General features: G+C 38.0%; 2 protein-coding genes and 4 pseudogenes across 2 annotated transcripts; 3 read left to right on the top strand and 3 right to left on the bottom strand.

Moving 5' to 3' along the window:
• The first annotated feature begins 5,341 nt into the window (after positions 1-5,341).
• On the top strand, positions 5,342-11,403 carry LOC129048865 (putative tripartite motif-containing protein 64B). Its single transcript, XM_054525494.1, has 6 exons — positions 5,342-6,104; positions 6,543-6,638; positions 7,414-7,644; positions 8,253-8,275; positions 9,715-9,812; positions 10,910-11,403. The coding sequence occupies exons 1-6, from the start codon at positions 5,694-5,696 to the stop codon at positions 11,401-11,403; spliced, it is 1,353 nt and encodes a 450-aa protein (XP_054381469.1). The 5' UTR covers positions 5,342-5,693.
• An 18,093-nt stretch (positions 11,404-29,496) lies between these two features.
• Positions 29,497-35,646, top strand: LOC100446350 (tripartite motif-containing protein 49D-like; annotated as a pseudogene).
• Positions 35,647-39,742: 4,096 nt separating this feature from the next.
• LOC100437044 (tripartite motif-containing protein 51-like) lies at positions 39,743-45,938 on the top strand (annotated as a pseudogene).
• A 7,436-nt stretch (positions 45,939-53,374) lies between these two features.
• Positions 53,375-55,107, bottom strand: LOC129048864 (ankyrin repeat domain-containing protein 33B-like; annotated as a pseudogene).
• A 308-nt stretch (positions 55,108-55,415) lies between these two features.
• LOC129048863 (ankyrin repeat domain-containing protein 33B-like) lies at positions 55,416-59,204 on the bottom strand (annotated as a pseudogene).
• Positions 59,205-60,973: 1,769 nt separating this feature from the next.
• Positions 60,974-66,379, bottom strand: LOC100455776 (tripartite motif-containing protein 64). Its single transcript, XM_002833635.4, has 6 exons — positions 65,972-66,379; positions 65,338-65,433; positions 64,409-64,639; positions 63,620-63,642; positions 62,566-62,663; positions 60,974-61,467 (listed from the first exon to the last, which is right to left on the bottom strand). The coding sequence occupies exons 1-6, from the start codon at positions 66,377-66,379 to the stop codon at positions 60,974-60,976; spliced, it is 1,350 nt and encodes a 449-aa protein (XP_002833681.2).
• Between the last annotated feature and the right edge of the window lie 5,710 nt (positions 66,380-72,089).

Genomic DNA, 72,089 nt, shown 5'->3' with positions numbered 1-72,089 from the left:
ATACAATTAAATAGAGCCAATCAAAAGGACTAGGTTTTGCCTTTGAAACTGCAGAAACCTAATCTTCCATTAAGGGTGTATCCATGCATAGTTTGAATTTTTTAAAAAATGAATAAATAAAAGGAATGTAGTGAAGTGTTTTAAGAAAAGTTTCTAACTTTGGAAATTCTACACAATGTACATGTAACAAAGTTCAGTCTTTGACATTATTAAAAAAAATAAAAACCCTCAGCGTTGGCCATTAGGATGCCAAGACATATCCAGCAAATGCTCAATTATAAAGCATCTAGCCTGGCTGACTTTGAAAACTTTTCTTCTAAAATTGTCTTCCTGGGGCCTTTAATACTTGACTCTAATTTATAGTTCTAGAAACTATTGAGTTTAGAGAAAGTAAATTCCAATCTACCCTTTTTTAAAACACCTAAGTAGGCTTAGGACTTTCTTCCTAAAATGTATGAACATTATTGTTCAAGCCTGTCATCGCAGCACATTGAGAGGTGAACACAGGAAAGGAGTTTGAGGAAAGCCTAGGCAACATTGCGAAAACTCGTCTCTCTAAAAAAATAAAAATTAGCGGAGCATGGTGGCATGAACCTGTAGTCCCTGGTACTGGGGAAGCTGAGGTGGGAAGATTGCTATAGCCAGGGGGGTTGACACTGCAGCTAGACAGGATCCAGCGACTGCACTCCAGTCTGGGTGACAAAGCCAGACCCTGTCTCAAAAAAAAAAAGAATAAAAAATATCTCACTAATATTTGTAATGTTTATTAGGTTGAAAACATTTTGGATATATTGGGTTATAATGTTTTATTAAAATTAATTTCAATTGTTTCTAATTGTTTTAAATATCATTCAAAAAATGCATTCCCTCCCCTCTCCTTTATAGTTTCCCTGAAAATACATGCACTAAAGAAAAACAATGAAGAAAGTATGTTTAATTAAATAATATTCAAAATACAAAACAAAAAAACTTTTGAAACGTATTTAAGACAATGCTTACAAAACAATGTATATCATTAAATGCATCTGTTATTAACAAAGAAAGGTCTGTTGCAAACAGCCAGAAAATTACAGCAAATTCCCATTAAAAAACTAAAAAAAAATTAGAGAAATTGCAGAAAATTGATTAAAAAGCATGCAAAAGATAAATCAACAAATTCAAAAGTAGGCTCTTTAAATAGATAAATTAAATTAATAAATTCCCAATGAGATTCATTTAAACAATGGAGGGGGGGAGTTCAAATCAAGAATAAACAGGCAAACTCATAGGTCATCCAGATATCAATAAGCCAGTATGAATATTTTAGGAACAATTTATACCTATACATTCGACAATTTTGATGACATGAGAAAATTTCTTGAAAACACAGCTGACTAAAACAGATGGAAGAGAACGTAGAAAAATGAAAGATATGATTTGGATTCTTAAAATTCCCTGTATTATTTAAAAAACAAAACTCACAAAGAAAACTCCAGTGATCTCTTTCAGCGAAATTTTCAAGGCATTTTAGAAAGAAATAACACACTTTTAGACAAATTCTTCTAGAGAACAGAGAAAAAGCAACACTTTCTGACTTATAACTTTGTTTTTCTCTCATTTTTTTCTTTCCTTTATTTAGACAAGTTCTCCCTCTGTCACTCAGGCCAAAGTGCAGTGCATGATCATAGCTCATTGCAGCCTCCAACACCTAGGCTCAAGTGATCCTCCTGCCTGGTCCTCCTGATTAGCTGGAACTACATGTGCTTGCTTCCAGGCCTGGGTAAAAACATTTTTTTTTTAGAGACAGGTGTCACCCTATGTTGCCTGGGGAAACCTGGAATTCCTAGAGTCAAGTGACCCTTTTGCCCAGCTGTCCAACTAGCTGGAATTACAGACAGGAGTCACCAAACTCTATTCAAAATTAGTTTTCTGTGTGTACTTTGTTAAAGATAATTATACACATAATTATTGTTTAAATAATTATTTATGACATTGCATCATATTTTAATATAAATATACATGCTGTACATCTTCTACATGTCCATACGTATATACTTATGTAAAGTATCTAATTTAAAATTATTCACCATGGCATAAAATCAAAAAAGTACATTTTATTTGTGCATAAATTCACCATTGAAAATGGTCATAAAATAGGGAAGACAACAAAAAAATTAGACAAGTAAATTCACCAACTGTTGTATATAAAGTCATAGTATTTAAAACACAACTAAGTGCCTAGGTGCACTTTTTTACGAGAGCTCCATAGATGGGTTAGTTATTTCATTTAATATTTTAGAGGTGTACGTATTCAGATAAATAATGACTGGAGACTTATTTAGCAATGATATATTCTAAAACTAGACTGACACTTCACTGGCTTCCCATGATTTCTAGATAACAAACTCGTCTTTTCCATGTTCTGAAGCCTGTACCTGCCTCTGCAGCCTCATCTCCCATCAGACCACTCTCATTCTTGTCACTCTAGCTCCAATGGCCTGGAGCTCAACTGTACCAGGCTTCCTCCATCCAGGAAGCATTTGCATCTGCTGCTGTCACTGCAAAGAAAGTTTCTCTCTATCTCTCTTTGCCAAGTTAATGTATTCCTATTCCTCAAATCTCAGTGCTTTCATATCTTCATAAAAGCCTTGTGTAAGCTTGCATTCAGCACCTCCCTCCTACTACAGACCCTCAAAACATGTACTGCTCATTTATTGAGCTTATAGTTCTAATTGTATATTTACTTGTGTGATTCTTTAATTATGATACATCTCATTCACTAGTCTGGATGTTCTAGCAGGACTGAAATTGTCTATTATAGTTTAATATAATTTATTTCTAATACCTAGTTCATTGTCATTAGTATATGCTTGTTGAAGAATAAATAAAACATCTTTAATGGAAATATAGATGATACATTTCAGTTTAAAATAATAAAGCAATTGTTTTTAATTGTGAGAGCAATTGTTTGTGAAATAAAACATTACTTAATGAAATAATTGTTTCAGTTTTAATGTCTGTGAACAACCTATGTCAGGTTAAGATTCTTGCATCTCACTCCAAAATCCTCTACCTTCTGTTGGGCTATAATCCCGTAGGCATGATTGTCTGTACTTTATAAATCCGATCTCCCCATGTTACACCCTTCCCCAATGTTACACCCTTCTGGATAACCTAATCTTCCCATTCCACTTCTTTCTCCAGACAGTAGCCAATCCCAGGAAGTGGGAGTGTTCTTAGGTGAGTCTAATCACTTAAAAAGCAGAGTTGTCCAGGTAAGACTTCTCCAGAGAAGTCAGACTGAATTGTCTGGAGGCTGGGCTTTGGTGAGCTCAGTGTTGCTGCTGACCTGGATATCCATGAATCTTCTAGACTTGAGACAATACATCGCAGATTCTGGTGTGTATGACATTTGTGGTGAAGCCCTTCATGCTTAATTTTTCTTATACAAATACTTTAAACTCACTGGCCGGGACATTTACATCTTGTCTAAGCAAACGAGTAGCTTACCCAGTTATTTGAAATAATATCATTGTTTAAAATATCTGTAATTAGAGCATGTATAATATATTGGTTTGTGTTATATCAAGTTTTTTGACTGGGTTTTTTTTTTTTTTCTTTGAGATAGGGTCTCACTCTATCACCTAGGCTGGACTGAAGTGGCACTATCATGGCTCACTGCACCCTGGACCTCCTGGGCTCAAGCAATCCTGCCGCCACAGTCTCCTGAGTAGCTGAGACTACAAGCATGTGCCATCACGCCAGCATTATTTTTAAAAGAATTTTTAGTAGAGATGAGATATCAATAAGATACGCAGGCTGGTCTAGAACTGCAGACCCGAATCCATCCTCATACCTTGGCCTCTTCAATGCCAGGATTAGAGGCACGCAGCACTATGCCTAGCCCCCATTTTGTATTATATTACCTTATGCATTATTTGGCATGTCATGTCTTAGCAGCTATAATTCCACTGTATTTGTGTAATTATGGAATCCAAAAAGAGCTTACAATTTTCAATATGTTACATATACGGAATAGTCTTTTTCCATTTCAATTTTATTTTGTAAATTGGCATATGTTAATTGTCTGTTCAGATCATTTGCCCATTTTTTAATTGGGTTGTTTGCGGTTTTTTTTTTCTTCTTTTTAATTTGCTATTGAGTTATTTGACTTCCTTGTATATTCAGGGTATCAATCTCCTGTCCAGTGAATAGTTGGTAAATATTTTTTCTCATTCTGTCAGTTGTCTTTTCACTCCATTGATTGTTTCCTTTGCTGTGCAGAAGATTTGCAGTTTAATATAATTCCAGTTGTTGATTTTTGCTTTGGTGGACTAGGCTTTTGTGATTTTATTCATACAATTTTTTCTCAGATTAATGTCCTGGAGCATTTCTCCTATGTTTTCTTCTAGTAGATTTGTTCTTTCAGGTTTTACATGAAAGTTTTCAATCTATTTTGAGTTGATTTTGGCATAGGGTGAGAGGTGAGGGTATAATTTTATTCCCTGCATGTAAATATCCAGTTTGCCAGCAGTGTTGATTGAAAAGACTGTCCTTTCCCCAGTAAATACTGTTGCTACCTTTGTCAAAATTCAGTTGGCTGTAGAGAAGTGTAACAGTTTCTGGGTTCTCTGATCTGTTACGCTGGTTTATTTGTCTATTTTTACACCAGTACCATGCTGCTTTGCTTACTATAGCTTTGTAGTATACTACATGTCATCAGCGTAAGTGTTAAATGTGTAGGATTAATTGGAAAACCCTTGTTGTAAAGGTCATGTTTGTAGTCCTTTTCAAATCTTCAATGAGCAGACTGGATTTGAAAAGTGTTCAAATAGATCCCATCAACTGGTAAAGACTCCCAGGAAGTAGGGACTTTGATCGCTGTGGAGAAACACAGGGAATAAAGATAAATTGGTGGTCATGCTTCCATTAATTACATCTCTGGATTCTTTAAAGAAAAAAATTGAGTGTTTACTTTCTTTTTTGGTTTAAGTAAAAATTGATTAATTGTTGCTGAGTACTTTCATAGCTTGCATAGTCACCATTTCAAAATATGAAGATACTCTGATGGTCTGAAATCATTCTGAGCAAAAACATTGTCTTGAATAAGAAATAACAATTTTTCATTGTATTTATGTAAAGGTTGAATTTTGGGATTAACATTAGAAGCATAAGTTCAGCTGTTTATAGTTACAGGAGTTAAGTGTTGAAGCCCATAATGATTAAACTAAACACACTTAGATTAAACTTAACCAATTTTTAATTGTCTTTAGAAAAGTACATCTGTTACTTGGGTGCCAGAGAGTGAGACTAAGTATCCCTGTGTAAGTTCCACTCAAGGGGTCATGGAGGAAAAGAAAGAGAGAGAGAGAGATGGGTTTGTATGGGTTTCTGGAACAATCAGCTAATAGAAGTAACTGGGAAGTTATCCTAATTGTTCCCTTCTACCCCAATATTCAGCTTGCCCAAATAACTTATAATTGAGAACATTGCTTGTTTTAAACTAAAATGATGCTTGTCTCATTTTTCCACTTGTGTTATAGTATAAACCCATCTTGCCTATATTTACCACATCTAGGTCTGTACTGGGCTTAAGTTAACAGGTAGATTGAACAGAGCTGAAGCAGACAAGAACTAGCCACAGGCCCTTCCCCCTCCATGTGGTCAAAAATAATTTTCTCTCTTAAATTTTTCTGTTTTAAATTTCCAGAAACATGGATTCAGACACACTGCAAACCTTCCAGAGGGAACTCTGTTGCTTTATCTGCAGGAACTACTTAATGGACCCTGTCACCATTGACTGTGGGCATAGCTTTTGCAGGCCCTGCCTTTGTCTACTCTGGGAGGAAGGCCAAGCTCCAACGGGCTGTCCTGTGTGTGGGAAAATCCCCCAGAAGACTGACTTCAACACCAATATTGTTCTCAAGAAGTTGGCTTCTCTTGCAAGGCAGCACAGACCTCACAACATCAACAGCTCAGAGAAGCAGATCTGTGTGCTACATGAAGAGGAAAAGGGGCTCTTCTGTGAGGCAGAGGAGAGACTCCTCTGTGGGCCCTGCTCTGAGTCACCAGAGCATGAGGCTTATGGCCACAGACCAATAGGATGGGCTGCTGAGGAGTGCAGGGTAAGTGACACCTCCAATGCAACTGGGAATCCACATGATCCTAAATGAGAGAGAAAATGAGAGCTTATGATAATAAAGGTGGAGAGAATGGAGATGGTGAGGTTCTGAATTTTCGATATAAATCTCTAGATATAAATGTGTTCTGGGAACATGGTTTGCTTTTGCTGCAAGCTTGACTTCTCCAGAGCCAGGATATATGAAATCCAATTTCTTAAAAAATTGATTAGCTGTTGGGTCTCCTCAAACTGTCTACTATATGTTTCTGTTACCTCTGATATTCCACATATTAGAATCAAATTAGGTTAACTTGTAAAAACTCTGACCACTTCAGGGGAACTCAAATTTACCCTTCTCTCAACAACAGGCTTTTCTCATAAAAAGGGAATAACATATCCAGTAACGTCTTATCTGCTACTAAAGGTCATGTCTATTTTGCAGGAGAAACTTCTAAAGAAAATGGATCCTTTATGGAGGAGCACTCAAGAAATGCAAAACAATCTAAATCAGGAAATTAGCAAAATCCATTCATTAACGGTAGGGATAAAAAGGTTTTATGTTTTTAATGTAGATTGGCACAATGCTAGCTTAGACTTCTTAGCCGAATTCTGCTTATCAGTTAAAAAATAGCAGTGTCCTCTTCCCAGAAAAAAACAAAAGAGTGGTTTCAAATGATATATCAGCAATTATCATTATACAGGCCAACAGGAGCTGGTGCAAAAAATACTAGTATGTACATGTATATGAAATAAACAGGGCATGATAATTATTCCTGATGTAACCTTGAGGGTTTTGATAAAACTTCCAAGGCACTGAGAATAGGATAGCATTGAGTTGTTTAAATCATTGTATTCACATCGAGTAGTTTAAAGTTTTGCTGTGAAGGTGAGGAGAGAAATAGAGAAATTAGTGGAGGAAAAAAAAACCTGAAGTAATTTCTTTAAAAACTCGGTGGTAGAGTGTATACTGAAATATTTAAAAATGTTTAGAAGAATCAGGCAAAGGAACAAAATAAAATTAAGAAGAACCAGGTAAAAAAGACAGTAATTAATGAAGTAAGAATCCTGTAGAAGCAACACAGGCAGGGATCTTGAGTCCTTTTGAGGTACTGATTTATACAGAAAGGGAGACTAGGAGGAACATGAAGAAAGGATGGGTAGAGAAGACTAGCAAATCTTCAAGAACCTTTTCAAGTATGAGACACAGAGCTTATGAGTTTACTGCTTGCATATCCTAGGAGAATAACAGTGAAGTGTTAAGTGTTTTGCTGAGAGTGAGGAGATGCAATTCTTTTAACTGAGTATCTCTGCAGGACTATGTGGCCCTCAGGAAAGGGATGATCAGATATCAATATCAGAAGTTGCGCCAATTTCTCCTGGAGGAGGAGCAGCGCCATCTGGAGACAATGGACAGAGAAGCAGAAGAGATTGTTCGACAACTCCAAGACAGTGAAGTAAGAATAACCCAACATATAAAAAAGACGAAAGACATGTACAGAGAGCTGTGGGAGATGTGCCACATGCCTGATGTGAAGCTGCTCCAGGTGAGGAGAGAGGGTCCATCATCCAGAGTCAGGAAGACTTTGTTGGGTAATGATGCCAGGACATTCATATGCTACCTGCAAATGTAACTACTCTTAGATAAGTGACACATGCTCCTTGGCTCTGTCATTGCGTTTGTCCAGTGACTTGCTTTTGCATATTCTGGTAATCTTTGGGAGATTTTTGCCATTTTGGTAGATCACATAGGACGAAATCCTCTTCAGTATAATCAGGAGTACTAGCCACAAATAAATGTTATCCAAAATCAACCAAATGCTAGGCCAGGAGAATATTAGCTTTGTTAATAAAACTCAATTTAGGTTCCCTAGTACATGCTCACTTCTTGGGATTAAGCCTGGGAGATGGGTGACAGTGAGAACTGGATAGCCGCGTACATCACTCCACAGTCTTATTCTCAGTCCCTTGATTCCTAATGCCCACTGAGGAAGACCACCATGGTTCAGTTGAGGTTGTGTTATTAACACAGCCTTGGATGGTTCCTTAGAGGTGTATCAATAAACCTACCTGGTTAACCCAGAAAAACAACAAAGAATACTAGGGAAAGTAGGACAGAATTCTCATGATTAAGTACTTGTGTTTTTCTTTGCAGGACTTGGAAAACATACTGGAACGGTGAGTTACACTAATGAACTTTGATTGCTGAGAAAGTCATTCCCTTACTGATAAAGTCAATGTACCCTTGAAAGTCAATGTACCATTGAAAAAGGTGGGGATTAGGTTCACTAACCACCTTCATGCAATTCCACATACTTGAAAACCCAAGTATAACTTCTGACTTTTCCAAAACCAAGCTACAAATGACCTCTTATTGACTGGAAGCCTGTTGATACCATAAACAGTCAATTAACATATATTGTATGGTATATGTATTATATGCTGTATCCTAACAATAAAGTAAGCTGGAGAAAAAAAATATGATTGAGAAAATTACAAGGAAGAGAAAATATATTTATTACTCATTAAGAAGTTGATCACCATAAGGGTCTTCATCTTCATTGTCTTCACATTGAGTAGGCTGAAGAGGAGGAGGAAGAGAAGACAGTGTCTCAGCAGTGGCAGAGGCAGAAACAAAAGAAATGGAGTGGGAGGCAGGAGAGGCAGGCAAGCTAGGTGAAACTTTCATTGAAAAAAATCCACTTATAAGTGGACCCCCAAATTTCAAACCCTTGTTGCTTAAGGGTCAACTACACGTTTTGAGGTATTTAGCATTGATCTGTGGCTATGTTCCGTTTTGGTTTCAAAGGAGAACCTGGGACCTTAGGCTTCTTTGTCTCAGAAGTTTCCTTCTTATCTGGCTGAATGGATATGTATCTAACAACAGTGTGCCATTCTGGATTTTCTTCTACCCACTCACCCCATCTTCTCCAGCCCTGCCCCAGCAAATCTTAAGAAGATTACTCTGAGTTATCACAAAGTAGTCTCCTATTCTGGAGAGGCGAGAGGTGAAAAAGAGAGGAAGGAGGGAAATGCCCTAAGGACAGGAAAGAGAGGGAGGATTTGTTCCCAGGGATATCAATAGCCAGGCCCTGCTCCATCTCTGCACTCCCCTGTTGTAGGCAGAATCTAAGAGGGGAATGGCTGCCTCAGGATCCTCAGCGCCAGAGCAGACAGGCTGAAAATAGACTCCTCTGGTTTGAACAAAAGTTCAAAACCTTTAGTGTCAGTGGGCATTCCCTGTAAGACCCTGACTGCATCACTGGTGACAACTACTGACTGAGGTCCCAAAGGCTTTGGCTGAGTTTTCTTCTCTCAGCAAGAATCCCAGGATATCTGTATACTTTCAAGAGGCCGGATGGGGAGAGGGAGGAAATGACACTCAGTAATTTTAAATTAGGATCATGTATGAGATAATGGAGAAATTGGACTTTAACATGTTAAATTTAGATAAAAGTAACATTGCTATATCCTCAATATAGTTGAATAAAATGTATACTGAATTTAACAAAAAAGGGAGATTTCTCAAGAAACATGTTGGACGAAAATCTGAAACATTTGTATGACTGTGTGATTATCCCTGGACCTAAAAGTGTAACTGAGGTTGTTCTTTGCAGGACAGAGTTGGTGCAAATGGAAAAGCCCCAGCCAGTGAACCCAGAACTCACTTCCTGGCACATCACTGGAGCGCTAGATATGCTCAACAAATTCAGAGGTAAGAGCCAGCTGCTTGGCAGTACAGCCTCAACTTCTGTTTAGTGGATTCCTTGGTTGAGCTATTACCCATTTTAGTTTTAATTTCTGTGAATTTATCATATATTGTAGAAATAATATTTATCATAAAAATTAGAAAGCTTTGACCAACCAAATAACTAAAACTTCCATAAACAGAACAACTTTACTGCTGTAAGATACATTTCACAACAACTGGAAGCTGAGAGTTCTGTGAAAATGGCCCAAACACGTAAAGCAGCCATTAGACAACAGAGGGCTAAAACCAGGATTAGACTGAATGAAGCAGTGGCTGACCAGGTCATGTAAAAGCAGAACATGATCATCATTTTCAGAAACTTCTAAAGTGCACATGCATGGAAGTCCATCAAATTTTGATGTTTAAAAATGGAGGAGGTGAGGCCGGGCACAGTGGCTCACGCCTATAATCCTCCAAGGCTGAGGCGGGAATATCACCTGAGGTCAATGGCTGGAAACCAGCCTGGCCAACATGGCAAAACCCCATCTATACTGAAAATACAAAAATTATCTGGGCATGGTGGCACATGCCTGTAATCCCAGCTACTCGGGAGGCTGAGGAAGCAGAATCGCTTGAACCCAGGAGGCTGCAGTGAGCCGAGATCGCACCACTGCACTACAGCCTGGGCAGCAGAGTGAGACTCTGTCTCAAAAAAAAAAAAAAAAAGTAACAGGCATGTTTTATATCCCATTAAATAAGAGCATCATAGCAGAGTGAAGTCTATTTGTTAATTATATTGAATACAAACAATGCAAGTGGCATTTTCTACTAAATAAATAAAGAATGTTACATATCTCTTGAAACAAATCATGCAAAGCCAGACATTAAATCATTGATTCATACAGTTAATGATATGTTTGTTTGTTTTTCTGTGTGATTTTAAGGATTCTTCTGTGCTGTAGAAGTCATAATAACCCTTGATCTTCATAGATGACAGTCTCCAAAGTCTTTTTGCTCCCTGTATTCTGTCACTTACAGGAGGTACAAATAAAGCCAGTACCTGGGCAGATAACATCTGACTCCCACGTAACTCCTTGATCTGATTTTTGTTCTTCTTGCAGTGGATGATCTTCTGAGTAAGGAAAAGGCGAGTCACTATATGAGCCTTTCTGAGGATGTCAGAAATGTGATATTTGGAGATGACCATGATGGTGCACCTGGGGAGTCCCAGAGAGCAGAGAACTTTGCAGCATGGGGAGCTCGGGCCTTCTCCTCCGGCAGGCATTACTGGGAAGTGGATGTAACCCACTCCTCCAACTGGATTCTGGGAGTCTGTAAAGATTCCAGGACAGCAAACACAAATCACATTCCTGCTTTTGAGGAAGCATTTTTTCTATTTTCTTCAAAGAGAAACAACCTCTATAGCCTCTCCAACATCTTTCTTCCCTTAACTCACTATGTGCAAAGACCTTTGGGCCGGGTTGGGGTGTTTCTGGATTATGACAACACAGTTGTGAGCTTTTATGATGTTTCAAAAGGTTCCCTCATATACAGCTTTTTCCCTTCCTCTTTGTCTTCCCTTTTGACACCTTTCTTTTGTTTTGGTTCCCCATGAAAGTCAGGTTTCATTATGATTTCCTAGTGAGCTCTCTTGCCTAAAAAATCTTCCAATCTCGAGACCTTGTCATGTGAGACAATAGGACAATGTGTGAGCATCTTTGAGCTCACTGTAACTTGAGGAAACAAAATTATTATCTGGGTATGAAATGGGATAACCACATTGACATTATACATTTGTTTCCTAAATTTTACTTTAATAAAGAGTTGTGAAAAACCATAACTGTCTGATTCCTGGACATTTTATACACCCCAAAATGAAACCCAAAACTCTTTATCATTACTCTCTATTCATTGCGCCTTCCCCACCCACTCGACTCACAATCCCTTTTGTACTTTAGATCTTTGTGGATTTGTGTATTGTAGATACTTTATGCGAAGCAAATAATACAAAATATGGTCTGGGTCATCAGTTACTAAAAATTGCTGATTTTTGTAAATGTGTAAATATATTAGTATAAGAGTGAACTGTACTGTCTTACTGACATATATGCTCGATTATAGTTCTTGGTTTCAATGGCCCTTGCATGCATTCCAAAGTAGCATCATAAAATGTAAACTTAGACTGGAAAAGTTTGTTCTGATGCAAATAATTTTTAGCTGAACAAATTCTTTTTTTTTTTTTTTTTTTTTTTTTTGCTTCTAGCATAGATTATTTATTTTATTTTTTATTTTATTTTTTGAGACGGTGACTCCCTCTATCCCCCAGGCTGGAAATACAGATGCCTGACATGGGCTCACTGCAACCTCCGCCTCCCGGGTTCAAGCGATTCTCAGCCTCCTGAGTTGCTGGTATTACAGCAACGCCTGGCCAATTTTTGTATTTTTAATCGAGACCACAGGATTTCACCATGTTGGCCAGACTGGTCCCAAACTCCTGACCTCAAGTGATATGCCCGCCTCGGCCTCCCAAAGTGCTGGCATGACAAATGTGAGCCACCAAACGCGGCTGATTCTTATCTTCAATATTCTCATAAATGCTGGATTCAGAAAAACTACTGGTTTATCAAAGTCATTTTATTATCATCTATGTTTTCTTCAATGTTAACTTCAAATTGGGAGTCTTGGTAATAAAAGATCAGTAATTGTGCATTGTCTTTCATGATAAATTTGGTCCATCCTGACTATGTGCCATTCTTTGCAAAGGATAAACAGCTTGGGAGTCAGATCTGGAGTTAACGAAACCTGCAGATTCCGTAAGCAAATAAGTAGAGACGCTGTGTTTAAATTGTCGGAAACCATCCTTGCCTCTGGGATATTTCCCTCTTATTGGGAAGCTAACTCATATGGCTCTAGAAATAGCGTACTCCTACGTGTTGTTAAGAATTTGCAGGTAGGTAAATCTTCAATGCTTTCAATGAATTTCCCTTCTCTTAAAAAGTCTGTGAAAACCATCTTCTAAAACTTCTTGCTTCAATGTAATTTTATTAAAAAAGATGGAACCAAAGCCAGAGGTGGTGGTAAAGGCTACAGCCAAACTGAAGGGTCTCAGCAGCATAGGAGACAGGAGGCTCAGAAGAGAGCCAGGCAGAAAACATCAAAACCTCTGGAGACTATGCATGCACCTTGTGCTTCTCTTGAAGCCCGATGCCAGCGTTGACTCCAGCACATCTATGGTCCTTCAGTCTTGAAGTCTCCAGATACCTCAGTCCCCTATTACAAAAGTTTCAGAATCTGTTTTCATTTGGATAGAAAAGGGGGTCAGAAAATTAAGAACTTTACCAGGTTTGGACAGAGCAAGCTGGGATGGTGTGGTAGGTATTGAAATTAGCTGTGGATACAGAAACTTGTACTTGGAGAATAATCGTATTTGTTGTGAATTTTCAAAAGACAATATTGAACCAAGGTCATACATCCCAGGTTAAACGTTTGTAAATAAATTATTTTACAGGACTCTCCCTGAAAAGTGGAACTTTGAAGAATGACCTGTTGGTAGTATTAGGAAAGAAACAGAGGCCATAGTGAGGGAAGAAAGGAGGGATGAAGGGAGCAGAGAATGTGAACTGGCATGCCAGACAGATTAAAAAATAATGAAAACAAAAGCAAAAATTACAGATTCCATACATTTCCCAAAGGAAGACATTTATGCAGCCATCAAACATATGAAAAAAAGGTCATAATCATTGATCAGTAGAGAAATGCAAATCAAAGCCACAATGAGATACCATCTCATGCCATTTAGAATGGCGATCATGAAAAAGTCAGGAAACAATTGTGGCAATTCCTCAAGTATCTAGAACCAGAAATACTGTTTGACCCAGCAATCCCACTACTGGGTATATACTCAAAGGATAATAAATCATTCTACTATAAAGACACATGCACACGTATATTTATTGCAGCACTGTTCACCATAGCAAAGACTTGGAACCAACCCAAATGTCCATCAATGATAGACGGGATAAGGAAAATGTGGCACATATACACCATGGAATACTACGCAGCCATAAAAAAGGATGAGTTTGGCTGGGTGCCAGGCTCACACCTGTAATCCCAGCACTTTGGGAGGCCGAGGCAGGTGGATCAAGAGGTCAGGAAATGGAGACCATCCAGGCTAACACGATGAAACCCTGTCTCTACTAAAAATACAAAAAAATAAAAAATTAGCTGGGCATGGTGGCAGTCACCTGTAGGCCCAGCTACTCGGGAGGCTGAGGCAGGAGAATGGCATGAACCTGGGGGCAGGGCTTTCAGTGAGCCAAGATCGCACCACTGCACTCTAGCCTGGGCGACAGAGTCAGACTCCTTCACAAAAAAAAAAAAAAAAAAAAAAAAAGGTTGAGTTCACGTCCTTTGCAGGGACATGGATGAAGCTGGAAACCATCATTCTCAGCAAACTAACACAAGAACAGGAAAACAAACATGGCATGTTCTCACTCCTAAATGGGGGTTGAACAATGAGAACACATGGACACAGGGAGAGGAACATCACACACCAGGGACTATCTGGGGTTTGGGGGATAGGGGAGGGATAGCATTAGGAGAAATACCTAATGTAGATGACAGGTTGATGGGTGCAGGAAACCACCAAGGCACAGGTATACCTATGCAACAAACCTGCACTTTCTGCACAAGTATCCCAGAACTTAAAGTATAATTAAAAAAAAAAAAAAGTAAAACACAAGCAAAGAAACAAACAAAAACCCTACAGACTCCAAGACAAATTGGCTTAGGTATTTGATATGTAGGGGAGGAAATGCAGGGGAAAATTACAGTAAAGCGACATTTACTTTGGAGTTTGAAGAAATTGGTGGGTCTTGTTTTCAATATGTCAAGGATGTGACTTCTGAAGGTGTGAATAACAACATCCCTCAATAAATCTGTGTGCTAATTAATAACAGACACTCCCACATTTTTATCACTAAGGTCCAACCTAATCCTAATCCAGATACTCATTCTAATTAATGCAATCATCTCAGAATTTCAAAGATATTTGTTGGCCAGTTAGTGACTATTAGTTATCCTTAGAAAGAAACTATTTGAGAGGAACATTTAGAGGTACCTATCAATTTTTAAGTGTACGTATATTTTAAACTTATAATATCATTACTATGGAAATTTCCCTAAAAATGCACAAGGATATATGTATATTACGTATATTGTGGCAATATTTTCAATATAACAAGGGAGAGAATATAGCTCAACAAAATTGTATAATCTATTGTACTCTCTATAAATATGAACAACATCTGCATATACTCATAAACAGCCACTTGCTTAACTAAAAAAGTGATCTCATGGAATTAAAAAGTAAAACAGAGGATACTAGTGGCTAGGAAGGGTAGAAGGCAGAGGGTATAGGGAGAGGTACAAAATTAAATATAATTAAATATAATGAATACTAAAAAAGAAAATAAATACAATTTAAAAATACAAAATTATAGGTAGATGGGAGGTATAAGTTGTAATGTTCTATAGCATTGCAAGATGATTATAATTAACAGTAATATGTACTTTCAAATAGCTAGAATGAGGATATTGCAGGTTCCCTAAAAAAAAAGAAATGATAAATGTTTGAGATAATGTGCTAAATACTCTGATCTGATTACTATGCATCATATGTATCAAAACATCACTATCTACCCTACACATATGTAAAATTATGTGTCTATTAAAGATAAAATTTTAAAGTACTGATTCCTTGATATCCTCCATACAGTGATAGTTTATTTTTCTAATATTCTTTTTATAGGTAATCAAACACAGAAAATGGTTTGACCTGCAAGATAACATAAGAATAAATGTAAAAATATATGAGTCAGGTTCACAGCTGGAAATTTGTGTCCAGAATGTCATTTTAAAATTAGCAATACTACATAGTTGATAATTGAAAGATATAATTGATCATGAAATAATTATCAGATGCATTTTCTCTCCAGGAATGTCTCTATAACAAATTAATTAGAAGAAATCAAATCAATCTGTTCTATATTTATAAAATGGTACGTGACCAGATGCATTCATCTCTAGTGTAAGGAAAGAATATTTTTAAATCTCATGGCACAAGACCCCCTCTATTTCAGAAAACATTTTTGAAGGTATTGTCAAAATGTGTGTTTTGTATAATGTTATTATATAAAATACAAAAACTATGCATTTAATAATCCTACCCCTCAGTAACATAAATATAATTATTCTATTATAAATGGTCCAAGGAATGAACAATTTATTCATTCTATTTATTCTATTAAAGAGGAAGTAAAGAGAACCATTAAACATTGGAGAAAATGCTTAAATTGATTAGTATTTCAGAAGATGGAAAATCACAGAGTACATTACCGTAAATATGCATTAGATTGTCAAAACTTAGTTATTTAATTGCATCCCATACTAACCAATTCAAGTGACCTTTTCCAGCAAAACAGTGACAATATGAAAGATCCGGGTTTCGGTGACTTCCTGCAGATAACCTCCATCTTGAAAGGTCTTGGATATTTCTATATTAAGACAGAAAACTTATATTGTTATACTTACTTATTTGTATATTTGCACAATCTACTTGCAGTGACACAGGATATTAATATTATTTATCTTTGATATTGTGCAATGGAAGAAGTGTTGCACATAGACACAAATAGAAACAAACTTTATTCTTTATACTTACCAGTAGAAAGAGGATAAAGGTTCACAGAACTTTATAGGCAGTTTGGATGCTATGAATGGTAATCATAGACTTAGAAACTAAGGCTTAGTTTTAAAAAGTGTTGTGTGAATTAAAAACCTTACATATTTATCTATGCAATTACAACTTCTGGTACTCTTCAGTGTGTGTGTGTGTGTGTGTGTGTGTGTGTTTGTGTGTTCGTGTGTACGTATTGCAATGTGAGTCTGATTTTTTCAGCTTTTTTGTGTCTGAATAAGGACTTTATTTTTCTTTGAAAAAATGTATTGTTTTGGAAAGCTTTTCCTTGGGTATAGAGCTCTGATTGACAATATTTTTCTTTATTATTACTTCAAAGATGTTTTCCATTCCTAGTCACTTGCACTATACCTGACAAAAAATTAATTGACATTTTTTTTCTTTTTTTCTGAACATTATGTCTGTTTTCCTTTCCCTCCCTCCCTCCCTCCCTCCTTTCTTCCTTTTTCCTTCCTTTATTTTATTCTTTCATTTTTTGTCACTGATTTTAAGCAATTATTAGAGTGGGGCATAAGTAATTGTGGTTTTTACCATTGAAAGTAAAGGCAGGCCATGCATGGTGGCTCAAGCCTCTAATTCAAGCACTTTGGGAGGCTGATGCAGGTGGATCACCTAAGGTCAGGAGTTCGAGACCAGATTGGCTGATACAGCAAAAACCCATCTCTACTAAAAATACAAAAATTAACTGGGCATGGTGGTGGGTGCCTGTAGTCCCAGCTACTTGGGAGGCTGTGGCAGGAAAAATCGCTTGAACCCAGGAGGCGAAGGTTGTGGTGAGTGGAGATCGCGCCACTGCACACCAGCCTGGGTGAGAGAGTGAGACTCTGTCTCAAAAAAAAAAAGAAAAGAAAAAGAAAAAAAAAGTAATGGCAAAACTGCAATTACTTTTTACACCAACCTAATAGATTATGATGAATATTGCCATAGCTCTAGTTTAACTTTTTTCCCCTTCCTTTTCTTCACACTTTGTAATCTAATATGCAAATCTAATCAGCCTGTAATCCCTGTCAATGTTGTTCTCATTTAAGAAGTTGTAGATTTTATCTCTCTTATACAAATTTTTCTTTTTACATCTACCATATCTCCACATACTTTACTTGAATACAAAAAATATGGTTATTTCAAATGTTGTAATGTCCTGATGTGCTAATTCTAGTGTCTCTGTCAATCCTGTTTTATTTTGTATTGATTATTTTTTTCTCTTTATGGGCTTCTTTTTGTACTTCTTTACTCTCTTGGTAATTTTTTATTGTATTACAGACATAGTGAATTTTTTTATTGCAAATGTATCTTTTTTTCTATGAATAGTGCTTTATTTCTCCCAGAAATTATACTTTTTTTAAAGAAAATCCTATCTTCATATTTGAAACATAAGAACAAGAAAATTATGAGTGTAACATGAGCCTAGTAGAAGGAGAAATAAAATACTTTACAGACAAGCAAATGCAAATGTATTTTTAAACATATTTTTGAGTGCTATTTGTGAGCACTGTTGAGTTTTTTGGAAATAATTTGATCCTTTTGGATCTCTCTTTAAGAATTTGTTAGCCTAGTCTGGAACAAGGTTGAAAAAGGATCTATCTGGACACATTTATTTCCTACTGTTGTGCCAAGTATTTTCTGTCTACTCTACCCATCATCCTGGAGAACAGTTATAAACAATTTTGGGTAATGTGTATTATTAATAATCACACATTTAGGCACTTTACTGAGGATACTATGCTGCTAAAAACTGATAAAATGGTGGCTCATGCCTGTAATCCCAGCACTTTGGGAGGCCGAGGTGGGTGGATCACCTGAGGTCAGGAGTTCAAGACCAGCCTGGCCAAAATGGTGAAACCCCGTCCCTACTAAAAATACAAAAACTAGCCGGGTGTGGTGGTACACACCTATAATCTCATCTCAGCTACTCGGAAGGCTGAGGCAGGAGAATTGCTCCAACCCAGGAGGCAGAGGTTGCAGTGAGCCAAGATCATGCCACTGCACTCCAGCCTGGGTGACAGAGTAAGACTTCGTCTCAAAAAAAAAAAAAAAAAAATCAAAAACAAACAAACAAACAAAAAACTGATAAAAGAAATCTTGTTAATGTTTTTGAAATCATTTGCTACCGGAGAGATTAGTTGTGTTTTAGAATCTAAGGTCGTTTTTAAAAAGCACAGTGGTAAAAAATTAACAGCACCTTAATAGGGTCTACCTGGAATATATACACTCATATTGTGGAAAGCTTAGAGACACATTTCTTCCAAAAACTCTTCATGGCTAGAGCTGTATCTAGGTAAGAAATACTTCAGAATACGAAGGCATCCCGATTTCATTATTCAGTTTTGGTAGAGTTGGGAAGTGAGTTATTCATTTAAAATTACTCTTTATTATTTTCCCACGATTTTGCCTTTTTTGTTTGAATGCTATTTACAAAATTTTTTAAAATAAATATTAAAATGAGGAAATAAGCAATAATCAAAGTAGATGACTTGGGAAGAATCAACGGCCTGGAAAAATGTGCATGTCAAAACATGGTTTCACTTAATTACCAGTATTCTTTCCACACAGCTCATCCTTTTGACTGTTAAACTTTTGGTAATAACGTTTTTGCAGACATCTTCTCATACTTGTAAACCACTACAAGGAAATAAATAGAGGCCCACATACAAATGTCCAAATGTTTAAAATGTATAACTCTAGCTAACAATCTGTCAATAAATATTTTGCATCCTTTTTGTTTAAAAAATAGTATATAACTTCCTCATAACATAGAAGGCTGTGCTGGAGTTTAGAATTGCCAGATTGTTATAGGACCAACAGGTTGTACAGTAACAGCCTACTGTGCCATAACATGCCAACTACACTAAGACAGGAGATTTGCAGCAGATAATAACTTTAATGATCACAGTGTTCTGAGTGAGAACATTGGAGGAGACCCTCAAATCCATCTTTCCAAGGATTTCCGGGCTGGAATTTTTAAGGGGATTGTGGAAGGTGAGGGGCTGGAAAATTCTGCTTGATTGGTTGCTGCAAGGGGGTATGAAATTATCAGGATGTGGACACTGCATTATTTGGTGAGTCAGTTGCTTCTGGGGACTGTCAGCACCACAGAGTCTGTAGTTTAATTGGGATGCAGGATAGAACAGTTGCAGAGAACTATAAACTGGGGTCTACCTGATTCTAGGAAATAGGCAATAAATGACTAGGAGGAAGCAGTTCAGAGATCTAGTTCACCTAATAATTTATTCTGAAAATGTTGCCAGCTTGGTTTATTTTTATTTCTCCCAGTCTCTTCTTCCCTGATTAATTTTATGGCTTTTAAAAGGAGGGTTTGAAGACCTCAGCATGGAGCAATATTGGCTCATCTGCTCTGGAAAAAATGGGAAGAAAAAGGTAAGAAGCTCCTTGTTCAGACAGGGAATTTGGGATTTAGAATTCCAAGAGGAACTCTAGGAGCCAGAAAACCTCACAGCCTTCTCCTCTAGCGGGGTTTGACTGGGCAATTTTGGAAAGGCCATTAGGAAATGCTCTATTGTGCTGGTCCCAGAGCAAGGGCCACTCTTTCTACCTTCACTCCTTCTTTCTGAAGCTAAGAGTTTGCTCTGTCCAGTGAGCAGTAAAAGCTTGTCCTTGCAACTTCTACTCTCTAGTATTCCTTCTTCCAGATTTTACTTGGCTTCTTCTCCTGCTTTTGGATGGCTCTATCTACTGGTGTTGAAGAATTAGGAGATTTCTGCGACTTGAGGATTCCAAAAGATTATTTATCTGTCTCCCTCCACTATGCTTATGCATCCAGGTATACAATCACTTGGATATTACAGAGATTGTTTGTTTTTAGTCTCTGCCTTCTGGCCCCACAATTAAACCTGTCTTATCTCTGAATGGATTAATTCTGGAAAACTCCCAGATTTCAGTGAAGTCCAGCAAACAAATAGATACGTTCTGGTGGAATCATCCAGATTACCTATGTACAAAGCGAGGCATCCTAGAAGCTCAGGTGCTTTCTCTTTCTTCTCCCTTCTTCTTTACCTTAACTAGTTTGCTACTTTTTATTTTCTTTTTTTGTAAGAGAAAGGTAAATATTTTTGAGAGCTGTCACTTTCAATTTAGCAAAATGGACCAAAAAATAACATGATATAACCATTCATCTAAAGACAATGTCTTGGTACTATTTAGTTGTAAACTTTATTCTATGTGGTTTATGCATTTATTTTAATAATATAGTTGCACCTATACATAATAACATCAGTATTTTTCCATATTGTCAGAAACTCATTATTATAATTCTTAATAGTTACTAATGTGCAGATATCATCCCTTGTTTTTGCCGAATTATGGTTTAGTTATTTACTTCTGTTTAATGGACATTTAATATATCTGATTTCTATGTATTCTCTTTTTTCTTTTAAATGGTGTAGCTGCAAAGCCCCGATGAAAGCTTTGAAGGTAAATCTCCTTATGAAAACTTAACTGAAAAAAAGTCCTTCCCCGGAGTTCACTGGCATGTCTAGGGAAAGAATCAAATACAATTCCCAACTGAGTTCAATGTGGGATTGTTTTGAAAAAAAAGAGTGTTGTCTTTCAACCATTATGTTAAAGATTAACTTTCAAAATGCTCTAAAAGCTGATAAAGGAAAATCATTACTTGGGTTCATAAATAAAATACTACTGTGTGTCTCAAAATTAAATCTGCAAGACACCAAAACATGATGTCTCTTTAGAATACGTAATCTATACATATGATACAATTCAACAGATTATAAGTTTGATCATCACTTATCTAAAATGCTTAAGACTGGAAAAGTTTTGGATTTTTGATTCTTTCAAATTTTGGAATATTTGCAGTATACTTATTGGTTTAACATCCCTAATACATATCCTAATACATATCCTAAAATATCCCGTATTTTAGGATGTGCTAGAATTATTTGCTAAAATTAATGCTCCAATTAACATTTTCTTGCAATGTCATGTTGCTGCTCAAAAACTTTTGGATTTTGACCCTTTTTAAAAAAATTTCTTAATTTTTTATTTTTGTGGGCACATAGTAGGTGTATATATTTGGGGGTGCATGAGATCTTTTAATACACGTTTTGGATTTTTAGATGAGGAATGCTCAACCTGTAATAGAGAGAATGGTGAAAAGTAATTCTGATAATTCTGTGCCCTCTTCATCTTGTCTTTATGCTTTTTCCGAAGATCATATAATTAACAAATATTTTTGTTACTCTAATAAAAAAGCATCTTTTCAGCATTGGTTGTATCCTCACAAGCAAGGAAGGGAGAATAAATATCTCAGTAATCTGGGATTATTTATTTTAGCAGCAAAAACAATTTATATTATTAAGGACAAAATTTACATCCAAATTATCTGAAAAATGTTTTCTTCCTATACCTATAATAGATATAATTAAAAGGAAATGCTAACTAACATCAGTGTTGCTGAAAGAGACTTGGGAAGTTCTTTCTGTGATCAGTCTCTGAACTCTGGCATCTGCCTCTCCATTCTAGTGCATCCTATGCAGGGCTGCCCTATCTCAAAAGACCTATTTTTGACATAATAAGTGAGATTTGTGCTGCTCAGAAATGTCAGTGCATCCCTACTACCAGTTGATTAATTACAACATACTTTGCTTAACACTGAAAACCCTCCACTCTGTGACCCTGGCTCTTTCTAGTTTTATTTCATGTTGTTTTTAGTATCTATGTATCATATTCAGCCAAACAATTGAATTTTCAAAGCCTGATTTCTTTCTACCTTTTTTTTTTGTCATTACCTTTACATAGAGTTCCTTATTTCCACATTCATCTGGCAAAATTCTATTCATCCAGGATAGCAATATTATGAGGCCATTAATTTTGAAAATGTTAAACATTTATGATTAATTTATGATTAATTCTGTGTAAAATCAAAAAAGTAGAACACAATTTGAACAACATTTTAAGATGGAAGGAAAAAAATACTTGGTGAGAATACTAAGGTAATTCCTTTAAAGTAGAATTTTGAGGGTAAACATCTGTGTATTAAATAGAATATCATGATATAAATATCAAATCCTGGGAGCTGATGTAAGGATACATAGAAAGATAAGAGTAGATGACCCAGAAATAGGTTCAGTGATATATAAGGAAGTATTAGTAACAAAGAATACAGCAAAAATTGATGAGGAAAGATTATTCAACTATAGTATTGTATCAGCTATGTTAGTACCTGCTATAAAAGTAAATTCAGAATTGCAGTTCCCATGTTATGCTAACATAAGCAACAGGTGTAAAGAATCCCTTTATGCCAGGAGTTCCAGACCAGCCTGGGAGACATAGTAAAACACCATCTCTACAAAAAATAAAAAGAAAATTAGCCAGGCCTGGTGATGTACCCGTGTTGTCCTAACTACTTTGGAGGCTAAGGTGGAAGAATCACTTTATTCAAGGAGTTTGAGAATGCAATGGGCTACAATTGCAATGCTGCTCTTCAGCTTGGGTGATGGAGTGAGACTTTGCCTCAAAAACAACAAAAAGCTTTAAGTAGCTATTTTATTTTAAAAGTATAATTCTTTCTTCTACAATTAATAAATTTACACATGACTAGGCCAGATGTATCAGACAGAGATTGTTCTCTACTACTTATATCTCAAGAAAAGTGAAAGACACTTACAAGGAAGCTCTAAGAAAGACATTTTTTTTCATCATTCTGGACTTTGAGATTATAATTCTGTAGACTGATTTCCTGTCTCGGTGGTGGATATCATCCTGGAACTTAATTTGTTCAAAAACCTCACATAATCGGATATTTTAAAAAACATGAAATTCATAGGATCCATAAATTATTGTGCCTTAAAAGTCTTCAGAAATTCAAGGATAATTTCTGTGGGATCTAAGGCCTTCTGCATTGTTGGGACTGAGACTCACAGCACTGGGTTGCAGACGTCTGTTAACAGGTCTGGACAAAGAATGATGTCAGCCCAGATAACTCTAAGGAAAGCTTTCTGCTTTGTTATAAGGAGAGTAATCATTGAAGTCTCTAGACAAGCTCACAATCATCATTCCAGCATATGCAAATACATCAGAACAGTTTCAGTATGCTCCTGGTTTATGAATCTTCATTTGCCTCTTTTCCATGTTCCTTTTTTATTATTTATTTATTTATTTATTTTTTGAGATGCAATCTTGCTCTGTCACCCAGGCTGGAGTGGAACGGTACAATCTTGGCTCACTGCAACCTCCGCCTCCCAGGTTCAAGCACTTCTCCTGCCTCAGCCTCCTGAGTAGCTGGAGTTACAGGCGCCCGCCACCACGCCCAGCTAATTTTTTGTATTTTTAGTAGGGAGGGGTTTCACCGTGTTGGCCAGGCTAGTATCGAACACCTGACCTTAGATGATCTGCCCCCCTGGACCTCCCAAAGTGCTGGGATTCCAGGCGTGAGCCAGCGCACCTAGCCCTTTTTCCCTATTCCTAAATGCTTTCTCATAATTTGTTCCTTACATACTTCTTTGCTGGAATACTCAGACCCTTCTTTGCCACTCATAAACTACAATGAGGGTCCAATTTAAGTATCATAGGAACGGTTCAAGTAAACTTTTCTATAACTAGCCAAGAAAATAAATTGTTAATACACAGGGACTAGGGAAGCCCAGAGGAAGTGCTGCTAGGTCAATCACGGGCCCCAGGGCAGACATTCCATGGGTTATACTTAAAAGACACTCTATTGACCCCAGACAGGGAGAGCTTTTCAGGCAGAGACTCACAGGTGCAATTGATGAGAGAGGATAGAACATGAAGTGCATTGGAGGAATTGCCAGAAATTGGGTAAAATTGGATCAAAGGAATGTGACCTCGTGGTCTCCCCATGGGACTGAGAATGTTAGAGTGCTTGTTGGAAAGACGCTATTCTGAAGGCAGAAAGACATTTAGATACCTATTGTAGAAATCCAGATGAGAACATAGAAAATAAAAATAAGGCAATAGTCAAAAAAATTCGTGAAAGATTTGTAAATCAAGAAAAACATGATTATGGAAATATTTTCTTATAGACAAGAGTAAATAATTATTTAAAGTGATCTCCTATAATGTAACTTAAATCCCGGAAAGATGACTTTGTTCCTCAGGTTTTGAGATATGGAATAAATGATGAGATAAAACAGAACATGTTGAATGTAAATGATTATGGAATATACAGCTGATGATGATGTGAGATGATACGTTATCTACATGATGAATTGAAATGAGGTGAATGATGTAGGCACTGACATGAGCTTTAGGCTACCACTGACCTTCTGTTTTCCTGGATCTGTGTTACTGTCCTTACTTGCAGTAAATGGCTTAGTGTCACTTGTTTTGGGGGGATCTTTTGCTAAAATCTTCATATAGGTTCAATACTTTCTGAGGAAACATGTTGCCATCAATTGGAACAAGTTTCTTGTTCATGCTTTCTACACACACATTTAACGACCATTTTTTTTAATCTTAAATAAGCACTTATTATACACTGTGGCTGTAACTTCTGCTGTTTGAAATGCAATGCATAACTTGTTTGGATTTGTTTTTCTTCCTTCACAATTTTATGAGTAAAACATTCAACCCACAACCTCAGCATATTTTTTTTTCATTTCTTTTTGAGTAGAAAACTTCTACCTTTTCATTTAAAAGAAGCACTTAATTATGGCTTCTCTTTAGCATATTTGAACGACCAGCATCACTGCTTGTGTGATTTGGGGACATTATTGGGTAAGAAATGAATTACTTCAACACAAGCACTGCAATAACATGGCAGTTGAATAAATTGATATCTGAGAGGTTACTGATGATTGGGCTGGTATAAATCTAGTCCTAGGTGGGACAAAGTAAGACTGAAAAAGATTTCATCATGCTATTCAGAACAGCAGGGAACTTAAAACTTAGAAACTGTTTATTTGTAGATTTTTTTAATTTAATATTGTTTGGCCAAGTTTTGATCCCTGGTAACTCAAACCTCAGAAAGAAAAACTGTGTTCTCTTTGCACATGGACCCTAGAACTTTAAGTATAATTATATATATATATATATATATATAATATATATAAAAGAAAAAAAGAAAAACTGTGGATAAGGGGGACTATTACACATAACCATAGATACATTTTCTCCATGATTTGTATGTGGTTAAACACAAAATAAGCTGAGAAAATACATAAGCACTCTTGACTGTAAGTCTCGTGGGGGCTATTTGCAAGGAATTCCTCTGTCAGAAAATGTTTGAGTAGCCACTTCTGAAATCTCTTCTTTTTTTAATTGTCACATGACAACAAAAATATTTGTTATAGAAAGAAAAATATAATCCATCCCTATCATTTGGATTCTGTATTTGTGAATTAGCCTATGTCCTAAAACTTGTTTAAAATCCCCAAATTATTACATTGCATTTCTAGTCACCATGGAACATCATGCACTATGTGGAGAAAAGCATTAAAATAATAACTTATATTTCACCCGTGAGATTGGCAAAGTTTTGTAAATTCAATAAGATTCCTCAAATTAATGGGGTTATTTGGTTAATCAGTGATTTCTCTTAGAGTGGCAGAAAATAAAAAAAGTTTTATCTTCCTGTTGGACTTCCCTGGGAATAGCCTATAAACGTACTAAAGCAGCATTTAGGGCTGGAAGAGGTGGTTTATGCCTGTACTCCCAAGCACTTTGGAAGTCCAAGACCAGAGGATCATTTGAAAACAGGAGTTGGAGAACAGCCTGGGCTACAGAGCCATACCCTGACTCTATGAAAAGTTTTAGAAAACATTAGCCAGGTGGGATGGTGTGAGCCTGTAGTCCTAGCTACTTGGGAGGCTGAAGCAGGAGGATCCCTTGAGCCTTGGAATTCAAGGCTGCAGTGAGCTGTGATTATACCACTGCACTCCACAAGGAGACAGTTTCTCTAGAATAAATAAATGTGCCCTTAGAGGAATGCCTACATCTTGGATGATACATCAATAAACAGTATGAAATGCATCTTAGTTAATTTCTAGTGTATGTCTAATCTCATAGGATTTATGTTACATATGATTCACTTCAGTCACGGTTTTTTGGAATGAAGGAGTGATGATAATTTAATCAGCGGTGCAAAGGTGTGTTCTAAATACTGCATAAACCTAATCATCTTATTCTCTACCTTTCTCAATACTCCACCCACTTAAAGAGGTGGGTGTGGTCTTCACAGATTCTTAAAGAAGGACATAGAAGAGACAAGCTCAGTTTTCTCCAAAGTAGAAGGAGAGCACTTAGAGGGAGCTGTATTTTGGTGACCTCTAAATGTCAGTACTGCGGTGAATGAGCTCCTGACCTTGAGGAGTACTTAACAGAACTATTTCTGGAAGAATCATTGTGGGAACCATTCAAAGAACCCAGCGGTGAGTGAAACTTATATTGATAAAATTATATCTTCTTTCCTTTATAAAATAATAAATTAGAGTGTTAAAAATATCTCATTATCTTAAATCTACACAATGATACCATTTGTAGTTCATATTCTTACTATAGATTTTATGAATTATGAGGATACTAATTGTTGTTATTTTGTGTTTTCTATCATTCTTCAATATTGTTTGGAAAAAATTGAAATATCTAGTGTTTGCTGCAACAGATATGTATGCATAATGAATATATGAAGTTGATATTAATACATATATCTACACATAAGTGTGTGTAAATATATGTGTAATGAGTGCATTAATATTAAACAACTGAATTGAGAAGACATTAATGAATGTTAATTCATTCATTCATCTTTTAGACATAAGTTTAAATTAGTGAGGGAATGATGAGAGATGCAAAACAGTGAAACTGAAAAAAAATGAGAAAGCTCGCCAAAACATCCTAGTTTGGAAATCAAAACACAATTTTTTGACCAAATAAATTTATAAGATATAATTTGATACGTGATGGTGGTTGCCATCTCACTTGAGTCTTAATCTTATTAAACTATGAAAAATTCCTTAAAATAAATTAGATGACTTCTGGAGACTATACACAATTCTAAGATTTTTCATTTCTTTCACTAAAATTCAGCAATGTTATCAAATACGGGAGAGCAAAGTAAAGGACTTAAAATTGCCAAAGACCATAGTTTATATATTACTCAGGGCTCTCCAGACAGACAGAATGTTAGGATGGGTATGTATATATGTAGAGATACATACATGAGCCATTTCAGTCAACCACAAACCACACATTGTGGTCACATAAGATTATAATACGAGTATGTTTACTGTACCTTTTCTGTATTTAAATATGTTTACATACTAAATAATTACCACTGTGTTACAATTGCCTACAGTATACAGTACAGAACATGCTGTACAGTTTTGTAGCCTAGGTGCAACAGGCTGTACTGTATACCATAGGTGTGTAGCAGGCCATACCATCTAGGTTTGTGTAAGTATAGTCTATAATGTCAGAACAATAAAACTGCCCGGCTGGGCGCAGTGGCTCAAGCCTGTAATCCCAGCACTTTGGGAGGCCATGGCAGGCAGATCACTTGAGGCCAGGTGTTCAAGTCCAGCCTGGCCAATATGGCGAAACCTCGTCTCTACTAAAAAAAGAACAAAAAAGAAAAAATTTACCAGGTGTAGTGAGGTGTTCCGGTAATCCCAGGTACTCAGGAGGCTAAGGCAGGAGACTCGCTTTGACCCTGGAGGCAGAGGTTACAGTGAGCCGAGATTGCACCACTGCACTCCAGCCTGGGTGATGGAGTGAGACTCCATCTCGAAAAGTAAATAAATAATACCTCCTTACACGTTTCTCAGAACATATATCTGTTATCAAGCTATGCATGACTCTACCTGAGAAGGAATTCATCAGGAAAATTCGTTTGCTTGATTATGGAGTCTGAGCAGTTCTAATATAGGCTGTCTTTAAGCTGATGTCCTGAGGATACCGGTATCTTGACTGAGCTCAAGGCTGAAAACCTCAGAACCAGCTTCAGGAGAGAGAAAGAGGAAATTGCCTTTTCTCTGGCCTTTTCCTTTTATCTGCGCTAGCAGCTGATTCTGTGGTGCCCACTCACATTGAGGGATGATGGTCCCACTCAGCTCAGCAACTCACATGTCTCTCTCCTCTGGAAAAACCTTCACAGACTCACCCAGAAACAATGCTGCACCAGTTCCCTAGGTATTGGTTAATCCAGTCAGACTGCTATCTAAAATTCAACATCACACCATAGAAATGTAATTACACCTCTCTGAGTTTAACAAAAATCCTACTATATGTTAGTTCAGAGTTTGGGTATTCCTAGGAGAAGTTAATTTAATCCACAAGAAAATAAAAAGGCCTAATATCTTTAATTATGTTTTTCTCTTCTATTAAACCAAAATTGGTTTAATTGCTGGTTTTTTTTTTTTTGTTTATTTGGTTGGTTGATTGGTTTCTCTAATTTGTTTTGGTTTGGTTTTTTATTTTACTTTAATTTTATATTATTTTAAGTCCTAAGATAAATGTGCAGGACGTGCAGGCTTGTTACATAGGTAAACATGTGCCATGGTGGTTTGCTGCCCCACTGTTGTGTCTTTCAAAATATGTCATAGAACCCTCTAGCAATCTTCTCATATTTCCTTGGCCAAGGTAGTTTTCCCCAGTTTTTCATACTCAGCAGTTACCTGAAAGAAGAATAGGAACAACTACAATTTATTCTAGGTCACTTAGAATCAAACCCAATTTCCAGATCAACATTCAGAAAACGGGAAATTGAATAGATTGGTATTATGTTACATAGAGGAAACAAGAGTACAAAGGGTTGTGAGTCATCTAGTCAGTAACATCTACTATAAAGCTGAGAGACTCTCTCTGTGTGAGATTTTTATTTTTGTTACAGAATAAATAGTGTGCTGTACTTTAATGAATACTGTCAAGAGAAGAAAATAGGGCTACCAGGTATCTCCACATGTTCAGAAACTTTTCATCAACCCAGACCCCAAAATGACATGTTGCTCTTTCTTCCTCAGAAACATGAATTCTGGAATCTTGCAAGACTTCCAGAGGGAACTCACCTGCCCCATCTGCATGAACTACTTCGTAGACCCGGTCACCATAGACTGTGGGCACAGCTTTTGCAGGCCCTGTTTCTACTTCAACTGGCAAGACATCCCAATTCTTACTCAGTGCTTTGAATGCATGAAGACAACATGGCAGAGAAACCTCAAAACTAACATTTGTTTGAAGAAGATGGCTTTCCTTGCCAGAAAAGCCAGTCTCTGGCTAATCCTGAGCTCTGAGGAGCAAATGTGTGGCACTCACAAGGAGACAAAGAAGATGTTCTGTGAAGTGGACAAAAGCCTGCTCTGTTTGCTGTGCTCCAGCTCTCAGGAGCACCGGGATCACAGACACCGTCCCGTTGAGTGGGCTGCTGAGGAACACCGGGTAAGTGATGCCTCTGAAGATCTATCTCTATAAATGACACATGAAATTCCTGTGGGTTTATTTTCTTGGAGATTGGGTAAAGCCAAATCTGAGTCCCTTTAAGCAGCTCACTTCTGGGCCTTCTTAGCTTCAGTCCTCGGAGATTTGAGGAAGAAGAAGGGAAATAGAAGAGATGCCATTTCCTAGGGACTTATTTGTCTCTCATTCTGGGCCCCCTCCCTATGAAACGGTCTGCATATTACTTTATTGTTTTCACTGGTGCTTCAATTTATGGCTCTTTTGCAGGAGAAGCTTTTAAAGAAAATGCAGTCTTTATGGGAAAAAGCTTGTGAAAATCAGAGAAACCTGAACATGGAAAGCACCAGAATCAGCCACTGGAAGGTTAGTCCTGTACTACCCTACTTCTACATTCTCCAGGAACTTATGGTGGGAAAATGGGTGACTCTTAAAATAGGAACTTCATATCAAACTCTAAAGTTTCTGGGAGTCAATAAAAAAAAAGGAAACATTGAGAAAAAGTGACCTCATTTCTTATATACAATAGTATGACTGTTATATAGGATTTCTAAGAAAACTACTGAAGTCACCCAAAGCATGCTGGTTTGTTTTCATACAAACCTGCAGCTATACACCAAAAGATACAAGAAACTGGGCCATCTCACAGCATTCTATATGTGCTGGTTGGATAAATGCTGGGCACAAGATTCATCTGGCAGTCATGAAAAGCTCAAGTGAATCTTCTCAGCCTGGGTCAGCATTAATCTGAATGCTGCTGGACAAGTAGTATTTGGAATTGTATGGAAAATTTGAGGCAGAAAGAGTGACAGGGGAAATCTAGAGCAACCATGAAATTAAGAATCTCAACTAATTAATACTGAATAATAGATAACATATGATGAGAAAATTGAGAAATATGGATTTGTGTCTTGAGGGAGACAGGTAAACAAGCCCGAAATACGGGAAATAGCATCTAAATATAAGGAGAACTCTAAGGACTTCAGAGAAATATTAAAAATGATTTTCTCTTTGTGGATGTATACTTTGAGGGTATGATAGCTAATATTAGTGTTTTGAAAAGCGTTTCATAAGAACCTAGTCTATGTTGAATATTAAATTAGAAAATTTGCTAGTATAGAAGACAGAATGCATCTTTGTCCTCACAAATCATATAATCCAAATGAGAGAGGAAAAATGGTCAACATGCAAATATGTGCAATACACGACGTGTTTGGGTGTGGTAGGTTCTTTGTTGGAGAATAATCAAGCAGGAAAGTAGAAAAGGACAATAGAGGCCAGAAACTGGAGATTAGTGTCTGATTTTTAAATAGGGTGGTTATAAAAAAGCCTCACTGAAAAATTCAATTTTACCGAAATTTTGAAGAGGAGAGGGAACACGAATGTGCTTATGTGTATATATATATATATATATATATATATATATATATATATATATATATATGGACCATGAATGTGTATATATGTATGTGTGTGTGTGTGTGCGTGTGTGTAATATTCTAGTTGGAGAGACCAGCATATGCAGTAATTTTGAGTTTGTGTATATTTGGAGGCCCGAGGAACCACAAAGAAGTCTATGTTTCAGAATGGGATAACTTAGAAAAAGAATGGAAGGAAATGAATTCAGGGAGACAAAGATGGCCAAATCATAAGTGCAGCCTTATTAGGATAGGTTTTGCTGGGCGAAATGCACTTAGCTGGACATGCTAGTCTAAGGTTATTTCACATATAATGAGTTTAAGCAACTTGTTGCGTATCTCAGAAATAGAAATAATTATTTCCATTCTAGTAACTATAGCTCTATACTCCAACTCTTAAGCATGAACTGTTCTTACTTTTCCATAAATATTGGCTGGAATAGTGAAATTCAAATTGTGTTTTTTTCATTTCCAACTGCCTTAGAAAACACATTATCTTGAATAAATTTAATATAATTGGTCAGATACATCTATGTTGATTTTTATACAGAAAGAAAGGAAAGGAACAAAATTTTGTGGATTCTAAGAACTAGCAAGACTGGGGTTTAAATTATTGGAAGTTCGAGAGATGAAAAGAATCAGTGAGATTTAGTAGGAGATGAATAAATACATTTCTCTTTTGACTAACCCATTATCACTGCAGGATTACGTGAATGTAAGGCTAGAAGCAATTAGAGCTGAGTATGAGAAGACGCCTGCATTTCACCATGAAGAAGAAAAACATAATTTGGAGATAATGAAAAAGAAGTGGAAAGATATTTTTCATCAACTTCATTTAAGTAAAGCCAAAATGGCTCACAGGAGGGCGATTTTAAGAGGAATGTATGAGGAGCTGAAGGAAATGTGCCATAAACCAGATGTGGAGCTACTTCAGGTACAAACTCACAATGTGGTTTCAGGTTTTTGACTATTCACATGTGTAAGTATATTCCTCATGGCTGAAATCCATCTCCCTACCTTTATTTCCATGATGTGTTTCCAAAAACACATTTGCATAACTAATGCTACTTTGTTGGGAGAGTATAGCCCCGCCAAGGGATTCTATTAGGCCAAAGGTCCCTCCTACTTTGTCCACCAGCCACGAAACTTTGGAATGGTCAAGGTAACAGCTCCAATAACTATTCCCCATCTAAGTCAATAATATATTTTGGGTTGTTTAACATGTATAAAATAGTGAGTGATTCATTTACATTTAGGTTAATTTGAGGACATGGCAAGATCAGAAGTTTTGGGTATCTAGGCTCACATTAATATTATTTTGAGGTCCACTCATTTGAGTAATAGGTTCTGGGAAAGATGACTAAGTAGGTTATTCGAAGTTACCACAGAGCATAGACTCTCTGGGCCTCTTCTCCATTCACTTCTGTAGAGAATGTCTTCAAGACTCAGACTTTACCAGGACATTAATTAATGACAAAACGACTAACTGGGTTTTTCATTACAGAAGAAATAGAAAATGCTTTCCGGATGGTAGGGAAATAATATCTTTAGAAAATGATTCCAAATTTCACACTCAACTGAGTGAAAGACGCATCTTGTGAAATGCCTACATATTTCTTTTTTTTTTTTTTTACAGGGTTTTGGAGACATATTACAGAGGTGAGTGTGTACCTGTATTTTAGCATGTATTCTTTCAGTTTCCACCAATATCAAAGCAGTCTCTACCAAAGTCATGGCATAAATGATTAAGATATTGATACTACCTTTTCTTTCCATTTGCTTTCACTCTCACAACAGAAAAGATAAGAATAATAAATAAATAAATAAATAAATAGTGAAATAAAAAAATGTTTATTCCTGATTTTGTTTTATTGATTAAAAGCCTGCACAGGTGAAAGATGAAGTTTTGTTTTGTGGATGGTGAGAAAGTCACCAGAGGAAGCAGGAGAGAAGAGGGGGAAGTATTTTAGCAGTGAAAAAGTTGATGATTTGTTGTTCATACCTATATACATATCAGTTAACAGTTCTGAAAAATAGATTGAAAAAACTGTGGAGTGTTAGAACTGTATAAGTCCCTAGGGAAGCTTGTTTCTAAAAGGCAGGTCTAGCTGCCTAGAACAAGTTTCACATTCTTTATCTTGAAAAGGAAGCAGCAGATGCAGCAGTCTCCCCAGAACCCCGCTATTTCAGACAAAGATGTCAGGGGAGTCTGCCAAGAATTGGAACGCAGAATTTCCTTTCTAAATATTCTCAAGGCCATAAGGCTAAGGAACCTTACCCATTTGGGGCAAAAAATAAGAAAGATCAGACTGAATTCTGACTCAGACTCTCGCACTATGCTTTAAAATTCAGAAACTGTAAATAGAATTTAATTTCAAAAAGGAAGGAATAATTTTTGAATTATCAAATTTGTGGGTTCAAAGGATTCTCACGAAATATCTTTAAAATACAAGTAGTGATTTTTATTTATTTTATGGCTGTAGATGTTGTAACTGCAGGTTTTTCCTTGCAGGAGTGAGTCCGTGCTGCTGCACATGCCCCAGCCTCTGAATCTAGAGCTCAAGGCAGGGCCCGACACTGGACTGAGGGACAGGCTCAGCCAATTCTGAGGTAAGTCTCCACCCATAGGCAGCACTTCCACTATCTAAAGATTATTATTGTTAGGATCACATAGGTAATATTTCACCCTCTATCAAATATTTTACTACTTTATAGATATAAGTGAACAATATAATCATGCAACCCTTTTGTATCTGTGTCTGTATAGTCAGATTTATAGCATTAAGTCTGAAAGATAGCGAAAAACAAATACATTATGACCTCATAAGTACTGAGTAATGTAATGGGAAAAAGGAGTAGTGTAGCAAATTTAAAAAAGGAGCAAATGGAACAATGCCCAGAATGAAGGTGAGTTATTTAATGTTTAATACAAAATTTTACCTTTCCTTAGTGTATTCATTTGAACAGCTAAGAACTGTTTTTTGGGGATTATGGTTTACTGGGGATTGCTGGGGTTTTTAAATTTTCTAAATGGATATGTATCATATATTGCAAAAAAAAATAGTTAATGGGCAAACATAAAAAGAAGAAATCATTTTGTGAATACAAGTAAAATTACAAACAAAAAGAAGTTCAGTTTAATTTCAATATGAAAAGCTACAGGTTAAGTTTAAAATCCAGCTATAACCGCGAGCTAGCATGGAGGACCACAGAGAGACTGGTAAAAGATTTTGCAGAAATCTGTTTAAATTGTCACTTATGATATGTACTTATGGATTTTTATCCAGTCATCAAGAGCAGTACTTGAGTAACTGAAAATCTTCACATTCTTTGATAGCACTAGTTTTTAAGAATAAGAAACATTTCTAAATAATGATCTTGATAACAACATAGTATTTAGGGCATATAATGTGCAAATTTTGCTTTGAAAATTGGATTGAAAGAAATTGGTCTTACATTTGGCTCTCAATATGTAAGTTTTCAAAACATTTTTAATACTTGTGGTTAGTGTTTTGTTTGTCTTGTAGATAAAATTAATCATCTCTATGCTTTATTAGAAGTTACAAGCAAAATTTTCCTTGTGACTTTACATTTCCTGGTAAATTAACTTCTTAATAGAACAATTTTTGCTTATTGACACGTCTATGCATGTTTTGTTTCTTTGTCTTTTATTTATTTATTTATTTATTTTTGCAGTGGATATTACTCCGCATCATGATGAGCCAACAGTCATATCTTTCGATGCGGAAATTTGAGAAGCATGTGTATTGGATGTGACCGTCAAAATGCGCCCCATATCACTGCAACACCTACAAGTTTTCTTGCATGGGGTGCTCAGACTTTCACCTCCGGCAAATATTACTGGGAGGTCCATGTGGGGGACTCTTGGAATTGGGCTTTTGGTGTCTGTTATGAGTATTGGAAGGGGAAGAATCAGAATGACAGTATATAAGGAGAGGAGGGACTCTTGATTCTTCGATGTGTCAAGAATGACATTCAGTGCAGTCTCTTTACCACCTCCCCACTTACACTGCATTATATCCCAAGACCTACCAGCTGCATAGGATTATTCCTGGATTGTGAAGCTAGAACTGTGAGCTTCGTTGATGTTAATCAAAGCCGCCTTATATACACCATCCCTAATTACTCCTTCTCATCTCCTCTCAGGCCTATCTTTTGCTGTATTCACCTCTGACCAGAGATAAATCAGAAATGTGTTCATCTGCTGCGAGAACCCCTTTATTCCAGGAAGCCCTTTCCTTGTGCCTTATCAAACAGGACAAATAAGTTCTATTTTATGTCTTGAATTGCCTCCTAATGTTATTAATACTCATTTATTGTGTTACTATTAAAAATGATAAAAACACTAAAAGTATATGTATTGGTTCTTTACTAATTTTTGAAAAATCATTATTCATGATCATGGCATGGAATATATTCTGTTTTTTTTTTCTTTATTTCGGACTGCCACTGAGTGAAATAATAGATGACAGACATGTCTGAATGGAGTTAAAATCAATGAAAGAGAGTCCAGATCTTTTGCTTCATGCAAAAACTTGGAGTGAAGTCTTAAGGATAACTGGGAAATGTAGTTTTTCTTTCTCTTTATCTAACTATATTACACTTATCCATCATGTTTCATCGTACTAATCTATCCTTTTAGTTAACACCATTTGACCTTCTGGGCTTCACTTTGGGATTCTTACCACATATATAAATAATCCTGCATTATTAGTGTGCTCTTCTACATTGAAATACACAAGATGGTCAGAACAATGCTGGATTAATTGAATTTTGTTTAAAAAAGTAACTAAATATTGACTCCTACCTCAAAACACACACAGTCATTTCCAAATAGATTCAAGTCCTGAAGGTAAGGGGAACATGATACTATATTCTCATAAGGATTTCTTAACCAGGACAAAAATTAACAATTAAAAAAAATTAGATGGTTTATATTAATGATGACATCTGTGTTTCAAAAATCATGACACAAGAATTGAAATGCAAACCATTAGTGAAGAAAGATATTCACCTGAACATATATAAAATACAATAGAATACATGTGCATGATGAATACTTAAAATGTATTTTAAGTATTTTTCCAGTTTCTTCCAGAGTGGCATAGAATAAATTTGGATGGCAGAGTCAATGATGAGATTAGCTGTGGAAATGGGAAACCATTTTTTGGAGGACAGTAGTAATGCTGTGAACTTGTGAAAACAACAAAGTATTCAGTAGCAACTAAAATGTGTCTCCATAATGTCATTTTACAGATGCGTATCTGAAATCTGAAATTTGGGAGAACATTCTACTAGCGTTCTCTCGTGAAAAAATACAGCTGGAAGGAAGAAGGGAGGGAAGAAGAAGGAGAGAGAAACAGAATGCATTAGAGAGAAAATGTTATTTGGACTAAAATAGAATACTGCAGATACCACGACAAAGTGGTTAAAGTGTGTCTTATGGAGCAGAAATGGCAGAAAATACCACAGTAAAGAAATTTACAATTGGATTGTTAGTTCTGGCTTTTATTCTGTCAATGTTGTGGCTTCTAAACACATCAGCGCTCTCCTTTGATCCATGTGCTAATTAACAACCTACACTCTGCCCCCTCTCCCGGATTCTTTCATCGTTTTAAACCCAATCTAATTCTAATCCAGCTGGTCACTGTAACTCATGTAATCACCTAAGAATTTTAAAAATATTTTTGATGAATAAGTGAAAAATTAGCTGGTGCAATGGCATAAACCTCTAGTCTTTTTTACTTTGAAAGCTGAAGTGGGAGGATTACTTGAGCCCTGGAATTCAAGGCTGCGGTGAGCTAAGATTGTGCCACGGCACTCCAGAGGGGGAAACTTTCTTTGGTATAAGTAAATAAATAAATGTGCACTTAGAAGAATGCTTGTGCCTTGGAAGAAACTCAAGAAACAGTATTAATCAATTTTAGTTAATATCTAGTATATGTTTACTCTGATAAGATTGATGATTGATATGCCTCATTCAGGCAGTGGTTTTTACAATGACAGTGTGATGCTAATTTAATCAGTGATGAAAAGGTGTGTACTAAATATTGCATAAATCTAATCGTCTCTGTCTCCACCTTTCTTAATACCATAAATATCACTAAAGAGGTGGGTGCGGTCTTCAAAGATTCACATAAAAGGATGTAGAAAAGACAAGCTCATATTTATCCAGAGGAGGACAGCACTTAGAGTTAACTGCATTCAGTTGACCTCTGAAAGTCAGCTCTGCAGGGAATGAGCTCCTGATCTTGGGGAGTACTTAAAAGAATTTTTTCTTGGAAGAATTACTGCAGGAAACATTCATAGAACCTTGGGGTGAGTGTAACTTATATGGAGAAAATTATTTCTCTCTTCCTTTAAAATAGTAAATTACAGTGATAAAAATATCTAACTGTCTAAACTTACTTAATGATCTTATTTGTAACTCATATTATTGCTATTCATTTTATGACATGAGGTTATTAATTGTTGTCATTTTGTGTGTTCCAAAAGTGTTTAATATATTTTTGAAAAATTTTAGATATCTAGTGTTTGTTGCAATAGATTTGTATGCATCATGAATATATGGAATTCACATTAAAACATATATATGTACTGCATGTACTAATATTGGTACACTTAATTAAGTAAAAAAGGATAATTATTGAATACTGTAAATGTTGTGCTTTCATAACCTTAAGCTCTTAGACATGATTTTAAGTTACTGAGGGAATAATGAATTAAAAATGGTGATACTAAAGGAAATAAGAATGCTCTCCAAAATACCCTAGCTTAGAACTCAAAACACAATTGTTTAGCAGATAACTGTATAAGGAATGATTTGATACTTGATACTAGTTGTCATTTTAATTGAGGCTTACCTCAGGTGAAACTGTGAAAAATTCCTTGAAATGGCTCAGATGACCTCTGAAAAATATTTGCAATTCTTAAATTTTCACTTTTGGCACTTAAATTCAGCAGCGTTTAGTAAAAGAGAGTAAGGTAAAGGACTTCAAACTGCCAAAGCAAAGATTACAGTTTGTATTGGTCAGGGTTCTCCAGAGAGACAGAACCATAGGATGTATACATAACTCTCTCTCTCTATCTCTCTCTCTCTCTCTCTCTCTCTCTATATATATATATACAAAAATACTTAGAATTGTGGTGCAATTGCCTATCATATACCATACAGGTTTGTAGCCTAGGAACAATATGCTATACTGTATACCATAGGTGTGTAATAGACTATACCATCTAGGTTTGTGTAAGTATACCCTATGATGTTCAAACAATAACGAAACTGTCTAATGTGTCCCTCAGATCATATATCTGTCCTCACTCTACACATGACACTGTACGGGAGAGGAAGTCCACTAGGGGAATTTGTTCCCTTGATTATGGAGTCTGAGAAGTTGAACATAGGCTGTCATTAAGCTAGTGTCCTGGAGATATCAATATCCTGGCTGAGTTAGAATCAGCTTCAGGAGAGAGAGAGGAAACTGCCTTCTATCTGCCCTTTATCTTCAGTCTGACCTACCAGCTGGTTGGATAGTGTCCACCCACATTGTGGGCTGCTGTTCCCCACTTAGCTCAACAACTTACATGTCTCTCTGGAAACACCTTCACAGACTCACCCAGAAATAATGCTTTACTAATTCTCCATGTATTATTTAATCCAGTCAAGTCAACACCTAAAATTAACCATAATACCATATTAATATAATTATATATATTTCAGTTTTTAAAAAACTGACTATATGGCAGTTCATGGTTTGAGTAGCCCAAAGAAGAAGTTAATTTAAGCCATAAGAAAAATAAACCCAATATTTTTCATTATTTATTTTATCTCCTAGTGATCCTAGACTGGTTTAATTGCTGTCCTTTTGTTTATCTGGTGGGTTGGTTTGTTTTGGGGTTGTTTTTGTTTTAAAGAGCCAGCTTCTGGGTCCCTCTCTCTAAAAATATGTCATAGCGCCCTCTGACCATCTTCTCATGTTTTGTTACCCAATGTAGATTTTCTACTCCTCTCCCATAGTCATTCAGTAGTTATTTGAAAGAGAAATAGGGACAACCATGTTTTATTCTAGACCACTTAAGGTTAAAACCCGAGTTTCATATCGACATCCAGGGAATAGGTTTTTGAACAGATTTGCATTATGTTATGGGCAGGAACTAGGAGTAGAAGAGGTTGTGAGTCATCTAGTCAGTAGTGTCTGCTATAAAGCCTAAAGTCTCTCTTTGTGTATGAATTTTTCATTTTTGTTACAGAGGAAATCGTTTGTTCCGCTTTAATGAGCACTGTCAAGAAGAAAATATAGTTATCACATATCACCACATGTTCACAGGTTTTCACCAACCCAGACCCCAAAATGACATGCTGCTCTTTCTTCTTCAGAAACATGAATTCTGGAATCTTGCAAGTCTTCCAGAGGGAACTCACCTGTCCCATCTGCATGAACTACTTCATAGACCCAGTCACCATAGACTGTGGGCACAGCTTTTGCCGGCCCTGTTTCTACCTCAACTGGCAAGACACGGCAGTTCTTGCTCAGTGCTCTACATGCAAGAAGACAACACGACAGAGAAACCTCAAAATTAACATTTGTTTGAAGAACATGGCTTCCATTGCCAGAAAAGCCAGCCCCCGGCAATTCCTTAGCTCTGAGGAGCCAATATGTGGGACGCACAGAGAGACAAAGAAGATGTTCTGTGAAGTGGACAAAAGCCTGCTCTGTCTGCTGTGCTCCAACTCTCAGGAGCACTGGAATCACAGACACTGTCCCACTGAGTGGGCTGCTGAGAAACACAGGGTAAGTGATGCCTCTGAAGATCTATTTCTATACAGGACACATGAAATTCTTTTAAGTCTATTTCCTTGGAGATTGGATGATGCCATCTCTGTGTCCCTTTAAGCATGTCTGTTATGAGGTTACATGACTTCACACCTCTCAGATTTGACAAACATGAGGAGAAACAAAGCAAACTCTATTTTCTGTGGGCTAATTCTTCTCTCATTTTGGGTCCTTCGTATATCAGAGTGTGAATGATACTTTATTGTCTTCACTTGTGCTTCAATTCATGGCTCTTTTGCAGGAGGAGCTCCTAAAAAAAATGCAGTCTTTATGGGAAAAATCTTGTGAAAATCACAGAAACCTGAACATGGAAACCACCAGAACCAGATGCTGGAAGGTTAGTACCATATTACTCTGCCTTCTCCAGGAACTTATAGTGAACAAATGGGTGAGTTTTAAAATAGGAACTTGATTTCAACCCATAATGTTTCTGGAATTCAATAAACAAGGAAAAAACACTTGAGAAAAAAACACCCTAATTTTTTGTGTAAGTTAGTGTGACTCTTTGGTAGGATTTCTATTCAGACCACAGATGTTACCCAAGCATGCTCATCTGTTTCCATACAAACCTATAGCAATACCCCAACAAATACAAGAAACTGGGCCATTTCACAGTTCCCAATGGGCTGCCCGGATAAATTCTGGACACAAGAGTTATTTGTCAGTCATGGAAATTTCAGGTGACCCTTCTAAGGCTGAGTCAGTATGAATTTGAATCCTGGTGGGCAAGTATATTGAAATGTGAGCTAAATTTCAGGCAGAAGGAGCAAGAGCGCAAACTTAGGGAAAGCATGAAATTAAGTATCAGAACTAATTAATATTGAATAAGTCATAACCCATAATGGGAAAAGTGGTGAGAAATGTAGATTTGTGTCTTGATGAAGACATAAATATGTGAGAAATATGGGAACTAGTATTTAATAATAAGGAGAACTCTAAGGACTTGAGAAGAATTCTAGAAATGATTTTCTCTTTGTGGATGTTTATATTGAGGGTATGATATCTAATATTAATTCATTAATTTATTCTAATATTAATTCATTGAAAGATATTTTATGAGTAGCTAGTCTATGTCAAATATCAACTTAGAAAATTAAGGAGTAAAGAAGAAAGAACACACAAATCTTGCAATGGAAATGAGAAAAGCAAATGGTCACCATGCAGATATGTGAAGTACATGATGTGTTAGAGTGTAGTAGTGTCTGTGGAGAATAATCAAGCAGGAAAGTACAAAAGGAGAACAGAGGCCAGGGACTGGGGATGAAGGTTTGAGTTTTAAATAGGGTGGTCAGAAAAAAGGCTCATGGAAAAATTCACACTGAAACAAAATCTTGATCAGGAGGAAATATATATATCCTCCTGTTTGCCATCCTCTTCCTCATAAATATATGAATATATATGTGTATCTGGGTGTTGGTATATATATATGGATATACATGAGGAATATATATATATACACTCACAGATACACATATATATTCCTCATATATCCATATATACCTATATTTGAGAAATATATATATGACTAAATATATGAGAAATATGTATATATATATGAAAATAATTATAGGTATAGAAAACAGTATGTGTAGTAATATTTAATTTGCATTTATTTGGGGGTTTGAGGAACCACAAAGAAGTCCATGTTGCCAATTACAGTGAGTTTGGAAGAGAATAAATGAAACCTTATTAGAATATGTTATGCTGGGTGAAATGCATTGAGTTGAAAATGCTAGTCTGTGGTCATGTCATCATTTCTCATATAATGGTTTTACATAACTTGCTCCAATTCTCCAAAACAAAAATAATGGTTTTTTCCTAGTCAATATAACTCGATAGTTCGATTCTTAAGCAAGAACTGTGTTTTCTTTCTATAAACGTAGTGTGGAAGAGAGAAATCCATTTTTATATAACTATCTTAGAAAATATTTTATCATTAATCAAGCAAATGTAACTGGGCAGAAACAACTATGTTGATATTAGTACAGAAAAAAAAGGAAAGGAATAAAATTTTGTGGAATCTGAGAACTGACAAGATTGAGGATTAAAATATTGGGTGTTCAAAATGCTAAGAGAAATCAGTGAAATTCAAGAGAAGATAGATAAAACATTTCTCTTTTGACTAATTGTCACTGCAGCATTGTGTGAGTTTAAGGATAGAAGCAATCAGAGCTGAATATCAGAAGATGCCTGCATTTCTCCATGAAGAAGAGCAACAACACTTGGAGAGGCTGCGAAAGGAGGGCGAGGACATTTTTCAGCAACTCAATGAAAGCAAAGCCAGAATGGAACATTCCAGGGAGCTTTTAAGAGGAATGTATGAGGATCTGAGGCAAATGTGCCATAAAGCAGATGTGGAGCTACTCCAGGTACAGACTGACTGCGGGGTATCATGATGTTGAACATTCACATGCATGGGTGTTTTTCCTCTCTCCTGAAATCCGTCTCCCCCTTCACTTCCATGATTTGTTTCCAAAAATACGATTCGATAACTAATGCTACTTGGTTGGGAGGGTATAGCCTCTCCTAGTGATTCTACTAGACCGAAGGTCCCTCCTACTTTATCCACCAGCAACAAAATTTTGTAGAATGGCCAGGGTAACAGACAGCCCCAAGAAATATTTCCCATCAAAAGTCAGTGATTTATTTAGGATTTTTGAAAGTGAATAAAATGAGAAGTGATTCATTGGCATTTAGGCTAATTTGGAGACATGGCATGATGGAGAAGTTTGGGAATCTAGGATCACACTAGTATTATTTTGGGGTCCACTCATTTTGGTAACAGGGCTTAGGGATGATGACTGAGTAGCTTCTTTATGGTTACCACAGAGCATAGACTCTGTGGGCCTCCTCTTCCTTCACTTGTAAAGAGAATGTCTTCAAGACAGACTTTATCAGGACATTAATTCATGACATATGATAGACTGGGATTTTCATGACAAAAGAAACAGAAAAGGCTTTCCAGGAGGGAACACTGTAGGAAAATAATATCTTCAGAAACTGTCTCCAAATCTCACACTGAACTTAGTGGAACACTGCATCTTGTGGAAAGCATTAAGCCTTTCTATTTTTTTTTTTTTACAGGCTTTTGGAGACATATTACACAGGTGAGTGCATACCAAGATTTTAGCAGATGCTTTCAGTTTCCACAAATATCAAGCAGGAACTTTGATATTGAAGGTATAATTGATTCAGATAGTGATACTGCCTTGTGCTGGTTGTACTTTCTCCATCCCCCACCCCATGTAGTCATCTATTTTGTTGCCATACTCAGTGATTTTATTAAGCAGTTCAATGAAAGTTCTGCAAAACCAAAAATAAATAAATAAATAAATAAGAAAGAAAACAAAAAATAAATAAATGAAAGAAAAATAAAGGAAGTGAGCATCTCTATTCCTAATTTCCTTTTTATTGCTCAAAAGCCTTCATATTTGAAAGAGAAAATATTACATTTACTACATGGCTACAAAGTCAACCAGGGGAAGCCAGAGAGAAAAGGGGAAAGTATTTTAGCAGTGAAAAGTGTTGATGATTTCTAGTTTATATTTAAATATATCATTCTGAAAAATGGATGAAACAAACTATTTGGAATGTTTGAACCGTATAGGCCTCCAGAAAACCTCAACTATAAAAGGCAGGTCTCCCTGCCTGGTGCAAGTTTAAACACCCTGGCCTTGAGAAAGAAGCAACAGATGCAGCAGACTTAAAAATAACCCCACTTTTCCAGACAGTGATTTCAGGAATTTCTGGTGAGGTCTGGAACCCAGAATTTCATTTTTGAATATTCTCCTAGTCTTAAGACTAATGATCCTTACTAATTTGGAGCAATACGAAGAAAGATCCAAATGAATTCTCACTCAGATAGACTTTTCCATCGTGCTTGAAAATCAGCAACTGTGAGTAAGAATGAATTGGAAAAGGAAAATGATAATTTTGGAATTAGCAAATGTGTGGGTTAAAGGGATTCTCATGAAATGTCTTTTAAATAAAAGTGGTGATTTTTATGTGTTTTTTTGGCTGTAGATGTGGTAACTGTATCTTTCTCCTTGCAGGTATGAGTCCCTGCTGCTGCAAGTGTCTGAGCCTGCGAATCCAGAGCTCAGTGCAGAGCCCATCACTGGACTGCTGGACAGGCTCAATGGATTCAGAGGTAAGTGTCAGCCCATTGGCAGAATTCCCACAGTGTATTACTTCTTGTTAGAATCATGCGGGTAATATTTGACCCTTCATCAAATCTTTATTTCATTTCAGCAGGAAGTGAACCATACGACTATGCAACCCTTTTATATCTTTGTTTCTATTTATAGTCCAATTTATAACATGAAGAGTAAAACATAGTGAAAAACAAATATGTTCTGGGCTCACATGTTTAGAGTTATATATTGGGTAAATGGAATGACGTAAGAAATAAAAAATTGAATAAATGGAACAATGCTCAGAAGGAAGCTTAATAATCCAAGGTTACATAAAAATTTTACATTTCTTTACTGTATTTCATTTGAATTGTTAAACACATTTCATTGGGGAATAGAGTTCACTGCAGTTTGTTGGAGTATTTGTATTTTCTTACGATAAATATATATTATTGATATAATGTAAAATTTTGACTGAACATGTAAAAAGAAAGAAGAAATTATTATGTAAATAGGAAGTAAAAATAAAAATGATAATTTCAGTTTAGTTACAACATGAAGAGCTACGTGTAAAATCTAAAATTTGGTTTCAGTCTAGAGCTAGCAGGGACGTCCGCAGAGTGACTGGTAAAAGATTTTGCAAAAATCTGCCTTAAGTTACCACTTATAATTTGAACATATGGACTTTTATCCAGTTATCTAGAGCAGTGCTTGAGTAAGCTAAAATCTTCCCATTCTTGCCAAAATTATATCACTAGTATTTAAGAACAAGAAATACTTTAATAATAATGACCTCGATAGCTAAAGGGCATTCAGGGCATAAAATATTTCACTCTTACATTGGAGATTGGATTAAAACAGGTTGGTCTTATATTTCACTCTCTAATTTTTAAGTTTTCAATAAATTTTCAATGTCTTTTTTTAGGGTTTTGTTCTTCGTATGGAGAATATTAATCATCCTTATACTTTATTAAATGTTGTAGTCACAATTCTCCTGTCCTTGTAACTTCACATTTCTCGGTAAAGTAAATTCTTGGTAGAACAACGTTTCCCTCAAGAATTCTAATTTCTATTAGCTACATGTATCTATATTTTTTAAAAATTATTTTTGCAGTTGATTTTACTCTGCAGCCTGAAAGAGCCGTCATATCTTCCTGTATGGAGATTTGAGAAGCATGAATGTTGGATGTGACCCTCAAGATGATCCCCATAACACTGCAAAGTCTGAATGTTTTCTTATATGGGGGGCTCGGGCTTTCACATTTGGCAAATATTATTGGGTGGTTCACGTGGGGGACTCTTGGAATTGGGCTTTTGGTGTCTGTAACAATTATTGGAAAGAGAAGAGACAGAATGACAAGATAGATGGAGAGGAGGGACTCTTTCTTCTTGGATGTGTTAAGGAGGACACTCACTGCAGTCTCTTTACCACCTCCCCGCTTGTGGTACTATATGTTCCAAGACCTACCAGCACAGTAGGATTATTCCTGGATTGTGAAGGTAGAACCATGAGCTTTGTTGATGTTGATCAAAGTTCCCTGATATACACCATCCCTAATTGCTCCTTCTCACCTCCTCTCAGGCCTATCTTTTGCTGTAGTCACTTCTGATGAGAGAAAAGTCAGAAATGTGTCTATATGCTCTGGGAAACTGTTTATCCCAGAAAGCCCTCTTTTTTGCACCTCATCAAACAGGACAAATAAGTTATATTTAATGTCTTTAGTTGCATTCTAATGTCATCAAAACTCATTTATAGTGTTTCTATTAAATATGGTGAAAACACGAAAACCACGTGTATTGGTTCCTTTTTTAATCATTTTTGGAAAATCGTTACCCATGTTGTATGGCATAGAATATATTCTCTGGTTTTTAATTATTTCTGAATGTCACAAAGTGAAATAATAGATGAGAGAGTTGTCTAAATGAAGTTAAAATCAATGGAAGAAAGTAGAGACCTTGGGCTTCATGAAAAAACTTGGAGTAAAAAGACTCAATGGTAACCTGGAAATATTTTCTTTCTCTTCATCTAACAGAATTATACTTATCCATGTGTTTTATTTATGAACCTATACTTTGAGGTAATCTTATTTAACCTCCTATGCTGTGCTTATCTTTGTAAATCTCATATACAAATGCTCATGCATTATTAGAGTGCTGTTCTACAGTGAAATTTACAAGGGGATGAGGACAATGTTGGATCAATTAAATATTCAAATGGACATAACTGAATACTGACCCTTACCTCAAAACATACACAGTGCATTTCCACATGGATTCATGTTCTGAAGGTGAAGGGAACACAATAAAATATTCTCACACAGAAAGATTTCCTAACCAGGACAAAAAAGTAAGAATTAAGAAGAAAAATTTAGTTAGTTTATATCAAAAATGATGACTTCTATGTTTCAAAATATGCCATCCAAGAATCAAAATGCAAACCAAGAGTGGAGAAAAATATTTATCCCAACATATATGCAATAAAATACAATACAGCTGATTAATGAATGTAATAAATAAAAGAAAATGAACCAAATATAAAATTGGGAAAATATTTGAACAAGCACTTCATAAAATTGGAGGCATAAAATATCTGGACAAATATGAAAAAGCGATTACTTTTATTAGTCCTCAGAATAATAAAAATTAATCCATAAGTTGAACTACAGGCCTCCATAAAAATTAGCAAAATTTAAAGACACATAATATTGTGTGTTGTGAAAGATAATCACCATAATTTCCAATGACTCTCATGTAGGTTGTCCGATATCAAAGGGTGTATATTTGTATATTGAAGAAATGATGAATAATAACCTTTCTTCGGGTGTTTTAGGAAGTCATATAATGAATAAAAGTGGTTTAAGAAAAGAATGAATTTGGCTTCTAGTATTGTTAAGAAACAATAAAAATAAATGAAAGAAAGGGAGGAATGATTGATTTCATGGTTCTGAGAAGTGGGAAGACATGAGTTTATGTACATAGCTTATTGGTAGAATACATCAGTCAGTCTAGGCTCAGTGGCTCAAGTTCGTAATCCCTATGATTTCGAACTGCTACATCAGGAAAGGGTTTTAAAGATGAATTTCCCTTGAATGATTATTTGTTTTTAAATCCTGTGATGAAATATTTGATATTAGAATGCTCAATTGTATTTTCCTCTTTAAAGGAGTGAGTCAGAGCAGTGGCACATGCCCCAGTGTGTGAGCTCAGAGCTCAGTGCTCAACCCATCACTGGACTAATGGACAGATTTCATGACCTCCAGGTGAGTGTCAACCTTCTGAAGTGATGACCACACAGTGCCCTTCAGGCATGTCTGTCTTTCTTTCTTTCCTTCCTTCCTTTTTTCTTTCTTTCCTTCTTTCTTTCTCTCCCCCCCCTTCCCTCCCTCTCTCTCTCTTTCACCCATGCTGGAGGGCAATGGTGCAATCTCGGCTCACTGCAACCTCCACCTCCCAGGTTCAAGCGATTCTCCTGTCTCAGCCACCCAAGTAGCTGGAATGACAGGCACCCACCATCATGCCCAGCTATTTTTTTTCTTTTTTCTTTTTTTTTTTTTTGTATTTTGTAGAGCTGGGGTTTCGCCATGTTGTCCAGGCTGGTCTTGAACTCCTGACCTCAGGTGATCTTCCCATCTTGGCTCCAAAAGTGCTGGGATTACATGCATGAGCCACCACTCTTGGCCTCAGGCATGGTTTTACTACAGGCAATTTTTTGTTCTTTATTAATCTTTCATCTTATAAAAGGGAACAGACTGTAAATAGCATTTTTAAGCATACTAGTAATACAGTCCTTATGATCATATAGAAAAAATAAATGAAACCTGGTGTAATGGTAAACATCATTCAGTTTCCTCTTGAGTCTGGACCTTTTGGGTCTGGGTCTCTCTGTGCAGCCAAGGCAGGTCAGATGGACAGACATGGTCCAGACCTGGCCAAATGGGTTCTACACAAGCCTTCTGGGTCAACACTGCCTTTCAATAAAGACCTGGGCTGTGATGACTCCAGCCGTGTTCTCCACCACAGTGGGTGGAGTGCTCATAGTGGGTCCTCGGGCCATGAAAGACCCCATTATATACATTGAACAACATGCCATCAAAGCATTTCCCATCTGACACTGCCCGGGGCCCATAACAAGCTACAGCAGCATCATAACCTTTGCCAGCACGAAGCCCAGTGTCCTTTCTGTTTATCTGTGTGTATGAGTAAACACACTTACGCTCGCCTGTGCATACCCTCACACCATAGTGTACACTGTCCACAGTGGCACCGCCTGCTTCTGAGGGCCGTGCCTTTTATCAAGTCTTATTTCAAGCTGGCTCAGCATGAGGAAATTGTGTATGCAACACTGACTTTCAATTGAGTCACTCAAAAATTAGTAAAATCATTTCAGGTAGTGTGTGTTTTTCTTTTTCCTGCTTTCAAAAACAACCTCCAGAGGAGTTTTTTTAGCCACTTATTTAAAATGTTAATGAAGGAACCTGTGATTGCAGGGGCACAGAAACGAGCAGTTGATTTAAGGGGGAGTGCTGACTGCCAGGTGCAGAATCCATAGAATTACCCACCATGGGAGCCAGAGGGACCTGCGCAAATCCCTGGGGAGTGTGTTAGAATTTCCCCAAATACTGTAAAAGAGAAGAGTGCTCATACTTTATCACGTGAAAGACTAATGATGTCTAGGAGCTGACACAGAACAGGAGGACTCTGACCACTGCAGGACCAGCGAGATGTGTCAGGACAGAAATGAGTAAGCTTGAGTCTCCGGGCACACCTGGGGAAAGAGTAATGCAAGGCACACATCAGGGCTGTGACTCACTCCTCAAAGCAGGCTTGGGTCCCCAGGGTAAGAGTGAAGAGACAGCCTTCCCACATCATGTAGTGTGGATGGCAGGGCTGCAGGGGATGTAGTCCTCTTGCCGGTGGGCTGCCAGAGACCTGGCAGCCAGACCCACTTCTTAGTGAGGGCACGTTCGTTTCCTCTCTGGGATGCATTTCATCATATTCACTTTGTACCCACGATTCTTCCTGACAGCCTGAAACAGCAGGGTTTGCATCCTTTTCAGGCCTGGGGTCTGGCCTTACCCCAGGGGCTTCTGTTTCACTCACAACAGACTTGCCTCCACACCGGAGACCTGGTCACTGCTGACAGAAGGGAGAGAAGCAGGCAGAGGGGTCCAGCATGGCCCTCCTGCATTCATAAATCCTATTTTCCAACAAACATGACGAACTCCCTGTCTCCTGCTCCCAGGAGGAGGCTCGGGTCTCAGGAGTGGTCAATGCTGAGATGACAAAGCTATTGAAATTCTGACCTCCATAGTCTTGAGGTCTCTAGTGTTGCCAGGAGACTGTCAGGAGGAGCTCAAGAAGAAAGAGGCACACGATGCTTCACACTGCTTTTCCCAAGTGCAGCCAAGGAACAGCCTCTGCACACCGAGGTAATTCTAGATGATTGGCTCCATGCTCTTCCCTCCTCCTTTCTAGGGAGTTTAGTGCTGGCTGACTGTAGAACACTTTATTCACAGAAGTAGAAAAAATTGTCACTCTTAATTCACAAATTCACATGCTCCAACGTCAGACCGGGAGTGACCGGTTCTGGAGGGAAGTGCCAGGACTGGCTCATTTGTGTTCTCATCAGCTGCCTCCATGCACATGGAGGTGGATTTCACTGGTGAAGATACATGCTTTCACATCCACAAGAGGTTCTCCGAGGGACAGAAGTGACTTCACACCCACCACAAAGCCATTTCTGCTGCCAGAGTCCCCAATCTCCAATCACCAAAAAATTCTCCACCAAGGGGTGAGCTCCACCCATCTCACTTATAATCAGTAGCATCGACATTGTCTGAGAAATATTTATTCTGTCCAGTTTAAGCTTAATTTTCATAAACACTGAAAAGTAGTAAAATAGACTTTAGCTTTTCCTTTAACTATATATAAATCCCTGAGAAGGTAGCTGTCAACTTGAAATTCACTATCTACAGTTAATTAACATCAGGGTGCAGGGAGGGACCCTGAGCCCCATCCGTGTGCACAGCAGGGGCTGGGCTGTCATTGCAAGAGAGCAAAACTGGTCTCCCTTCTGAGCAAAGAGGAGGGGGTGGGAGGGGCACGGCAGTGTAGGAATTCTTAGCCATCAGCACAGATGCTGGCAGGCCTGCTGTTCACTCACTCTGGGGGCCTGGAGGTCCCACCATGATAACACCACATTGCCTCACAGAGGACCCTGCTTTTCTGTCCTTGGTAAACCTCAGAGTAGGTGGTGCCAGGGATGATAAAGAACTTAACCAACTGGGAGAAGAAAACAGGCAAAGGAAGGAAGGTGAATGAGGAAGAAGAGATGAGACAACAGGGGTGGGAGAATGTGGTGATAAAGCCAGGGGGGACAGTGTGGTGGCAACTGACAGGAGAGGAGAAGGGGATCCATGCTCATCAGTCCCCTCCTTCCTGAACAACATGAGGGATGCAGGGAGGGCGAGCCCTCAGTGAGTGAATGCAGCACTTCAAAGAAACAAAAATAGACAAAAATAATAAATGTTCTCCTAGGACACCAGGTTTTTAAAGAGGCCACTGTGAGACCTCTGAATGCCCAATGCCCAATAGTGCTGAGCTGGTAAGTGACAAGAAGCCTGCACCCCCCAGCCCCGTGCACCTCCTGAGACCGAGGAGCCTGTGTCACCAGTACCTAGAGCTAGAGGAAAGGGCTTCCAAATGGCTCAGGAAGATGAGTGGGCATTTCACTCCACCTCTGGGACCAGATGACCACACCTCCCCTGAGGAATCCCTTACCCAAAATAATTGAACATAATAATGTTGCTTAAATATAAACTGGCTCATCTGATCACCCCGACACTGACTCCAGGACACCCCCCTCAAGGTGGCTCCAGTTGCCCATCATCTAGACTTTTCTCCCTGCCCTCCCACACTCCCTGAGCCTGGCTGGAGGTCTGCTTGTCCCCTCTGCTGCCCACTCCAAAGATAATAAGAAACCAAGAGCATGGGCTCGCCATAGGTTGAGGAAAGAGGCTTGGTGACACTTCCTTTGACTTGGAAAATTCCTCTACTAGCAAATCTGCTTCCACATGGCAAAAATGAGAAGTGCTGGGCCAGTAGCCAGGCACACAGCTGCAGAAGCTACCTGGACCTGCCTCATGGGCCAAAGAGAAGGGCTGCCCACAGGCAAGCCACGGGTAGAGTGAGTCCAGAGAGACCAGGGAGAGTCTGGGATCCAGTCAGGGATGACCCTTCTTTCAGTTGGGTCTAGTGGGTTTTCAAAATCCAGTCTTTCCACTGGGGCCATACCAAAGCTCCGGGGGAGGTCAGGTTTCCTAGTCCCACCAGAGCCTCCCGTGAAGTTGTCATTTTCTCTCAAGTTGCATACACTGGCCAGGTAAAGGCAGCTTCTACTCACCAGGCAAGTGGCCAGCTCACCTTCAGATTTGCCAAAGAAATCTGGGTCCTGCCCCATACTTGCTGGCTTGGCAGGCTTTTCAAAATGCAGGTATCTCTGGAGCTGTTTTGTGGACACCAGGAACGTTACTTGACAAGCCCTGTGCTGGCCCCAGGGTACCCTGTGCACCTGGGTAAGGCTGGAACACATTGGGAACAGGGACCCAACATGCCCACTCCGGAACAGCATGGGACCTGGGGAAATCGCCAGTTGTCTGCTGTCCTGCCATTGCTGTTCTACACATCCCTGGAGACTATGAGCATCAGTTACAGTGTGGTAGTGGCTGGTCAGGACCAGAAATGTCCATTTTTGACCTGGAAGCAGCAGACACCCAAGGCTTAGGGTAGAAGTGGGGGCCCCATACCATTCCCAGTGCCAACTTCCCATGGCGGAAACAGGAAGGAATATCTGGCAACCCACCAAGGGTCAGATGCCATATCAGCCCCAGCAAAGCTGCCAGACACTGGCTGTTCCAATGACAATTAGACATTCTTGGGAAGGTGGAACCATTTGTGAGAGCTCAGGATGGGTGTCCTGGAAGTGCCACTTAAAGGCAACTGAGGCCTCTCAAAATCCCTGTGTTAGAGCTGCAGCTCTCTATGTGGGCTGCAGTGCAGTCACCTGTGGAGCTTTAGGACAGGCCCAGGGCTCAGCTCCCCGGACCAGTGCCTTCAGAACTTTCACAACAGGGATAGCCGGCTTGGAAAGTCATGCCTGGGAGCCCATGTGACACTGCCTGGCTGGGTCCTGGGCTGACAGAGGTGAGCGTGGAGCTCGTGGTGACTTGGTAATGCTGTGAATTATTTACGTGTGGCAGAAAGGTGCCACAATGCCAAGGCCCCACGTCTTGGAAATTCCATGAGGTCTGCATGAGGTTGAACTAAACACCAAGTGCAGTCCTCAAAGGAAAAATAAAAGAAATACCCACATAAGGGACTCTGGAACTGAGTCTGGAAGAGAGGGCTGCCTGGTCCACTCCAGGAGAATTTGCCTAAAGTAAGTTTGCTTCCCATTGCATTCTCTTTGCTTGTTCTAAACATCACCTCCCCCCTATTCCTTTAATTTGCATCATTCTGGGCTCCTTACTCTTGTTGCATCCTTTTTTTACATTTTAAGGATGTCTGGATTCAATTTACTTAAGAGCATATATGGCTTAATTTTGTATTTCTGGTGATCATCCATTACATTTCCCCCATTTTATCAAATGACACTTTTTCCTCATACCTAGTTTTAATATGTTAAAGATTTTCTATCCAGTTTATCTAAAACTCCTTGATTAAACTGAGTTTAATCTAGCAATACATACATGCTTATCTCTGCATTGTTTTATAATTTGACGATAAATGTTTTTCCCCAATATATGACTGTATGGATAATACTTTTTAAAAAGATACAATAAAATATGATAACTCTTTCTCACTTGATCATGTGGCTGAATGAGTCGATCCTTCCATCAAATAGAAATATCTGGCATCGCTTAATCTAATTAATAGAAACATCCAGTGTGCACGTGCACCCACAATGAGAAGAAAAGACAGCCAAAAGGAGAGAATCCCATGATTTCTGTGTAAACTCCTACAGATATCATAAATATTCATTGCTAGAAACAGTATTTTAAATAAAAGGTCTTCAGGCAACCGAAACTGCCTTGAATACAAGGGGCCCTACCACCTGTAAAACTTGTCAAATTGGATAACAATTAAAAATACAAAATTACACAGAAAATACCCTTTAATAAATTGAGGTTTTTTGGATTGAGACGTAGTTTGGCTCTTGTTGCCCAGGCCGGAGTGCAATGGCGCGATCTTGGCTCCCTGCCACCTCTGCCTCCCGGGTTCAAGCGATTCTCCTGCCTCAGCCTCCCGAGTAGCTGGGATTACAGGCATGTGCCACCATGCTCGGCTAATTTTGTATTTTTAGTAGAGACGGGATTTCTCCATGTTGGTCAGGCTACTCTCAGACTCTCAACCTCAGGTGATCCGCCCGCCTCGGCCTCCGCCTCGGCCTCCCAAAGTGCTGGGATTACAGGCGTGAGCCACCGCGCCTGGCCTAATAAATTGATCTTTAAAAACATCTTAATTCAGGTTCTCTAAAGGGAGCCTTTTAGGCAACATGCCCGCTAGGTGTACTGAATACTAGGGTGGCTGTGTCAGGCGAATCGATGTGGCTCCCCCAGCGCCTTCCTGGGAGCATCCTAGAAAGACAGCGTGGAAACGCGCGCGGCCTGGTGGTCCCGGGAGCGGCCATGGTGCCCAGCCTCGCGGCCTCATCCTGCCCTCGAACCCCGTGTCAAGCACCCGCGGATTCTCAACGTCCTCTTCTTCCAGGGCGGCGGGCGCTTCTCCTGCACCTTGGCCTGGCGCTTCTTCTCGGCCTCCTCAGCCTCCGGTTTCTCCTCCTTGGCCCCCTTGTAAGGCCACTTGGGTATCCGCAGGTGGCCACTGTCCTTGGTGCTGCCCTTCCGTGCCGGCCTCTGGGACTGGAAGGTGGCCGCGGGCGCCTTGCTGAGGCGGACCCAGAGCACCACCACGCCGGGCCACAAGCTGCTCCGCCGCAGGCGCTGCAGGGGCAGGAGGCTGGCCTTCCACGGGGCGGGGTTGGCAGAGCCCCAGGACCCTGGCAGCGGGGCAGATGTGAAGCCGGCTCTTGGGGAGCCCTCACAGGGAGCCCGCGGTCTCTGGGCAGGGCCGCTTGTGCTGCTCTGCGCCCTCCGCTTCGCCCGCCTCCTGCGCCTGCCTCCCCACCCCTCGCCTTGCCGCCAGAATTTCCTGAGCCGCCAGGATTTCCTGCACCGCCAGCCGCCTCTTCCCCACGCACAGGGAGCTCTGGGGGCACACGGTCTGGCACGCGAGGGCCACAGCGGGGCTGTTAGAGGCTCGTGGTCATCCTGACCATGGGGTCCAGGGCGCCCGGGTCCTCTGGGCCCCGCACGGAGCGCGGCGTCAGCACGGACAGCTCGCAGTCCCTGACCCCTCTGCAGGCAGTTTTTGGAGCCCTCGGGCTTCAGCGCCCTCTCGTGGAGCGGAGGCAGCTCAAGCTGGTACTTTTCCCCCAACCGCTCCCGGCAGGGGCGCTCCAGAAGCCTCTGCATGAGGCGGACGTGTAAGTGGCCACTCCTCTGGCGACATCCCACGGCGGGGACCCTCGTGTGGACACCCGCCCCTGCTAGCTCAGGGCTCGGATGCGATCGGTTCGACCCTGCATGGCGGCTTTCAACCCGAACGCGTCCATCCTTCAAGGTCAAGACCCAGGACATAGTTCAACAAGTAGTTGGTGATGATAGCGTGCCCTGACTGGGCCAGAGCAGCCTCTTTAGTAAAACAGCACAGGAAAGTCATGAAACAGATGCTCAGCTCCTTTCTTCATTTTCACTTTAATTCCGTGATGCCTCTGTGTCCGTCTGACGACATCTCTCCTGGGGTCTGGGACTCTGCTGGTCTTCAATGCCTACTGACAAGGGTTCCTGGCCATCATCAGCCATGAAAATCTCAAAGCCCTCCATCCTCAACGTGGGATCCCTGGGCCAGCGGCATCAGCCTCACCAGGAAACTTGTTCTTCTGCTCATTCTTGGGCCCCACCCCAGGCCTATTCAAAGAAAGACTCCAGGGGCAGGGCTTGGCAGCCTGTATTTCCATCAGATCTGTGTTAAAGCTCAAATGAACCAGCCCAGGTGATGCTGAGGCAGGAAGCGCAAGGCTGAGAGCCAGTGTCTAAGGCAACTGTGCCCATGAGGCCAGGGGCAGCTCCTGCCTGTGCAGCTATGATTAGGGCTGTGTTCCCCTCCATGTCCTGCCAGTTGACGTCAATGTGGGGGCACTCAGCTAAGGCCACCGCGGTATATCCACAAAGCCGTGGTAGCAGGCGACATTAAGGCCGGTCTTGCCATTGTGGTCAATCTCCTGCGCCTTCTCAACGCTCACCCCCTGCCGCACTAGCGTCTGCAGCAGCCCCAGGCCTCCAGGACTCTCTCCACGCCCTCGATGCCATGCTCCTCCTCGTCCTGGAAAGTGTAGAAAGAGTCGTCCCAGGCGATGCTGCGGGTGTCAGGCAGACTGGAGAAGTCCTGGAACTCTTTGGAATCAGCGCGGTCCTCTTCGACCTGTGTGCCTAGGAGTGGGGACAGCGGTGGCGGGGTCATGCAGCGCGCCCCGCCACCCTGCGGCTGGGTCCCAGCCAGCAGCACTATGCCGGCGGCCGGAGGCGTGGGCGGGGGGCGGAGGCTCTGTCCCGGAAAGCCTGGTGCGCGCCAAGATCCCTGCTTCTTGCCTCTGTGTCCCCAGGGAAGCCCTAGTTCCCGCCCCCAGCCCGGCGGAAACCTCCCTTCTTTTACGTTATTAAGTTTGTTTTTATTTCAATTTTTTAGGACATTGATAAAATCACTTTCTGATTTTTGAGATTAAAAATTAAATAATTTTCAACTTTACCCTTTTCTAAATTTTTCACTATTTTAATGCTTTTATTTTTTGTATATTTTAATTATTGTAATTTATATCTTCAATTATTATGGAAGAATTTTAGAAAAGTCTTTTCACATAATAAAGTCTAATTAATTATTATTTATTCTCTCCTCTATCTCAAATACGTACTTTAACCTTTTAGAACTTTATGTTTTGAGACTCTTGTTACTTATGTGACATTTTAACTATTATTCTTCACTCTTCTAGTGAATTTTTAATGTCATTCAAAGGGTACATCTTTCTATACTGAGAATTAAACATAGTTCTCAACAACATTCTCAAATATTAGGAATTTCACCTTCCAATGGCATGTTAAGTATGTTTTCCTTCCCTTCTAATGCATATTCCCCGCCCCCCTCCCCCCAATTTTGTATTTTAAGTAAAGACAAAGTTTTACCATGTTGAACAGGCCAGTCTTGAACTCTTGACCTCAAGTGATCCACCTGCCTAGGCCTCCCAAAATGCTGGGATTACAAAAACAGCAACTAAATGCTGGAATGATGACTGGGAACTTGTCCAGAGTCTCCAGTGATTATCCTCCTCATAACAAGGCAGAAAGCCTTCCTCAGAATTATCTGGACTGACATTACTCATTATCCAGACCTGTAAACAGACTCCTGCAACCAGTGCTGTGAGTCTCAAATGTGCTCCTTCAATAATGCAGTAGAAGGCCTGAGTTTCCACATAGTAGTATCCTTGAATGCCTGGAGACTTTTAAGGCATAAGAACGTATTGATCCTATGAACTATATGCTTTGTAAAATCTCAGGTTATGTGAGGTGTTTGGACAAATTAAGTTTCAGGGTGATATCCACTGTTGAGACAGAAAATTAGTCTAAAGAATTAAGACCTCAAAGTCCAGAATGAGAAAAAATTGTTTTGCTTAGAGCCTCCTTATAATTGTCTTACTTGTTTTATAGATATAAGCACTAGAGGACAAGCTCTACCTGATATAGCTGGCCTAGACATATGCAGAGTTATTAATTGCAGAAGAAAGAATTATACCTTTCAGGTAAAATGGCTACAAAAAATAATTAGTTGCTGTTTTTGAGACAAGTTCTCACACTGTCACCCAGGCTGGAGTGCAATGGCACAATAGAGCTCACTGCAGTTTTCTACTCCTGGACTCAAGCAATCCTCCCAACTCAGCCTCCTGAGAAGCTGGGACAACAGGTGCACACCACCACTCAAGGCTAATTTTCTGTTATTTTTTGGTAGAGATAAGGTCTTACTATGTTACCCAGGCTGATCTCAAACTCTTGGCCTCCACTGATTTTTCTGCCTTGGCCTCCCAAAGCACTGGGATTATAAGTATGGCCACTGTAACCAGCTTTAGATCAATTTTATTTAATACAGATAGCTACCCAACTAAAAATATTTTATTAGAATTCTCTTAATTCAGCAAAGCAATGTTATTACTCACCCAGTCTTCACTTATTTTCAGCTTACATGCAAGAACAAAATTACCTTTATTTTTTAATTTGTTTTATTTTATATTTTCAAGGTGCACAATATGTCTTTTTGAGATACTTGTGCATAAGGAAATGATTAGTATAATGAAGAAAATTAACAAATCGATCATATCACTTAGCTCTGCTTCTTTTTTATGATAAGAACACCAAAAATCTAGTCCCTCAGAATATTTCCCAAAAACAATACAAGATTATCTAATATACCTACAGGTTGTACATCAGATTCATTTATTCTTCATTACTGCACCTTTACATTTGCCCTTCATTTACCTATTTCCTTCCCACCAATGTAACCACCTTTTTTAATGTATTGAACCTATAAAAATAGATTTCAAATATGAGTGGGACCATGAAGTATATTTTTCTGTGTCTGTCTTGTCTTATTTCACTTAGGAAACCTACCATTTACATGTCTCCTAAATTTAGCACAGAAATAAAGTGCTTGTCAAGAATGTGTCACAGTTTTGTTAGATTTTTTTTTGTTACCCTCTTTATCAATTTTTACTTTTTGTACTAGAGAAGAGTGAAAATTCTTGTATTAAAAAAAACTGTAACCAGGCTATTGATAAATGACTTCTTTTAGGGATAAAAATCTCAGGAAGTTCAAGATTTATGTATTAATGATTGACAATGTTCTTAGTGGTCTCTCTTTGATTTATTTCAATTGTAAGTAAGTCTTGGTGATATTCTAACATAAATTCTGACAGGTGAAGGGAATAAATAAAGTGAGTATTTCTAGGAGAATCAATAGAATAAGATTATCTTGGTTAAATGGCTAAGAAAATGTGGTAAATAGATGCAAAAACGTTTTCATCTTCCAAAATCAGAGTCAAATACTAAGTGATCGTAAAGTAGCTAATTCTGTCTTTCTGCCAAAGTGAATCTGAGCTAAATTAGAAGAATGTCAGGAATAAATTCTTCCTTGAAATCTAGCAACAAATAATGTAATTAAATTATGAGGCTTTGACTGTTGCATAGAGTTTTAGCATCAACAGAAAAGCTCACAAAACATAGGGAAAATCAGAAAGGAGTGCTGGGTTGGAGCCCTAAGGTGAATAATTTTATCATCTCAGATCACTTGGAAAAAAGCAGCGAGTCCAAAAGAAGCTGGTGATAAGCTTTCCCTCTGCTAACCCCTAATGTTCTGCATGAAATGTGTGGATGCAGAAGAGAGACAGTTTATTATAGTCTATGTGGTATAGAGTGAAGGAATAAGAGAATATTTCTGATAAGTATTTTCAAAATTTGGAGAATCATTCCTATCAAAATCATTCATTTACGGGACGAAAATACAAATAAGATGTTTCTTGCCACATAACCCTCAGCTAGCCAGGCTCTAAAAAGGACAACGCTGGACACCTCGACAGTGGTAAAAAGCAGGGTTTACTCACTCTTGAATAACTAAGAACTGGTGCTAACCTTAGGCAGCAGCTTATCTATTTGGTTGAGGTTCAGCTTTGTTTCATTGAACAAATCTCTTGGGTTATTTTCAGTTGTGCCAGTCATTTAATTTGTTTTCTGAATCAAATGATAAGAATAAATACGGTTTAGAGTGTAAACAGCATTCCCAGATACATTACAACTTGGTGTCCCATCTGCCTAATTTTGAACCTATAGGACGGGAATAAATGCATTGTGAGAAACACCAGGTGATTTCCTTAAAGCCAAATACTCTTGTCCCTCCTACTTTTCTTCCGGCTTTCCTGCTGCATGGGACATGGCAATAAATGGAAGTTTCCTGCACATAGAGGTGAAATTCACCCGTTGAAGATGTCAGTCTTCTTCTTGACCAACTCCTATATTGGTACAAACATGTAAGAGAAATGCACCTTCTGAATCATTTCAAATTCGTGGTCTTTGTTAGAGCACATAAGCCGTTGTGCTAGAAGACGGAGCTATTACATTCTATTATAGAATTTTCCATTCTCTATCATCTGGATTGTTATTTAAAATGTAAACAAAGTTTGTTATTTCTACTGCATAAGAAGATTTATACCACTTTACTCTTAGCAAGTAATTAAATTTACATGTCAGTTTAAATAAGGACAGCCTCCATTATTATAAGTCCTCTTCCTGTTCCCCATCATCTTATATAGGAACCATCCTCTTTCGATAGTTTATATTAAAAAACGTAAGACAATTGAAATCAACCCTGTAAAAATTATGCTACACTTATTTTAAATCCTAACATAATAGTGTTATCTTTGATATGAATCTGAAAATCAATTCATTTCTTATCTTTTGATAGATATTCATTAGTATGTTCTATTCTATTTTGTTACTTATATTTTGGAAAAGTTTCTTAATGTTAGAATATTTATACATATTAACTCCTCTACTTATCCATTTACTCATCTTATATACTGTTTAATCTATTCTAAGAATTGCATTGAATAATTGTAATATATTAGCAAAGAAGACAAATACTGCCATTGCCCCCTTGGAATTTTCAATCTTGTAATAATAAGTATAAGAATTTTCTGAATATTATAATCTGATATAATATATTCAGGGAAGATGTAATAGCAGAGCCACCTAGCACTGAAAAACTGTTGTATGAGCTGAAATGTGATTAATAAATAGGATGCTGAGAAAAAATAAAGTCTGTGAGGTCAACTTAACTTGTTTAGACTTAAAAAGAAAATAAGCACTCTTTTTATTCTCTGTCAGATAAGATATCCACCACTTCATTATTCTACCCCAGCCTGGTTCAAATAGACAACTAAGACAAATGATTTACAGTGTGTACAAACTGAAAACATACTCTCTGAAAAAGAAATCAGATTAAAAAAAAGAGCTTACATTGTATGATTTTATTTACCTGGATGCAAAAACATAAAAAGTAGATTAAGTGCTGTCAAGGAATGGGGGAGGGTGAATGGAGAATAAGTGTTAATGTGTATTGGGATTCTTCTGGAAGTGATAGAAGTTCACAGACAGTAGAGAGCTCTGATGCCTGCACAAGTATGACACACTAACAATCTCTGAATTAAATATATTAGAACATGACTTTCATGGTAAGTGAATGAATCTCAACAAAACTAGTACAAAAAAAACCATTATTGATGTTCTAGTAAAGATTCCACGATAATTTATTAATTAAAATAACTTAATTAACAAATGTACACATTCAAGGTGGTTATCCCATTTATAACCATAAAGTAATTACATTCCATGAAGTTACAATGAGCTCACAGGCTCTCACACATAGGGTCTTAGGACACTATTTGCCTCATATATGGGAGGTCACAACAAATCATCATGAAACCAACTTTTCATGTACAACCAAAGCAAAAGAAAGGCCTCAGAGGGAAAGAGAAGGAGGAAGGAGGAAAAACATAGATAAGAGAACCTTTAGAAACATCAAAAAAACTCACAGATCCATTATCATAATCCAGAAACACCCCAACCCGACCCAGAGGCCTTTGCACATACTGAATTAAAGGTGGAGAGTTGGTGGAGAGACTATAGTGATTGCTCGTTTTTGAGGAAATCAAAAAAAATCTTTCATCAGAATCAATAACAATAGTGGCATCTGCAGTCCTGGAATCTCTACAGACTCCGAGAATCCAGTTGGAGGAGAGGGTCACATCCACTTCCCAGTAATGCCTGTGGGAAGTGAATGCTTGCTCTCCCCACACAGCAAAGCTGTCGATTCCTTGGGGACCCGTGGGAGCACTGAGATGGTCGTCTCCAAATGTCACATATCTCACATCCTCAGAAAGGCTTATATAGCAAGGAATCATTTCTGTGCTCAGAGCATTATCCACTGTCAAGAAAAAAATATTACATTAGTGAGTGTTATGAGGGACAGAGTCTCTGTGGCCCAATTATTTACTTCATTTGCTCTTCTTCCAAGAAAATACAGAAAAAAGGAAGCCAAGAGAGTTCAGCCCCATGCATCCATGAAGATGAAATGTTATTACACCTCTACAGCACATACAATTATGTATCATTCCTTAAATAATAGAGAAAAAATGTGACCATGTCACTGGGGAAATAATGATTTAATGTCTATATCTGCATAGTTTGTTTCAGGACATATGCAAAATGGTTTTTTTTCTTCAATAGAAAACTCTTCTTGTATTATTTGTCTTTAAGATCATCAACAGGTAGACATTAATTTGCTGTGATGTATTTATTGGAATGTAAGTTATGCCTGTTATAGTCTCAAACATCAAAAATTTGGTAGAAATTAACACATGTAAAATTTATAAGTTTCTGAAAAAAATACTCTGGCTTTACATTATCTGTTTAGCTCTTGATTCAATCCACTCTGGGTTTCTGCCCTCTGCTACTTAGACCTGCTCTCTAGAATGGGCCTAACATGGTTAAGCCACATTCACAGATCCCTCATCTTTTACTTGTTACAAGATGTTTCTGATGGCATTAGAATTGTCCTGATTATGGATATTTTAGTCATTTTCTTTGTTGATCAAAATGTTCTGATTTTGTAAATAATTAAAATTACTTATAAAATGCATGTAAATGAACAAAGAATAGAAATAATTAAAAACAATTATGCCATATCTAAGCCTTCAAAATTGAATTAAATTGAATAAACACGAAATACTGATGCCACCATGAGAACTAGTGTCTTCATAACTACATGATCTGAATGTTCTTCATCCTCTTATTCTGCAGATAAAGTATGTATCTTGCTTTACATTTTCATCAAACTGTAAGTCAGAAAATTGAGTTTTGATCATTGTAATATTACTATGCAGGTAGAGAAGATGCACATGTTTTGGAAAACTATGTATTACCTACATGTCAAACCTAATAAGACCAAAATGGGAAAAGACTCAACCAAGGGACCCAATAAGGGAATAATTTGAGGCTGGAGTGCCAAGCAGCTGGCTCTTGCCTCTGAAGTTGTTGAGCATGTCTAGGACTCCAGTGATGCGCCATGAAGTGAGCTCCGGGTTCACTGGCTGGGGCTTTTGCATCTGTGCCAAATCAGTCCTGCAAAAAAAAATGGCCTCAGTTATATTTCCAGGCCCAGAGCTAATCACATAGTCGTACGAAGATATCATATTTTCATGTAAGATGTTTCCTCAGAATTCTGCCAGTTTTGGTTAACTGGGTGTACATTTTATTCCACACTCTAGGGGCCATAAGGATGTTACTTTTTCTAAACTTTACTTCCATAAAAACCCAATTTCCCCAGATATGTTATTCTCAGACATTATACAACTTCTAAAGTCATTAAAAGTCATTGCCTTCCTCTGCCCATCACACCACTTGAGGGTATGCAGAAATCCTGGAAATATTTCAGAGAGCAGAAAACTCAGACAAAAACTTCTGGGACCTCAGCCTGCAGTTGTCACTAATGCTAGTCAGTGTCTAACAGAGAATGTTCACTGAGACAAAAGTCTTTAATCATTCCTGCAAAACAAAGGAGTCTAATTCCAGCCTGAGAACCCTGCCACTGAGGGTCCCAAGGCAACCATTTTCCTGAGGTCTTTCCTAGAACTGGGTGTATGGTGATGGAGCAGACCCGGGTCATTGATGCTTTTAGGAACAAAACATCCCTCCTCAGCCCATTGTTAGGGAATCTCTCTCCTCCCTCTGTCTTTTTTTTTTTTTTTTTTTTAACCTCCCATCCTTCTAGAGTAGAAGACACCTCTATGATTCCTCAGAGTAATTTTGTATTAAGATCTGTGGGGTATGGCCGGTCACGATGGATGGATTGGGAAGAACAAACTTCCGAATGGCAAATTGTTTTTATGTATATTTTAATTCATACAAATTTTGAGGTGAAAACTTTCCAGACCAAAGAGAAGAAGACCTCAGGCCCTCTTTTGAAACAAAATTGGAAATAGCCACTGACAACGATGTTAGTACTCAAAATGTATACATCCCGTTCATTAAAAAGAGAACAAATTTTTCAGAAATAGCATTTTTTAGTGTAAACTCACCTTGCTGATACATTTCTCACATCCTGCAAAAAAATAAAAGATAATGTTAATTATGAGAGATTTTTCCTTCTGCATCTTTTCTCATCCTCTTGTTTCTTTCTGTTTTAGTGTTTTAATAATGTATATCTTTTTATTTCCTGCTAAGGAATCATTGAAGGCTACATTAATAACAGAACCTCAACTAAACAATAAAAAGCTTCATCAGTGGGCATTAAGAAGAAAGGAGCTCAGCAAGAGACGGTGGAGTAAAGCAAAGATATCTAGGTTTCCAGTGTCATTAATTTCCTAATCTTATTTCCAAGGAAAGGTCTGACCACACATGACAACTATTAAAACAAAACAGAGAACCATATGAGAAACAGAGCACATGGACATTGATGAGCAGCTTTGACAAACCTTGCCCAGGCAAGGGGAAACCCCTCAATGTCTTCAGCAAATCACTGCTGTGTGGGGCATCAGAGTGAGGAGGAACTAGGGCATATAAATGGAGTATTACTAACCTTCCCCTGGCCTAGAGTTCTAATGATTTTAGATGATCTCTCTGTGTGGATAGTAATCCATATTGTATTGAAGAGAACTTTGTTACATATTATCTGCTAAAATGGCAAAACTTTCCCAAAGATTACCAAAGTATGCAGTAATAAGTGAATGGAGAAATGTAATGGTGGAAGTCAGACAGCATGTGTCACTTAGCTTAGAGCAGTGACATATGCAGGTGATATTTGCATGTTCTGGCAGCATTGTCCAGCAAAGGCTTCCTGTCTCTGAGGATGGACCCTCCCTCCTCACCTGGAGCAGCTCCACGTCAGGCATGTGGCATGCCTCCCACAGCTCTCTGTACATGTCTTTCATCGCTTCTAAATGTTGGGTCATTCTCACTTGACTGTCTTGTAGTTGTTGGAAAAGCTCTTTTGCTTCTCTTTCCAGTGCCTGCAGATGCAGTTGCTCCTCCTCATGGAGAAATATATGCATCTTTTGATAATGAATAGTGATTATCCTCTTCCTTAACGACACATAGTCCTGCAGAGATGTTTAGTTAAAAGGATTACATATTCTCACTCTCAATAGAAAACTTCAAATAATTATATGCTGGGTGTAATCAAGCAACTTATGAACTTTCTGCCTCACTCTTGCAAGGAGTCTTGAATATTGGCTATCTTCTTCTGTCCATCTTTTTCAATGTTCCTATTCTCTCTCCCTTTTTAAATCAAACCTATATAAAGACTTCTGGTTTCTGTCACTGTGATGCTTCTTCACAGTTGTTACTGAGTCAATTGTTTCCTCTATTAACCTCTCTTTTAGGATTTTTCCGTGTCTGATTCGCCTACATGTTAAAAAACGTTTAGCCATACACCATATTATGCAGATTTTTTTTACTTTTACCATATTTTTACTCTATATACTATTCTATCTCTTTCATCTTCCTCACACCCAATCTTAGTGAAAGGTTGTCTCATCTGCAGTGTCTGAAAAGGTTTATGCCAACCTTCAAATTTGAACTAGAATACACATCATGCCGTTTATCCAATATACTAGAATTAATTTGTCTGGCTTGTGTGGGCTTCTCTGTTTGCAACTCCTATTATATCAATTGAAATCACTACATTTTCTTGGGATGAAATCACTATCTTTCAACTGGTAGTTTGAATTTAGCTAAAAAGTATAAGCTAACATTGTGTTTATTTGCGTAAAAACAAAGAAAACATTTTCATTCTTACCTTTAACGAATGAAATGTTCTAGTTTCCTGATTTAGATTGTTTCGTGTCTCTTGATTGATTTTCCATAAATAGTCCATTTCATTTATAAGTTTCTCCTGCAAAAGAAGCAAGAAGCTTAGCAATAATGAAAACAGTATAGTAAATTTCATACCCTTATCAATAAAAAAAAAAGGGTGTAATTGAAAGAAACATAAATTAAGTTAGAGTGGCGTGGTCAGATTTTTCCAAGTTAAACACATTTGGTTCTAATAACTTGGACATGAAAAGTGATAGAAACATAATAGACAGTTTTAAGGGACCTTTTGGATAATATTATCAATTTTCTGAGAAACTGGCTTTTATATAACCTGACTTTGAAAAGTGTTCTTGGTGCTGGCCACCAGCTCCACAGCTCCATTCTACACGTTTGAACAATGTTTCTAAGGAAACCTCCTTTAGTGAAGTCTCAACACAGCTATGATTAGAGTGCCAAATTAGTCAGCAACATTGAAAGGACACATTTATGTGTTATGATTGACATGGAATAATCACCACATTCACCATCTGCATTCTCATCACCATCATTATCATAGGCCCTCATCATTCTTATTTGGGATTCTGTATAATTCAAACTGCCTTAGAGGCATCACGTACCCTGCATTCCTCAGCAGCCCATCCTATTGGGCTGTGGCTGTGAGCTGCGTGCTCTGGTGACTCAGAGCAGGGCCCACAGATCAATCTCTTGTCAGCCTCACAGAAGAGCTCTTTAGTCTCCTCATGGAGCACACAGATATTGTCTGAGTTGTTGATGTTCTGAGGTCTGGTCTGTCTGGCTAGGGAAGCCAGCTTTTTGAGTGCCACATTGGTGTTGAAGTTGGGCTTCTCTGAGATTTTTCTGCACATAGGGCAGTGCATTGGTGCTCTGCCTTCTTCTGAGCAGAGGCAGAGGCAGGGCCTGCAAAAGCTGTGCCCACAGTCAATGGTGACCGGGTCTATGAAGTAGTTCATGCAAATGCAGCAAATGAGCTCATTCTGGAAGACTCGCAGGGCATCTGAATCCATGTTTCTGAAAAATTAAAGAAAAAAAAGTGAGAATTTCTTTCTCTTATTTTTATTTGCCCCAATGAAAAGGAAAAAAAGGCCAGTGGACAATTTTCCTTGTCTACTTGAGCTCTGTCCAATATGTCTAATAAGTTAGCTCCAGTACAAACTGAGACATAGTAAATGCAAACATGCTGGATTTATAAAGTTTTCCCTCAATAGCCATTGAAGATTCGGTCCAGGACTCCCTGAGATACCAAGATCCTAAGATGTTCAAGAATCTTATTAGTAAATGGTGTGGGATTTGCATGTAACCTAAACCTATCCTCCTGAATACTTTATGTCTAGATTACTTTGAATGCCTAATACAATGTAAATGCTGTATAAATACTTGTAATGCCATACTGTTTAGGAACAGCAAGAAGATTGAAATTATGTACATGTTTGGCAGGGCATGGTCACTCATGCCTGTAATCCCAGCACTTCAGGAGGTCGAGGCAGGCCGATCACAAGCTCAGGAAATCGAGACCATCCTGGCTAACACGGTGAAACCCAGTTTCTACTGAAAATAACAAAAATTAGCAGGGCGTGTTGGCACATGCCTGTAGTCCCAGCTATTCAGGAGGCTGAGGCAGGAGAATAGCTTGAAACCAGGAGGCGGAGGTTGCAGTGAGCTGAGATCCCACCACTGCACTCCAGCATGGGTAATAGAGTGAGACTCTGTCTCAAAAAAATAAATAAATAAATAAAGTACATGTTCAATACAGCTGCTTTTTTCTCCCTGTAAATATTTTTTGTCTGAGATTAGTTGAATCCACAGGTATGAAACTTATGGGTATGAAGAACCATGACGTAAATGAGAAAATGAGACGACAGTCCTCATGGCATTTTTGTTAAGCAAGCCGTGCTCTCAGTCATTCCCAGTTACTTAGACAAGCTTAAAGCCTGGGTGGAGGGTAAAAGCTGGGATGATTTCTGAGTCACTTATATAAGCTAATTAACGAAGAAGCACATTCTGAACATTATCCTGTCTCTCTCATTCTATCTCTCTCAATGATTCCATGATGACAATATATGAAAGACACTTAGTATCTATGGTATTATTCTATACTCCCTGCCTCCAAACTCACCTGTGAAGTTTGCTCAGACAATTATAAATAAAGTAGCTTTTTATCTAAGATTGATTAATCAGAGTGGACTGTCAACTCCTAAAATCATCAATCATTAAATTTGTCCTTTTAACTTTAATATCAAAACTCTTCCTTTCAATACATTAAATGTAAATAATATCTATTATTTTTAATTAGGAAAGTTTTTTCCCATAGTCAATTCAGATGATTAGAGAGAACACTTTCACATTCGGAAATAGCCAATATTTCAACTATAATTAACCAGAATTAATCAACAATTAATTATTTTCTAAAATAACAAAAAAAGTGGAGATATGTATTAGGTTTTCCACTCTACCCTAGAAAATCCAGAAATGCAGTTAATGGAAGCATGGCCACTAATCCACCTTTCCCCTTAGTGACTTGGAAGTTGCAGCTTCTTGGGAGCCCTTGCCAGTTGGTTAGATCTATTGATCTATTTTCTTTCTTTCTTTTTTTTTTTTTTTTTGTTGCTCTTGTTGAGATGCAGTCTCACTCTGTCACCCAGGCTGGAGAGCAGTGGTGCGATCTCAGCTTACTGGAACCTCTGCCTCCCAGGTTCAAGCAATTCTCCTGCCGCCGCCTCCCAAGTAGCTGGTATTACAGGCACCCACCAACACGCCAGGATAATTTTTTTGTATTTTTAGTAGAGACCGGGTTTCACCATGTTGGCCAGGCTGGTGTCTAACTCTAGACCTCAAGCGATCTGCCTGCCTTGGCCTCTCAAAGTGCTAGGCTGCAAACATGAGCCATCATGCCCAGCTGATTAAATCTATTTTCAACGGCTTTCAAATCTAGTCTGCAAACTGCAAATTTTGAAGACACAGCAAATAAGACCTTTGCAACGAGAATTTTCAAAGTAATTCAACATTTTTAACATTCATGTTGGTGTACATTATAACCACTACTAGATGCCCACATTCTAGTGAACATTTTAGGTATTTTATGGGTTCTATCATTGCATGAAACTATGGAAATGTATCTTTTCACACTCAAGAAAAACCTAACAATACAGAAAACAGTCACATAAAAAGAATCAAATAGCAAGGGAACACAAACCATATCTTACAAATTGAAGACACTTTATATTGATTTTCTGTAAAATCACTAAGACAGTCATTTGTTTGTTTAGAAAAGACCCAAGCATGCTGCCAGGTAAATTTAAAGTATTTTTAAGAGTAAAAGTGAGCACGATGGTTTTGCTGCGCATTTTATACTCACAAGGCTACTATGAATGGTCTCAGTCTAGAAGCTCTGTAGATATCCAGATTAGAAGTAACTCCTGGTGCTCCAAAGCCCAGCAGCCACAAATCCAGTGGGTCCTCACTGAAGGAGAGAGAAATCTCTGGGCAAGCATCCTTTTAAAGTATATGGGCCCACTAAAGACCACACCCACTTCCTGAGGTTGATTAGATTGCATAGAAACGGGTAAATTGGCTGATTAGGTTTATAAAGTATTGAAAACCATACTTGAGGGCTCAAAGCTCAACAGACAAGTTTGGAATGAGATGCAAGAAAGTTGACTTTACACAGTTTATTCAAAGAAATATTTTAAGTATAACAATTATTTCACTAAATATTATCACATGCTAATTTTTATTTACTTATTTGTTTATTTTTTTGAGACGGTATCTTGCTCTGTCGCCAAGGCTGGTGTCCAATGGCTCAGTCTCAGCTCAGTGCAACCTCAGCCTCTCGAGTTCAAGCGATTCTCCTGCCTCAGGCTCCCAAGTAGCTGGGATTACAGTCGCCCGCCACTACGCCCAACTAATTTTTGTATTTTTAGTAGAGATGGGGTTTCACCATGTTGCTCAGGCTAGTCTCAAACTCCTGATCTCAGGTAATCTGACCACCTTGGCCTCCCAAAGTGCTGGGATTACAAGCGTGAGCCACTGCACCTGGCCACATGCTAAATTTAAAATTTTGTTTCTCCCTCTGTTTTAAAATTATAATTGCTTAAGTGCCTAGCCGTTATTTATCTGAATATGTTCAAAGATAATACATTAACTGGGATTACCAACACATCTGTGCTGTGTAACTCTCTTGTTTAAAAAAGTATAACAAGGAACTCAATTGTGTTTCATGAAATTGTATGTATAATGGTTGCTAGAATTAGCTGTATTGGCCTGTTTTTCTTATATTTACCATTTTATGACTATTTCCTAATGATGGATTTATATGAAAATAAAATCTGTTTTTTATTTATCCACCTTTTTGAATCATTTTAAAACTGAAACTTTACATATATGTACATAACTATCTATAACAATGTTATGTATTCATATTTTTAAAATTATATAATAATTATTTACACAATAATAATAATTATTATTACTTTTTTTTTTGACATGCAGTCTCCCTCTGTCACCCAGGCTGGAGTGCAATGGCACGGTCTTGGCTCACTGCAACCTCTGCCTCCCAGGTTCAAGTGATTCTCCTGCCTCAGCCTCCCGAGTAGCTGGGATTACAGGTGTCTGCCACCGTGACCGGCTAATTTTGGTATTTTTAGTAGAGATAAAGTTTCACCAAGTTGGCCAGGCTGGTCTCGAACTCCTGACCTCAGGTGATCTGCCCATCTCGGCCTCTCAAAGTGCTGGGATTACAGGCATGAGCCATGGCACCTGACTGCTATTTACATGATAATTATGTGCATAGTTATCTTTAATAGTGCCTGAAAGTTATTTTTAACATGGCTGCCATACCAACAGATTTTGCTGTCATTTACCATGATTTCATAAATCACCAATGTTTATACATAGTTGTGTTCATAAATTATCTAATGTTTGTGGATTTAGGTCACTTCTCTAAACTTAAAATTAACAAACCTTGCTAGAAGTTGAAAAAGTAAAAATCTATATAAAAGTCACCATTTACATATTAATAGACATTTAAAAAATTATAAAATTCATAAAAGCCAGCATAGCCTAGAAAAAGATGAAGTGGCTGTCTTTTTAATCAGTCCACGGCATTGCAAATTAGTATGTTTTCTGAAGTGTCATTTGATCAGCATTATGCTTCAAAAAATATATCCAATAAAGTTAAGAATAGGTAATCATACATATATATATATGGAGACTTTTCCACAAATGTTGTTCTTTGAAAACAGATTCAAACACTTCTTAAAATGTTGCATATTATCTACCTAAGTGTAGAGAAGAAAGACTTTCTAGTATTCTCACTTCTCAGTAAAAATTCAATTCTACATTTTGTAGACTGCCCTGTATTAGACAGAAATAAACAATAAGCAACTTATGAGATGCATATAAAAGAATAAAACATAGTTGCAAATTTTAGTGCTAGAAGCTGAAAAAGTTATTATCTATTTTACTACAACTGTGTTATCATGCAGGATAGGTGAGAGAGAAAAAGCAGTATTTCCTTACCTAACTAAAAATACTCTGTCATTCAAGTCAAAATTTCAGACTTTATTGATGACCAATTCTATGCTAAAAACTGTTCTAAGCGCTTCATATGTTCTAGCTTACTTAGTTGTTACAGCAACCGCATAAGATAAATAATCTTTTATACTCATTTAAAGATTAAGAAACGTAAGAACAGGAAACTTCAATGATTTGCCCATAGGCATACTCTAATTAAGTAGGAGAACTAGGGTTTGAAACCAGGCAGTCTATCTCTGAAAACTGTTTTCCTTTCAGTGACATTAAATATGTTGCCAAAGTATGTTCCTAAGCCACCAAATTACATACAATATTTTGGGGGTATGCTTCTTGCATGTTGGCCAAATTGATTGAAAGTTGACAAAGCTTTCAAGTATTGTGCAGGTTTGGTCCACTTTTTTGAATAGTAATATGCACACTGTCCTACATCTGCCATACTGTCCAACAAAAATATATTTAAATTAGGAAAGGGGCTAGAATTACACACACAAGAGTATAACCATGATTTTATATTTTCCTGATGGAATTAGGCAGATATTTATTTTCTGCCGTGGCTTTCTTGATCTTTACAGTTTCTAAAATGAACATTATTTTAAAATAAGAAACAAAAAGATACTGAAAATAAAGATATGCAAAAATTATATTACATCGTATGAGAGAATATTATATGTATCATTTACTACATATATCTTGAAATTTTCTATTGGCTTGCAAGAAATCAACTATGATAGTTTTCCACAGTACAAAAAAAAAAAAGGAAAAGTGATATTATAACAGGGAATCATTTTTTTTTTCCTACCTCTAAAAACATCTATCTGGTAACCCTAAGGATCAATAAATGCTCATTACAGAAACATTGGTTGATTATTCATAATTCTCAATAATATTGGAATGAGAAATAACATGAATATAATTATAACTTCATGAAAATGTATTTCTATACACAAAATAAAAATTTCAGAACAAAACTGAACTTAATCAGTCAGCTCTGGGGACTGGTTCCAGGACACTGATAGATATCAAAATTTGTGCATACTCAAGTCCTGCAGAAAGGACACGTATACATGGAAAGTAGGACCCCTCTTCTGTGGAATTAACAAGCTGAATGGGAAAAAAACTACTAAACAAATCAAATTGATTTATCAGAATAATAATCCAGATTTTAGTATAAATTATTTAATATTT

The sequence above is a fragment of the Pongo abelii genome, chromosome 9 (genome assembly GCF_028885655.2).
Source record: "Pongo abelii isolate AG06213 chromosome 9, NHGRI_mPonAbe1-v2.0_pri, whole genome shotgun sequence".
NCBI classification, from domain to species: Eukaryota; Metazoa; Chordata; class Mammalia; order Primates; family Hominidae; genus Pongo; species Pongo abelii.
Note: the sequence above shows the minus strand (reverse complement) of the source record. Positions and strands in the feature narration are given on the sequence as shown.

Bases quoted from the DNA above. Each gene is read 5' to 3' on its own strand.
- LOC129048865 (XM_054525494.1), top strand. From the start codon at position 5,694: ATGGATTCAGACACACTGCAAACCTTCCAGAGGGAACTCTGTTGCTTT. The intron at 6,105-6,542 runs GTAAGTGACACC...TCTATTTTGCAG, and splicing joins GGGCTGCTGAGGAGTGCAGG to GAGAAACTTCTAAAGAAAAT. The intron at 7,645-8,252 runs GTGAGGAGAGAG...TTTTCTTTGCAG, and splicing joins CTGATGTGAAGCTGCTCCAG to GACTTGGAAAACATACTGGA.
- LOC100455776 (XM_002833635.4), bottom strand. From the start codon at position 66,379: ATGGATTCAGATGCCCTGCGAGTCTTCCAGAATGAGCTCATTTGCTGC. The intron at 65,434-65,971 runs GTACGTGATGCC...CTTCTTTTGCAG, and splicing joins GGGCTGCTGAGGAATGCAGG to GAGAAACTTATAAATGAAAT. The intron at 61,468-62,565 runs GCAAGAGCCAGC...TTTTCTTGACAG, and splicing joins CATGCTCAACAACTTCAGAG to TGGATAATGCTCTGAGCACA.